At 42.5% G+C, this 72,089-nt stretch overlaps 1 long non-coding RNA gene and 8 gene segments (V, D, J or C); all 9 read left to right on the top strand.

Annotated features, from left to right (window-relative positions):
• Nucleotides 1–790, top strand: part of LOC110343392 — an 862-nt gene extending 72 nt beyond the window's left edge. The window contains 2 exon segments of the V gene segment in view: nucleotides 1–257; nucleotides 384–790. The exon segment at nucleotides 1–257 is cut by the window's left edge and continues 72 nt beyond it. Of these exon segments, the coding sequence occupies nucleotides 212–257; nucleotides 384–790 (453 nt within the window).
• A 19,838-nt stretch (nucleotides 791–20,628) lies between these two features.
• Nucleotides 20,629–21,899, top strand: LOC121137771. The segment is given in 2 exon segments: nucleotides 20,629–20,751; nucleotides 20,853–21,899. Coding segments are annotated over 2 exon segments (477 nt in total).
• Nucleotides 21,900–31,094: 9,195 nt separating this feature from the next.
• LOC121137769 lies at nucleotides 31,095–33,912 on the top strand. The segment is given in 2 exon segments: nucleotides 31,095–31,327; nucleotides 31,429–33,912. Coding segments are annotated over 2 exon segments (699 nt in total).
• LOC121137751 lies at nucleotides 33,912–34,241 on the top strand. The segment is given in 1 exon segment: nucleotides 33,912–34,241. A coding segment is annotated over 1 exon segment (330 nt).
• Nucleotides 34,242–37,980: 3,739 nt separating this feature from the next.
• Nucleotides 37,981–39,320, top strand: LOC121137773. The segment is given in 2 exon segments: nucleotides 37,981–38,352; nucleotides 38,454–39,320. Coding segments are annotated over 2 exon segments (435 nt in total).
• Nucleotides 39,321–46,714: 7,394 nt separating this feature from the next.
• Nucleotides 46,715–47,617, top strand: LOC121137750. The segment is given in 2 exon segments: nucleotides 46,715–47,124; nucleotides 47,226–47,617. Coding segments are annotated over 2 exon segments (471 nt in total).
• A 1,876-nt stretch (nucleotides 47,618–49,493) lies between these two features.
• On the top strand, nucleotides 49,494–49,904 carry LOC121137777. Its single transcript, XR_005875073.1, has 3 exons — nucleotides 49,494–49,570; nucleotides 49,671–49,711; nucleotides 49,790–49,904. It is a non-coding gene; the product is annotated as an uncharacterized LOC121137777 (long non-coding RNA).
• A 7,739-nt stretch (nucleotides 49,905–57,643) lies between these two features.
• On the top strand, nucleotides 57,644–58,555 carry LOC121137749. The segment is given in 2 exon segments: nucleotides 57,644–58,098; nucleotides 58,200–58,555. Coding segments are annotated over 2 exon segments (435 nt in total).
• Nucleotides 58,556–67,462: 8,907 nt separating this feature from the next.
• LOC121137775 lies at nucleotides 67,463–71,683 on the top strand. The segment is given in 2 exon segments: nucleotides 67,463–67,863; nucleotides 70,595–71,683. Coding segments are annotated over 2 exon segments (414 nt in total).
• The last annotated feature ends 406 nt before the right edge of the window (nucleotides 71,684–72,089 follow it).

The raw sequence follows: 72,089 nt of genomic DNA, 5'->3' as shown, positions 1-72,089 counted from the left end.
CAACTGGAGTGTGGCTTACCCTCATTTCCTGGTATCTAAACTCATTTTTCCTGCTGGCTTTGCTGGGCAAGAGAGCCCTGTTGCAGAGGTTGCAAGAGGGAGGTGACATCAGAGGCTCAGCCATCCCTCCCAAGGAGAGGAGGCTCAGAATTCTTGTCCTCAGTCCTAAGGCCACAGCATTCAGCTGGGGCTCTACCGTCTCACTGTAACCATGATCCCCACAATGCTTTGTGTGATGCTTTGCCTGCTAAGAGCAGGTGAGTTGCGTGCTTTGTTGGAGAATTCTACCATCACTTGCTGGGTCCTAGCTCCAAATCTTTCCTGCCCCCACACTACGCACGCTATTTCTTATTTTGCCTTCTTGTGTTTCTTCCCCCCAACAGACCTAACAGATGCTGGGATCACCCAGACACCGAGATACTGGATCACCCAGACAGGAAGAAAGATGGTCCTGGGGTGCTCTCAGAATATGGACCACTATGGGATGTTCTGGTATCGACAAGATGCAGGACAGGGGGTGTTAAGGCTGATCCACTACTCAGGAAGTGTTGGCAGCACTACCGAAGGAGATGTCCCGGAAGGGTACAGTGTCTCCAGAAACAAGATCGACCATTTCCCCCTGACGTTAGACTCAGCCAGACCCAGCCAGACGTCCATGTACTTCTGCGCCAGCAGTGAACACAGCACCGCACAGCCAGGTGTTGCCTGCACAAGAAGGACGACCATGAGGTTGATATGGGCCCTGCTGCGTCAGTCCCCGCCCCCGCCCCAACCAAAGAAAACTTCCTGAAGCTCTTTCCAGGATGGGATCTCAGCCAGAGGGACTCAGTGCAGCATGAATCTTAGTGTATGAGCTCAGGTCCATTATGTGTGTCAATGAAAACGATATCGGATATTACCTTTTCCAATGTGGAGTCTTCTAGCCACCAAGTAGAGGGGACAGTAGCTTCCAACGCGACATTTGTGTGTTGTTTTCTTTCCAAAAGGAAGTATCCGAACAGTTGGAACTTCTCAAATCACCTGGGATTCTCCAAGTTAAAAGCTAGTGCATAATGTTATCTTGTCCTTGATTCCATCAAATCAACTGTGATCCCTCTGCAGAAAACAAGACTAACTATAAGTAAGTTAAAGATATATAAATAAGCAAATCTCAAACTGGAGAATTACTGAAGAGAGAACAAACTAAGGACCCATGGAGGCAGAACAGTGTTTTTAGTCTTATGCAAGTAGATCCATGATGGGGGAAGTCCTATGTATATGTCAATAAAGCACTGTTGGGCCAATAGGGAACCAAGATAGGTGGGACTAGGAGTCCAGGAGAACTCTGGGAAGGAGAACACAGGGAGTCAAGATGTAACGCCATGGGGTAGGAAGCCCGGAAACTTCTCCAGTAAGAGATACACTTAGATTACAATTATGGGGTAATTACTTAAGACAGAGATAGCCAGTAAGAAAGCAAGGCCAACAGCTTCATAATTAATATAGCCTCCTGTGTGTTTATTTGGGACTGATGCGGCTCTAGAACCAGGCTGGCGGGAAGGCTTCTCTCAAGGAAAAGGTTTCCATTTACAGATCCAGATAGGAAACCAATGCTTGACTTCTTTGTCTTGGATTAAAATATGTGAATACTTCAATGTTTTTCCTTGTGAATGTCGAGTAAGCTTTCTACCCCGAGTTTGCATTACTCCTTAGCACCTGCAGGGAGGAATCCACACCTGGGAGCAAGGTCTCAATTTGGAATCTATGCGTTCCAAAGCCATGAGATTCCTAGCTGGACTTCATAGAAAATGCAAACCCATGTGTCTATACTGGGCCCAGTTATGACTCTAAAGCTGCCACAGGAATGTCTGGGTGGCTCACCAAATAGCCCACAGATAAAGAAAGGATCAGGCTGCTTGCCTTGCAAAAAATTCAGTTCCCAATTGGCCAGTGCACTGATGGAGAAGTGGTGATTTACAGGTTTATAAATCATGCCATTTATGAAGGACTTCAACAGCCTTTGAGTTGTGTTTACATTTTTATTTGCTTTCATCCAGCAATCAGTACTTAGCTCTTGATAGCCAAATTTGTTGGTCCAGCTCACTTTAATGTCAGGCCTTCTTGTCTATGTTTCAGTCAGGAAACACTTCACATTCTCAATTTTTTGTGTAAATATGTATGTTCAGGGATTTACTCTTGTTTGATGGATTTGAAATTGCATTATGTAGAATAAAAGCACATATTTGTATGAAAACACATCTTTTTTATTTCTCCTTTGGTTTTTAATGTATTTTTAAATTTTTATTAAAATAAATTATGTCTTAGAAACATGCATGCATGCTTCACATGTCAATCCCAGCTCCCTCTCCCACCCCTCCTCCCTTGTCCCTCAACCAGCCCTCCTCCCCTCCCCCCCCCCATCCACCACCCAGTCCCCACATCATTCCCAAGGTAGGGTGAGACTCTCCTTGGGGGATCTCCAGAGTCTGTTATTTCATCCAGGGCAGGGCCTAGGCCTTTTCCCATGTGCCCAGGCTGAGAGAGCATCCCTGCATGTGGAATGGGCTCCCAAAGTTCATTCACATGCCATGGTAAACACTGATCTACTACCCAAGGCCTCAGAGATTTCTAAGGCCTCCTCACTGATGCTACATTCATGGAGTCTGGATCGGTCCCCTATTGGCCTCTCAGCCATCAGTCTGGGGTTCAAGAGCTCCCCCCTTGTCTGGTCAGCTGTCTTTGTGGGTTTCACCGGCATGGTCTTAACGCCTTTGCTCATCATTCCTCCATCTCTGTCACTGGATTCCAGGAGTTCAGTTCAGTGTTTAGCTGTGGGTATCTGTCTCTGCTTCCATCAGTCACTGGATGAAGGTTCTAGTATGACATATAAGGTAGTTGTCATCAACCTTATCATCAGGGAGGGGCTATTAATGTAGTCTCTCCGCTATTGCTTAGTTTTCCAGTTGGTGTTATCCTTGTCAATCTCTGGAAATCTCACTGGTGTTAGCTCTCTCCTCAAACCTATAACGACTCCATCTATTATGGCATCTCTCATCCTGCTCTCCTCTATTCTTACCTCAACTCAACCTTCCTGCCTTCCCCATGCCTTCTTCTCCCCTCCTCTTCTCCCCCTCTCTTTTTCCTGGCTCCTTCTCCCTTCCCCTAATGTTCCCAATCTGCTCAGAAGATTTTGTCTCGTTCCACTTCTCTGGGGTATCATGCATATCTCTTGGGAACCTCCCTGTTTCCCAGACTCACTGGTACTGGATTGTAGGCTGACACTCCCCTGATCCATGTCTAAAATTCATATATGAGTAAGTACATACCATGTTTGTCTTTTTGTGACTGGGTTACCTCACTCAGGATGGTTTCTTCTGGTGTCGTCCATTTGCTTGCAAATTTCAAGATTCCATTGTTTTTTTTTCCACTGAGTAGTACTCCATTGTGTAAATGTACCACATTTTCTCTATCCACTCTTCAGTTGTGTGGCATCTAGGTTGCTTCCAGGATCTAGCTATTACATATAATGCTGCTTATGAACATAGTGGAACAGACATCCTTGTTGTGTGAATGGTCATCTTTTGCATATATGCCTAAGAGTGGAATTTCTGGGTCTTGTGGTAGACTGATTTCCATTTTCCTGAGGAATCTCCATATTGATTTCCAAAAGAAAGCACATCTTCTGTGGAATTTTGAAATTATCTTTTAAGTAAGGTATAATAGGAAATAAAATGCCCAAACTAACCCATGGCTAACTGGTAAATTGATATATCAGTTCAATTATAACTAAAAGAAAAATGAAGATTTCTTTATCCCTTTTCCAAGCATTTTTTCTTGGAGAGGTAAAGATAATCTGATTTCTATTACCGCTGTTTGATTTTATCTATTTTTGAGCCTCTTAGAAATGAGTTATACTTATCTTTATTGACACGTTCCTTCAAAATTAACATTTTGAAACTATATTCATTTTGTGTTCATAAGCAGTTTATTTAGTCTGGTCCTACACAATACTGCAGCTTGTATTATATTATAATGTACTTACCTCTTTGTGGAAATATATACAGGTTACCCTAGGTCTCATCTATTTGTGGAACCAAAGCTTCTTTGAAATCTATTGTACTGTTCTTTGTGAATGTACATCTGCTTCACGTGGGCACAGATATCACGGGAGAATTATTGACTCATAAGCCACATGACTATTTAGACTTTTTAAAAAAAATTCCCAAAGTGGCCTTCTGGATTATCATTCTGAACCCTGGCAGTCTCTGGCTGTACATTCTCGTCAGCATTTTGTGCTCTTAGTCCTGTCAGCTGCCCATTAGGTGACTGATGGTCTCTCCCTCACATTTCGCTGATGAATAAGGGTATTTACTCCATTTTATTTTTAATTGTGTGTGTGTGTGTGTGTGTGTGTGTGTGTGTGTATCTATATGTGAGTGTGTGCACAGGAGTCCAGGTGACCTGGAGTCAGAAGACAGTGTCAGATTTCTTGAAGATCAAGTACAGGTTGCTGAAAGCATCCGATATAGGTATGTAAGGGCCAAGAGCCAAATTGGGGTCAGCATATATTCTGAATCCTGAGTCATCTCTTCTGCCTACAATGTTTGTTCTTTTTACATGCTGGGTCTCTCTCTCTCTCTCTCTCTCTCTCTCTCTCTCTCTCTCTCTCTCTCTCTCTCTCTCTCTCTCTCTCTGTGTGTGTGTGTTCTGCATATGGAAGTCTCAGGTCAACCATGGATAACATTCCACAGGGAACTGTCCACCTTATTTTTACCAGACCCTCTCTGGTTTGGAATGTCTGATGTGACTAGGCTGGGAGTGGTAGAGAGCCTCTTCTCTCTCCTCCCTACAATGCCGCCAGTGTTACAGGAATGTGTGGTTTTACATGGATCCTGGGGATTTGATCTCCCTTCTGTCCACAGCTGTTCTTTGTTTTCCTTAGGCCCCCTGGCTTAGGGCCCACTCTCTGAGGGTGGGAGGGTGTCCCCTGAAGAGGACATTTGCATGCAGTGTCACAGTATCTATGAGAAGCAAGCACAGCCTCCCCCAGACCTCCCTACCGGTTGTGGATGAGGATGTGCAGCACACTAAGGAATCCCTTTGGAGTCTATGGCCCCCCAAGCCACAGTGTTTGTTTTCACATTGCAGAGCTCTTAGGGTTTACACTGGCTCACTTGGCAATGCTAATTGAGAATGGCTAGAACTTTCCTTACTGCTAATTGCGGAACAGTAGAAACCTTATTACTTCTAATTGCAGAATGTTAAAGCGCTTCTCACCTTTTTCAAAGGGGAATAAAAGAACACATTCTCCGATGATCATTTTTGCCATCTTTTAGCTAGGTCTCTTAGTCAAGGTGTTGGTATGACTGAGAATGAAGAAGTTGTTCACAAATGTGTGTCAGGGTTAAGGGGAAATGACAAGGGAGGGAGCATCAGGAAGAGGTGGGTGGATCTTACATAAGGCCCCAAAGGTAGCGGGTTTCAGTCCTCAGGGTAAGGCACACTTGGAAAAGGCTGTCTGCAATGCATTGCGCCACATGAAAGAGAAAAGCAGCCTCTAGGCAATGCATCCTAGAAAGGAGCCGAAGGACACAGCTTGCAAAGCAGGACAGTTGGTTGTTTTGCGCCCTCTGCTCTCCTGGCATCACTGAAGACCTCTGACGGCGGGATGATTCCAGAGGAGCAAACTGAAAGCATATGGAACGCTAGACCTGCGGGCTTCCGGGTATAAGCCCCATTTAGCCAGTTCTGAGTAATAAGCTGATAAAGCTGCAGAGTGATTTGGGAGAAATCTTACTCCTACTCATTTATTGCCAACCCAGGTTTCCTTTGGATTTGATCAGAGCAGCATCACTTGCCCCGTAATATAAAGGTTGCTTCAGAAAGGAAACTATGCAGCAAACAAGACCTAAATCAAGCCAAACCAAGCAACACACACACACACACACACACACACACACACACACACACACACACACACACACACACGAAACGTGGTTAGAATCCCAAACTGTAAAAATGATGTGTGGGTGTCCAGGTAGAGATGGTTTCAATCACCCCTCGTTTGTCATCAGCTGATGGATGTGAAGAGGAGAGAGGTGGGGGACTGGCATACTCTGATTGAAGGACCACAGGAAGCCTTCAAACTATGCTAAGACAGTGACAGTGACATCACATGGTAAGTCTCGAATCAGGGAAAGTAATGCCGGCCAAGAACTCAGTTCTTACCCCCAGAGCACCAATCCTGAGCACAGAAGCAGCTGCCAGTACAGCCTGGCCATAAATTCTGACTCCATTCCTGTCTAACGTCTGATCTGGGAATAGGTTGGTCCTGTATACAAAAAGGGAAATCATCCTAAACTTGCTGACTCTCAAGCCTGCCGCTTTGTCCCGAGGATGTGCCTCCAGAATCTCTCCTGTGTGCATTATCCTTCTGCTTTTCCCCCAGGCCCAGGAAACTGTGGAGCCATCCAATCTAAGACAGCTCATCATCAAAACAAGAGGACAGCAAATGTTGCTGAGAAGCTCCCCTATTTCAGGATATCACTATGGGTCTTGGTATCAAAAAGCCCTGAGTCAGGTCTGTGGTGATATCTTGCTTATACAAATAAAGTTTGTCTTACGACCAGAGGATAGAGCTAGCCACTAGCTAACCACAGAGGTCAGGGGGTCCTTACAGACAGACAGGAAGTGAGATGGCTGAGTGGGAAGAAACAGGAACACGCTCTTTTCTGCTGAGAAGCTAATGAGGTAAGCTTTGGCTTGCTCCTTCTCTCTGATCTGTCAGAATTTTCCTCTATATCTGACTCGGGGCTTTTATTGTTTAGACCATTTAATAACTCCATTTACACAGGTCCTCCAGCTCTTCTTTGAGTTTTATAGAAATGTGCCAAGAAGAGAAGGAAGCTTCCCTGAGTGACTCTCAGTTCAGCTGTTTTTCTGACTATAACCAAACTGAATGGGAGCACCTTGGTATTCAAGGCCTCAGCCCTTTCCTTTGTGTCAACACCATGACGTATCCCTGAGACCAGCTTACATTCTGTGCATAAACCTCCTGCTTTTGCATTTACGGAGAGAGTATTCTGTTTTGACTCAAGGTATGCTATCAGCTGCTTCAAAGACACTTCAGTGCCCTGCTCAGCTCAGAGCATTTCCAAAAAAATAAAAAAGCACAAATTATTTGGAAACACACAAACAACCAAGAAGGCCAAGTCCATGTGTGTATGTGCTGAAGATTTCCGCTACTCTACTAGTATCTTCTTGGAGTTTGGCCAATCCTGATTAACTTCATTTGAACAGTGATTTCTTAATGTGTGTTGCATGTTTAATATACATGCCCTAAAGCTTTGCAACACTCATATACATCAAATATTTTTAGGTCCTCTTTGTAGATATGGTTCAAGGACAGCAAGCAACCCTTCAATGCCTCACAGTTTATAAGAACCAGACCTGGAGGAATATTTCTCAACTTACAAAGACAGAGTCTTTTCCATATTTCAGATGTTCCATGATGATCCTCTGTGTCTTAGGCGGTAAGATGGTGCTCCAGGCTGTCCCTTTTGCACCAGTTGGCTGGCAGAAGACAACTCAGTCATTGGTATCAGGTGTTAATGCTATGTCTTCCTGGGAAATTTTGAGGAACGTACTTGTGTATTTTCCTACTCTGTAGTTTATGCTGCACATTAACGTGTAAGAGTTTAACACAACCGAGATCGCATTTAGTTTTGTGTGTGGTGCCTCATTTGAATAATCTCCTCCCTCAGATAAATACCCAATGTTTTATGAATTTATGCTGATAGGATTTAAATTACATGTTACAAAATTAAGGAAAAATTATCTAAAATATCTAAAAGAAGAGATCTTGGAATAGGAAAGAGTAAGGTATGTACAGTGTTGCTACAGCATAACTAAAAAAAAAAAAAAAGGGTCCCTCTGACAGTGGAACCAGTATTTATCCCTAGTGCACAAATGGACTTTTTCGAAAATGCCTAAGACAGACATCAATGATGCAGACCTGCATTCTCCCCATCCGTGGGTTCTTCATGGCTTCAGGGTCCCTACTCCATGCTGGTTTCAGTGTCAGCTCCGCCCACTTGTGTCTGAGAGGCTGCTCTCCCTAACTCCTCCACTCTTGTCTTCACTTCAAACAAGGACACTTCTGTTGAGTTCATTCCTATTCCGAGCTACTCTCCCCCAGCCAAAAGGCTCTGCTTCTTCCAAATCTGTGTTTTCTCTGTCAACCAGTGACCCCGGCTTCCCACCACCACTTCCTCAAGGAAGTGACCCTTTAACCATTTCACTAGGCCACGTCTCCTCATATGGCAGACTCTCATTGTTGTGACTTAGCACAGTCACTATTTCACATGGATTCATTGATCGGCAGAAGCTTGCATTGTTCTCTGGTCTGAAAAGCTCATCGTTGTAGGAACTGTGCCTTTGCTCCACTTTTATTGCTTGTTCCAAGAGCAGTTCTAGGTACTAGTGGCCAATATTTGAACAGAGAACTATAAGGAAACCGTCTTTAGATTCCCATTTGGCCATTCCAGAAATCTAGTCATATAACCTGGTAAGTCTCTATCATGGGATGTTTCTGGATCGTACTCCTTTCTGCAAATCTGAGCTTCATATCTTCTCTCTACCATCCTGGGCTTGCTCATGCTTTCAGTCTCTGCCCCCAATAAGCTACCTAAATTTTGGAGTCTTTCAGAGACAGGAGAGCAAGTGTCTAGTAGAATTCAAAGGTGTTGGAGAAGACAGATAGCTTCTCCAGTATCACACGATTTTCTTGAGACAAAGATAACCTCTGGGTGACTTTGATGCCCAAGAGAGGCTTATGTTTCATCTGCTTCCCCATCTCAACCCCTGCCGTAGCACAGAGTACTGATTATATTTCTGTGCTTATTTTCCTGTCCTTCACAATGATGAAAGTCCAATTATGACAACAGAGAGTCTACTTACAAAATGCAAACGGCATGCACTCTTGTAAAATCATGAGAATCGTTTGGGGTTGAGATAATCACCCAATTCAGACCAAGGTTAAATTAAAACACAAGCTTTGCCTGAATGATTCATATTCAGTCTTTAAAGACTCCTACAATTTAATGTCTTGAGGCAGAGAGGACCAAAAATAAATGACTTATTTTAGAAACAAACTTTAAAAGACTTCTTCCTTAGGGACAATATCTCTTCCCATCAACTTGCTGAAGTCACACTTGACAAAGTTATGGTCTGATGAACTCTGGAATAATATTGTGGTTGATCTGACCTGAATTATAAACAAAACCGAATCTTTCTAAAAGCCTGAGGGATGCTTAAAAATAAAATTAATAAAAAAATTATATGATGAACTTAATTCAGATTTAAAACTATAGGCACTAGATGGTGCTCATGTACTTTCTCTTTTAAATTCACAATTATTCAAATTCTTTGAGAATGAGGTGGGAACCATGATTTTCTTATGGTAATTAGGTTTTAGAGGTTGAATCCAAATTAGTCATAATCAGCAAAAATAAACAAACATATCAAGCATATCAAACTCCTTGGTGACCCACCCCCAGTCAGAGGCCAACCATGTCACGAGAAACTTGTCCCCGTTCATGCATTACAATTTAACCTCAGTTCATTAAAGAAATGAACCTTTCTAGTTGCTCCTCAGCTAGAGATTTTCTGCATTTTTCCTATTTAGGAAATGTAAACTATGCAACCTGATGAAACAGTATGAATTCCATGTTTTTAATGTGACTAAAATAAGTTTTAATATAAAAATTCAGTGGTGTATAAATAAAACGAGGCTGATATCCTTGTACTTGCTGATCCAATCCTACATTCGATTAGTAATCAATTTTACCACTTCAGTGTTTTGTAACAATCTCTTTTCTCTATAAGCATATATCTCTGTATATTAACTTCATGTGTTTATTTTCCTTATCTACTTTGATATTTATAGTATAATATATATCTAATCTGATATATATATATATATTAGAAAGAGAGTGAGACAGACAGACAGACAGATGGGTACACACACACACACATACACAGAGATATAGAGAGAGAGAGACAGAGACAGAGACAGAACATTTAATTTGCTAATTGTCTCCTATTCTATAATGGGAAGACAGGTACAATTCTAATGTCATAATTATCTTAACATCATTGCTGAATGATTTTTTAAGTTCTGCCAGAGTTTTCTTCAACTGTCTGAACAACTTCTTTGTTCTTGGAGCTTTACTTGTCTTCAGCATCTAGCTGATGAACTCAGTTCTGTCATTCATAATCCTAGCATATCTGAGAGTTCCAAGCATACCCTTCCCATCACATGGCAGGAATAGAGGAAAGGACACGCATGTAACCCTCTGGAACCAGCTTAGTGTTTCAGTTAATGCTTGTAGAGTGTCATGAAAGGGAGTTACCTTTGCTTTGCAAAAACACTAATGTCTGTATTCAGATTGAATAAATGATAGCTCCCTCTGATCAGTGACAGTCTGGTTACTTCTGCGTGTAATGGTATCGTAGGAACCACAGAGTCACTGGGGTGGAAGAGGGAGGAGTCTGAGACTATTGTGTTGTCAGTTTTCAGAACAGGAACTGCCAATAGAGAGTGCCCTGTACCCCTCTCCATAGTACACTATCTTGATACTGGCAGTGGGAAGGGACTACATGCATTTTTTTCTTATTCTGTCATGAGAGCTTATATTTGAGAAAACAACTTCTGTTACTAGATGTAGAAGAGATAGAGATGTGGTCAATCTAAGAAAAGAGCTCTGCGAGGAGTCCTCATTAAAATAAAAATGGGGGGATTGAAGCTGGGTAGCTTTTCTTCCCCCCCCTGTGTGTGTGGGGGTATACACATGTTTGTATGCATACATGTGTCTATTATATATGTCTGTAGATACATCTACAAATATATACATATTTTATTAGTGTGTTTTCTATTTCTGTGATAAACAATCATGACTGGAAGTAATTTAGGGAGGAAAGGATTTATTTGGTTTACAGATTACAGTGTGTCAATGAGAGGAAAAGTCAGTGCAGGAAGTCAAGGCAGGAACCTGGAGGCAGGAGAGGAAACAGAGGCAATGGAATAACACTAATCACTGGTTTGTTACCCACAGCTTTTTCTTCCTCTTCTATTTAACTCAAGTCTACTTTCCCAGGGATGGCAACACCGTCAGTAAGTTGGACTCTCCAATATCAATCATTAATCAAGTAAATGACCAACAGGTTTGCTTACAGGCCAATCTGATGGAAGCATCTCATTGGAGGTTCTCTCTTCTTGGACAACTATAGCTCTTGCCAAGTTCACAAAAACCAAAGGAAATAATAACCAAAACAAAACAAAAGCTAAGCCAAACCAAAACAAAAACTAACCACACACACACACACAGATATATATATATATATATATATATATATATATATATATAGAGAGAGAGAGAGAGAGAGAGAGAGAGAGTGGGGGTGTGTGAAATGTCTTCTTTAGATAGATTGGGAAGGAAGTACAGGGATGGAGAGGAAAAGAGAGCCAGTTAAGAACCCAACAAGCAGACCTCAGGACTCCAAGACCAGACCTAAGCTGTTTCACGTCCGTGACATAACCCTCCTGTTCTATCCAGCATTCAGTCTAATCACTGACTCATAGACACACACCTGAGAAAGGGATTTCTGTGGAAATCCAGGGCAAATGAGCGCCGTTAAAAGCCAAGCAGAAGCTTACTTTACAAAGCCCATCTGGGAATGGAAGCGAGGTTACTCTTAAGAAATTTCCAACTCAATATCTACCAGTTTGGTGCCTTTATATCAAGGCAAGAGGTGATGGCCTCGGCAGAGGTGGGTGTGAGCCATGAAGTGGAGAGTGCTCTCTATGCTCTACCATCCTGAGTGCGACATGGAGTTCTCTGAAGACTGGCTTCCACTTTCCTTTACCTTCTGCAATCCCAAACACAGTCTTTCCATCATCATAGAACTGTGGAGACGAGAACCAGGAGGACTCAAACCCTTCTACCTCCTCGGTACATAGAGGGATTTGAAAGACTCACCTTGATTGATGGAGATAGGGACCACCGACACCAAACAGTTTACAATGAGCTTAGAAAATGAACACATAGAAAACCACGGAGAAGGCACACCAGTGGAACTGACAGCTAGGTTTTTCCAAGAGGATGGCAGGAATGCTTCACCTTCAGTTCCGATGTGGTAGCACTCTGGAGATAAAAATCAACTTGATTTTCATTATTTCAGTTTTCAGAATGCCAGACATCAGACATTGTGAGTTATGCCCCTCCAGAGAGTGCAGTGATATTCAGCAATGGACTGATAGGGAACCTTTTCCTATATTTAATATTAAGGTTATTCTCTTGACTGGGGATATAGGATATATCCTAACAAAATCATAAAAACAAAATGATAGGAGGTAGGAGGAATGAGTAGGGTCAGCCGATGAATGTTTCAGATATATTTGGGTTGTGAAAGTTTGAAGACAGCAGAATGAAAGTCTTCTTGTCACAACTAGATAAAATAAGATCCAGGGTGTTAGGAAGGGTGTGGAGTCATGCCTGCCTATCTGAGATAAGTACTTTCACAAAGACTTCTGAAGGCTTCAAAGAGAGTTCTCTTTCTCCACCCACTCCATGCTGTACATACCTCCCACATATGCACACATTTCAATAACAAAGTTTATCTTTAACATTCTGTAAGACTACACTAATTCAGACTGGATTCTGAGCAGAACACTTGCCCAGCAACAAAGTCTTACCGCACTAGCACTGGGTTTCCAAGATCAATGAACTTTGTATTAAAGTGGCTTAAGGAATTTCCTTCTTCCAAGCCTTTGAAAACCTCCCTCTCAACCTCCTTAAATAACACCCATCATTTATAACAGTTTTCATATTATGGAAGTATTATAAGAGGAATATGGGAACATTATATATTATCAGATAGTTCTTGCTATTCTTTAGAAGACACCTTGCTGACTTTTTAGACTGGCCACATGTTCAGGATGAAACCACAAGCTTTCCTCAGCTCCTAGGGAATGGAAGTTGACCTAAAATCCAGGAGACACATTATGGTATTCAGCAGTTGGTCAAAGACACAGAGCTTCCTGGGAAAAAGAGAGGTAACATGCCTGCTAGATTCTACAGCAAGAACATGGTTTGCAACACCGTGGATCTGTGATGAATGTCAGCAGTTAAGTCTAAGACTCTCACTACTGAGGGTAGTTTTGGATCTGTGGATACCAGGAGACACAGTAATACCTGGAAGCAATGAGTTTTTGCCATTCACAGACAATCTACGTCCTCATTCTCATTTCTACACCCAGAGGCATGTGCACAACACAGCCTGGAAAACACTAGAAAAACTGCATGACTTTTCTCTGAAGTCAGCCTAACTTCATCTTTGATTCTATTGCTGTGTAGGAAGTAGTGTACATGACAGCAGGCTGGGCAGAAGACAGCAAACTGAGATGTCCTTTAGGAAGACCTGGGGACGGCACCATGAGCAGGAACAGCATCCCAGACATGCATGCACCAGAATTAGAGGCTCCAAGCTCTCAGCTTTGCCCCTGCAGCACTGAAACTCTGAGATGCCCTCTATCTTTTGAAACCTACCCACGTCCAGGTCCTCCTCTTGTGTGTGTATACCTTTGTCTCTTATGGTCATGTGGATTTTGGATAAAGCTTTGTAATTTCTCTGAGTGCACCAAAACGTACTATAAGAGCCATGTACATCAAGATCTAAGGGTACTGGACTAAAAGCAAGACTCCCCTAAGAGATTTTTAAGAGAGGCAGCTTCCTCTGTCTAACTTTCCTTTGTGTCTTGGGGAGAGGTAGCAGTAGAAACCCTTGGGAAAAATCTCAGAACATACAACTGCTGAGATTCCTTTAGGCTCCACACATGGGTACCCCTGCCAGAATACTAACACAGTGCAGACCCCTGATACCTACCTTGTTCAGGCCTCGTGGAAAACAGGAGATAAAAGTCAGCACAAACAAACCTTCAAATGGCAGCTTCTAGAAGCAACGGCACAAACTGGAGCCATGCAGAAAATTTACAAAACAGCGACAGGGCAGAACACCTGAGGCTGAAGGCGTGTTCCATTCTGTAAGATGGTTAACCTTTGCAAGCTGATCCCTATCTGTAAATGGGCCGTGGGTCCTCTGATAAGGGGCTTCTTCGTGAGGGCGCCCCCAGACCCAGCAGCAGGTGGTGCTAGGCCGTCTCTGCTCTTTAGATGCCTGTGGTCTTTAGTCATCTTTTCGTACCAACTCTAGCTTCTCTACAGTGACAAGGGCCGTAATCATTGTTCCTCGCGTAAAGGGTTCCATTGACGAAGCTTCATGGGTCAAACTAGCAACAGCAGCAAGCTATTTGTTATTTATAATGCAGACTGTGAGGAAAGACCAGCAACTGCCCATTTTTACTGTCCTGTTAGAATGTTAGGGTCGACGGTTCTGACTCCTCTGAAAACAAGATGTGTTTCAAAAGCAAAATTTTGTAGCATCTTTTAGAAACGTCACTGAAAGCCAGAGGTACCATGATAAAGGGTTGGAGACCAACAGCAGCATGGGTGTATGGAGATTAATGGTGAAATTACTAACCCTCCGAAATTAACTGAAGATTGCAACCTGAGTTGGTGTCTGTCAGAGGCATAATTCCATCTCTTGCTCTTCTGACTCCATTCACATTGCTTTTAGGATAAGGACGTAGCAATCCTATCATCCGAACTTAAACAACCAGCGCCCTGCGCCCCCCCCCAAGCAAAAATAGGGACAGGCGAATGCCGGAACAAGACCGAAAATAAGGTGTCTCTGACGGACGGTGAAAGTCAGCGTTCAGATCTCTGACGCGAGGCGCAGTTGACACATCCAGGTGGCAGCAGCCAGCTGACGACGCGAAAAGAGCAGAGTGAGCTAAGAAGACCCTTGGGTGCAGAGGACAGGCACGTGTGCTCTCAGAAACAGCGTGGGTGAAAACCAAACTGTGGTTTAGCCCTCTTCTGAATTCTGTACCGTTCCAATTTCATCTTACGGCGTTTCCCCTGATAACTAAAAGTGCTTTCCTTCTATCCTCCAAGCTTTCGTACTGGTACAGGAGAGAGTGACACATGTTAGTCTTCCTGGCACCCTAGGCTTTCTATTAGATAGTCCTGAGACTCAGTGATGCCACTGTGAGAACCGCCACGTAGGCACGAGGGACGCACCTCCTACTCTCTGCTGCACACAGGGACTCAGATCTAGACAGTTGCCACCCTCACCTGATCCTGTCATGGAATCCAGGCTCTTCTGCTGTTTGGCCCTTTGTCTTCTGGGACCAGGTAGGTCCTTAGACTGTCATCTCTCTCTCTCTCTCTTTCTCTCTCTCTCTCTCTCTGTGTGTGAATATACATACATACATACATCATATATATATATAATCTCCACTTCTGTCTCCACAGACCACACCAAAGCTGGAGTCTCCCAATCTCCCACTCACAGGCTCACCAAAAATGGACAGAATGTATCTTTCTGGTGCAATCCAATTTCAGGTCACAACCTTCTTTACTGGTATCGACAGAGATCTGGGCAAGGTCCAGAGTTCCTGGCTTATTTCCAGAATGAAGTTGCACTAGACAAGTCAGGGCTCCCTAGCGGCCACTTCTCTGCAGAGAGGCCCGAGGGATCCTACTCTTTTCTGAAGATCGAGCCCGCGAAGCAGGAGGACTCAGCGGTGTACCTCTGTGCCAGCAGCTTAGCCACAGCAGAACACAGCTGCCTCCTTCCAGCTCACAAACGTCAGATGTACAACCCTCTTTAGGGCTGTCCCAAGCCCTGAGCAGATGACTTGGCAGGGTCCTCCCCTCAAAGGGAGCAAATGCATTTGGTGTTTCTGGGGTTCTTCTGGCAGGGGATCAGGAAACGACCTTTGGGTTGTGAGACAGGTGATGCTGAGCCTTTGTAAATCTGGATTATCACTTCCTAGTATTCCCGAGGGTTCAGATCAGTAACTGGGACTCAACACTAAAGCCTAGTCTGAGGGGTAGTGACAAATACAAACACTTAGCTACAAAATTGCATTGCATTTACAAACTATCCCATCCTGGATGTTACTAACTCAGACCTCCACTATACCAGGCAGTGGCCCAGCCAGAACAAAGCGGTGACAAGGCCAGTTGTAAAAATACTAGGACCCACATAATTCCTTTAAAAGTAAGCCACTCAGAAGCATCCGTCTCTCAGTAAAGCATCCTTTAAGTTACACCCATGTACCACTTCTTGTTTCCTTCAACAATCCTGTTCTCATTCAGCTTTATGTTTCTTGCCAGCTAGCTGTTTCAAAAGCACATCTTATCCCACATGGTAGCCAATGATTCTAGTAGTATAAAGTTACACATCTAAATATGAGGATCTGGCTACAAACAACTAGAGACTCCTATATTTGAGTAAGATGTTTTCATTCATTTTCCTTTTCTCCAAAATACAAATTAACCTGACTGATCTGTGTTTGCATTGTAAACGCAGAGACGAATGATGGGCATCCTTAGAGTTTTCCTGCTATTGTGAAATTAAGGTAAGAGCTTATTAAAATCTTAATATCATTGTTTTCATTACTTTTGATTTAAAACGTTTTAAACTTAAGTCATGTAGCACACAAAGTCACATTCCAACATCCTTACTTTTAATGAAACCATGTTAATAAAATTACGGGCATGCAATACCAGTTTTGTATTGAGCACTAGTGCCTTTGCTAAGGTACTAAATCAGTCTTTTATCAGCTTTGTGATTGGCAAGTCATTTAATGCAGTAAGTCTCATTTTCTCAAGTATGTAAAGAGAATAATTGTTATGTCTCATGGACTGTTAAGAAATTTATTAGGAGAATAATCATAACTGTCCTTTGCAAACTGTGATTGTATAAATGACCATAGTATCATCACCCTCATTATTAAAAAGTAAGCAGTCCACCCATTCTAAAATGATCGAGAAAGTTCTGTTATGATCCTTTTATGGTTTTCTCTTAAATATTCCAGTGGTATTTTAGTCTCCTTCAATTCTCAGGATATATAGTGAAATTTTTCAATATATGGTCTACACAAAATGTTAATGGATTTGAGGAATTTAAAAGAAATTTCAGTCAAGTTGGCTTATAAAACTCTGGGTTATGTGCAATTAAATAGATTTCTTTAGTGTAGAAAAACAGAAAGTCAAATTTACATTGATTTCATAAAATACAACAGAACTTGTAAAGCTGTTAAGACAACAGACTCCCAGATGACCCAAAGAACACATCCAAAGCAGTCACATTAATCTACAGGTTCCGCTGAGGTATGGTGAGTTTTCATCAGCCGCGGTGGTCTTCTTCCTTCCAGTATCACTCAGCCATTATCTCTTTGTTGTTGGGGGGAGGGGAGTATGGCTGTCTGTCTGACTGTGTATTAGTGCAAGCCAGAGGTCAGCCTTATTATTTCTCTGGTGCAGTCTACTTTATTTTTTGAGACAAGGTCTCTTCATTGAGGCCCGGGTGTCCTTCCTATTAGACTAGACTGATGAGCCAGCCAGAGATCTGCTTGGCTTTGCCTCCTGGGCACTTAGATTACAAAACTGTAACTGAGAAAACTAAATTTCATTTTAAATCATTAGTATATTTTAATTACATATATTTAGGAAATATAGTGTGACATACACACATGTGATGTAATGATCAAATGATTTAGAATTTCCATCTCCTTATGCATTTTAAAATGACTTTGGTAACATATATATATATATATATATGAGCTGATTTGCATGTTATGTATGGTCTACACACAGACACTTATATACATATGATACATACATACATACACATATATGCTTTTCAAAACAGGGTTTCTTTATGCAGTTCTGGCTGTTCGGGAACTTGAAGTCACGTAGAGGATACCTGCCTCTGCCTCTGGAGTACTGGGATCAAAAGTGTGCCATTACCGCCCAGTTTACAGTACATATTTTGATGAGCAGAAGTTCTCAAACCAAAGCCATTCTATTTTTCTCTATTAATCTTTATTGTATATTTTGTTATCTGATATACAAGACAGTCATGCTTTCATATATACCTTTTTTAAAAAAATGCAAAACTTTACACTTTCATTTGCAATGCAGCTACAAACACTCTCTGTATATAAGAAAGGTCACTGTATAATTTTTCACAGTTATCCAATTTATACAGTGTATTTGATAAATGATAACATTTACTTACTTCACTGGTCAATAAAATCACATTTATCATAAAGCAATAATTACATATGCATTGATCTCTTATTCTGGATCTGTATTCTATTACATTGCCCTTTTGCCAGATCCTTTAATGTGGCACATTATCTCATTTAATATGATATTATATCATAATAGACCTTTTATCTGTTGGTCTACTTTCTCAAATTCTTTTTAAATAAAAGGTTCTTAATCACTATAGATAACATTTTCAATATATACCTCAATATATATTTTTTCATACATATCTTTGCAAGGATCAAAAACTATCTGCTAGGAATTTCCCTGATTTTTGTTTTCAGTTATATAAGAACATTGTATAATGAAGCTGTGAACGTAATAAGAACTGGCACACTCAAACATCAAATACACAGTTTGGCATCTAATAAGGGGTCACAGCTTTGCAAAGAAGGAAGAAAACAGAACCCATCGGTAGGAGAGAAATCAATCACTAGAAACCAACTGATTTCTGACAAACTGTCTGACAATGACACTAAACAGTATAACTGCAGCACATACCTTATCCAGCTTGTAGAAATGTAAAGATCGACGTGAAAATTGCAGTGTTTTCTATGAGAAATAGTTGACTGTAAGTACCAGTAGACTAGATGTTACAGAAGGAGGAAATAATAAATGTGAAGATGGTATTCGTAAGAAAACAAGGACAAGGTGGAAATGAGCTGTAACCTCAAATGGTGAAATATGCAAGTGGGGATTTCACTGTAAAATTCTAGTATATAAACTTCTTTAAAGACTAGCTAGATGTCCATAACAATAATCCCAACCTCCTACCCTTCTCAGCTTTCTTTTTCCCTAGACCCGTTATTTCCCCAATTGCTCAAATCTTTCTTCACTGACAGCATCCACAGTCAGCCCAGTACTAACAGAGTGTTTTGCCCAGGTCCACCCCCTTCCAAGGTCGCCTGGCATCTAATGACTAATATGTGTCTACACTGTGATATGACTTAAGAGTTTACTCTTTTTTCATGACTACCTTTTTTATTCCTCTCTCACTGACTCAGGTAATACTTGATATTTCTGTATGCAAACTGGAACTGGTGACAACTCTTGATGCATTCTAACCTACCCCTGATGCCAGGCACAGCCCATTGACTGGTCACTAGATGGCACTGCAACATCCACTGAGTGAGCCCAAAGCGGGGTATTAGCTATGGAACCAGAAACGGTGGTGGCTTCCAGGAGTTCGGCTCAGTGTTTAGCTGTGGGTGTCTGCTTCTGCTTCCATCAGCTACTGGATGAAGGCTCTAGGATGGCATTTAAGCCATTATCAGGGAAGGGCATTTAAGGTAGCCTCTCTACTATTGCCTAGATTCTTAGTTGGGGTCATCCTTGTGGATCCCTGGACATTTCCCTAGAGCCAGATTTCTCTTTAAACCTATAATGACTCCCTCTAAAGGGGTCAAGACCAGGCTGGAGAAACCCACAGAAGCATCTGGCCTGAAAAAGGGGGAGCTCATGAACCCCAGACTGATGGCTAGGAAACCAGGATAGGATCAACCCAGGCCCCCTGAATGTGGGTGTCAGTTAGGAGGCTTTCACAGTCTATGGGGCGTCTGGTTTGTACCTATCCCTTGAGTGCCAATATGACCTCACATGGAGATTTCTAAACACTGGGGCCGACCCCAAGACTCCAGATGTCCTCTTGACTCTGCCAGCACCTTTTAGCTCCCAGTCAGTATTAGAAAAGGCTACTCTGTGTTCGGGTGTGGCCATAGGCAAAATGTTTTAAGACAAGGGTCAGTATTTATCCCTAGTGTACGAATGGACTCTGGGAGCCCATTCTACATAGAGGGATACTCTCTCAGCCTAGACACACTGGGGAGGGCCTAGGTCCTGCTCCAAATGATGGGACAGACTTTGGAGATTGCCCATGGAAGGTCACACCCTCCCTGGGGAGCAGAAGGGGATGAGCTAGGGGGTTGGTGGGGGGCAGGGCAGGAGGGGAAGTATAGGGAACTGAGATTGACATGTAAAACAAGATTGTTTTTAATTTAAATGAAAAAAGAGAGGAGAAAAAAAGAATCAACTCTAAAAAAAGAAGAAAGAAACAGTGCTGGCTCAGGAGGCACAGGGTGGGGGAGAAGATGCCAATCTTCTTTGCACACCCACTGGACATTACCGCAGGAAGCCATGACTTCAGGCTTGGCCCTCCAATAACTCCAGGACATAGGAGAAGAAAGCTACCAATGCAGAGGAAAGCATGGAAAGGACTTCTCCTCAGACAGCCATATTTATTCAGCACAGAAGTCTCCCCCTCCACTAAGCAGGCTGAGCCTAAAGGGGGAGGGGTGAGCCAGCAGAGTGTGTCCTAGGGTGCAGAGAGCCAATCGGAGCCAACGAGGTCACTGAGCTCAGAGCCTGACATCACAGGCAGTGAGATGAGAGGAGGAGAGAGAAAGGAGGAGCTGACTCTGCTCTCACAAGGACAGCAGCATCCTGAGGAGAAGGATGAGTGACACTGCCCTCCCTGACTCTGCCTGGGGCCCCACCCTGCTCTGCTGTGTCACTGTCTTTCTCCTGGGGACAGGTAAGTCCTGAGCTCTGGAGGGACTGCTCCTGACTCCTTCACTGCAGCTGCATCCATGCCCTCTTCCTCCAGATGCTCACTGCTGCCTCCTGCCTCCCCAGGTTCAGCAAATCCCGGGGTCATCCAGTCTCCAAGACATCTAATCAAAGCCAAGGGAGGAAGGTCCACTCTGAAATGCATTCCCATCTCTGGACATGACAGAGTGGCCTGGTACCAGCAGACTCTGGGGCAAGAACTGAAGTTCCTCATTCAGCATTATGAAAAAATGGAGAGAGAGAAAGGAAACATCCCCAGCCGGTTCTCAGTGCAGCAGCTCAGTGACTATCACTCTGAGATGAACATGAGCGCCTTGCAGCTGGAGGATTCTGCTGTGTATTTCTGTGCTAGCTCATCACAGCCTTACAGAGTGACTGGCTTTCTGTCTCCAATCTTCCTGCTCCTACTGACGTTGTACTGTAGAGGTGTCTTCAGAAAACACACAGCCGTAGCTAAGGCCTAGAAATACTTATAGATTTGTACCTATCCCCTGAGTGCCTATCTGAGATCACACGGAGATTTCTAACACTGGGTCCGGCCCCAAGACTCTTATCTCTGCTAGCACCTTTCAGCTCTCAGTCAGTTTTAGAAAAGGCTACTCTGTGTTCGGGTGTGGCCATAGGCAAAATATTTTAAGACAAGGATAGACATTAACATATCTATTTTTAAGATTAAGATGTCTTTACATCACTTCAATAGGAATCAGTAGCTTATTAAATTTCCTAACATTTCATGTTTAAGGATATTAACATAAGGAATGAAACCTACATTTCTTTGCCTCTAAGTCAATGTTCTGAATTTCTTTGGTGTTTCCCAGTTTTGGTCCAAAAAATATAGCAGCTCACTTTCTCTTGTGTTATAAAGACTAGCTGAGGTTAGTTTGTACATGTATGTGGTGCTAACAGGTTATAGATGTATAATACTAAGTCAGATAATGTTTGTATTTTATAGTTTCAAGATGGGGTTAATTTTCAACAAAAATTTTGTTAATCAATAATCAAGCTCTGGAGACGGCTTCCCCCCTCAGACAGCTGTGTACTTCTGTGCCAGCAGTGAAACATGGCAATGTGTGGCTGCCTCCCATCTGCATATAAAATAAATTAGGAAATCCAGTTTCTTGTGTGCCCCCAGGAAGTCCCTGCCTCTGCAAGAGTCACTGAGCTGTGACAAACTAGGACCTTGTCAGCATGGGTCTCAGCCTGTCTGAAGTCCACTCTAACACCTTTTCATGGATGCTTGTCACTGTTTTGGGGGAGTATTTTTTGTGACAGTTTTTCTGTGTAACATTCTTGGGTCTTGGAACTCATTTTGTGGACCAGACTGGCCAAAAGTCACAGAGATCTGCTTGCCTCTGCTTCCCTAATGCTGGGATTAAAGGCGTGTGCTACCAGTACTGGCTGAAAATGAATCATTAATTGAAGTTCCCCATGACCCCTTGGATAAGGTCATAGCCACCATCTCCCTCCTCGTGTGTAAAGGGAAGCTTTTTCCTTGTTAGCCGCTTTGGTTTTTCACCAGCCAGTCGCCTGGGCTCTGCTGCGTTGTAGTCTCCAAATAACACACAAGACGCTGTATTAATTATGAAGCTGTTGGCCTTGCTTGTTTCTTACTGGCTAGCTCTGACTTCAGTAATTACCCCATAATTGTTAATCTACGTATGTCTCTTACCGGAGAAGTTTCCGGGCTTCCTATCCCATGGTGTTACATCTCGACTCCCTTGTGTTTCTCCTTCCCAGAGTCCTCCTGGACTCCTAGTCCCACCTATCTAGATTCCTATTGGTCAGCAGTGCTTTATTGATAAATGCATAGGACTTCCTACACACTCGTGTCCTTCAGTGAACTCCTCAGTCATTTACTATCCTACTGAGTCACTTGCATGGTCTCCTTCCAGGTTTGGGTTCCCTCTTTAGGTCAGTAGCCTCTATGTTCTGTCGGGCAATAGCTCATCTGATCCTATGTTGTTTTCTTTCTTCATCTCCGTCATCAGCATGTACTCAGCCTTCCCTGGTTCTTTCCTCTCAAGCTAAACTTGTCTACATCCCATTACTGCTTCCTTTGTGTTGTGCTGTTTTCAACTCTGGAGGTATTTTCCTAGGACATTTCTTCTGTACTGAACACAACTTTCCTTCTTGTTCTGCACCTCTACTTTTCACGAAAATCTATTTCAGGTTGGATTTGTTTTCTTTTACCCTTCATAATTCTTCACAGACCTTGAAAGAACAGTTCTCAACTTTATATGGAAAAACAAAAGAGCCAGGATAGCCAAGACAACCCTGTTCAACAAGGCAACATCCGTAGGCATCACCATCCCTGACTTCAAGCTGTATTACAGAGCTATAGTCCTGAAAACAGCTTGGTATTAAAATAGACAGGGCAGGAAAGGAGGGGAGGGAGAGGGAGCTGGGATTGACATGTAAAACAAGCTTGTTTCTAACTTAAATTTTAAAAAAAGGGAAAAAAAGAAATTTAATTCAATTACATTTTTCTTCCCTTACTTCTTCCTCTAGCTCCTCACATGTTTCTCTCCTCTTTCAAATTCACAGCCTCTTATTCTTTAATAACTATCATTTTTGGTGTGTGTGTGTGTGTATGCGCGTGCGCGTGGTATGAATCAATAAATTCAACCTGCTGAGTCTATTTAGTGTTAGTTATATGTATCCTTTTTGTAAAAACTGCCTGTGATTGGTTTACAATGTAGGAGACTGTGGTAATTGGAGTGTAATTTTCCCCATAAACTCTTAGGGAGTGATACTATTAGGAAGTGTTGCTCTGTTTATGTAGATTTGGCCTTATGGAGGAAATGTTTCACTCTATGGGTGGGCATTGAGGTTTTTATTGCTCAAGCTTTGCTCATTGTGACACTCTATTCAATTACTGTTGTCTGCAAATCAAGCTGTAGCCAGCGCCAAGTCTGCCTGTATGCTACCATGATGTGCCAAGATGGCAATGATGGGCTAACCCTCTGAAAATGTAAGCTGCCATCTGTGGAGGAGCACGGATCATGTCCCTGCAGGAGGGGAGTGGCCCAAGCTGACTACTGTCCCACCAAAAGAGGGAGTGGCCCATAACTGATACCTTTATAAGATGACACCATTACTAGATGGTGCTGAGCAGAAGTCATGGAGGCAAGGCTTTAAGCGATTGCTAAGAAAAACAATTGGCTGCCCAAAGTCATAGTGGATGAGGTCATCACATCCGCAGACATTTCCCAAGAGAGGATAGGACACTGGATACATCACAGAAATACCTGTAAAATTATTGGGTGATACTTCTCCCACCTTGCAGGGTTTTTTACTTTAAAAAGGCTCACTGTTAAGCAATAAATGAGACCTTGTTTTGACCGGGCTTCCCGTTGTGCCTGATTGTCCCCAGATTCCTCCAGGAGGCTGCTGGACTGGCAAACAGTGCACTCTATCCTCCCCGACTTTGACCCGGGGGGGCCCCAGAGACCCCCGACATCCATCATTGAATATCTTTCCTTTGTAAGGGTCATGGTCATGGTGTCTACTTACAGCAATAGAAAACCTAACTAAAACAGGAGTTGGTACCGGGAGTAGGGTATTGCTATGATAGGCCTGGCAATGCTTTTGTATGAAGGAATACAGACAGTGAGGCTGTGGATGAGAAAGTAGTTTAATGCTTTAAGTGCTTCTTATTGTGCCATGCTAGTCGGAATATGAAAGACAGTGATGCTAGGGGCGATTTCAACTGTGGGAGACTGGCTGAAGGGGTTTCAGAGGTGAAGAATTTTAGTGTGTTGCATAGAGATCATTCTTGTGATATTCTGGTGAAGAAAGTGGCTGCTTTTTGCCCTTGTCAAGAGGGTCTCCCTGAGGGCAATGTGAAGAGCTTTGAATTTATCTTTCACAGAGGAAATCTCAAAACAGCCTAGTATAGATTATGCCACGTGGTTATTAGTGTTAACTCAAGCGAAGATTTATAATGAAAAGGAGCAAACTGAGCAAGAAAAAAATGCAAAATGTAATACTTGGGGAGAAAAGGGACACCAAGAAGTGAGATAGAAAGTCCTGGGTTCAAGGAGATCAACAGATTAAGAGATTGAATAAAGGGATGGTGACCCCAGAGCAGGATTCCATACAGCTAAGTTTCCAGCTTGTGAAAAGAAACTAAAGAAAAGATTACAGCATGGTGCACTGGTGCACGCCCTTGATCCCAAGACTGGGAATGCAGAGGCTGCTGGAGTTTGAGGACAGCCTGGTGTGCAGAGCAAGTTCCAGAATAGCTAAGTTTAGGCAACGAAGGAAATTCTGAAACACAGAAAGGCGGTGAAGACGCAGTTAAATGATCTCTGCGTTCAAGGCTAGCTTGGTCAATAAACAAGTTCCAGAACAATCAGGCTTAGGTAGTAAAGGGAACCTTGGAAAGCAGAAAGTCGGTGAAAATACAAGTGATTTAGGGGGTGGGGGTGTTTCCAGCCACAGTAAACAGCAGAACTTGGCAGCCTCGCCCACATGGTTCTGGCTTGCAGGATAAAACGAAGGGGCTATGGAATCTGACTCAGTCACTAAGGAAAGCTGCTGAGGCCAGGCATGTGTCAGGGGTGTCCCTGAGTGTGGCCTAAAGAGGCCTTTGTGTGAAGCTGTGAAATAGAAGCCTGGGTTATCTGGAGACCCCAAGATGTTAGAGGTTTCTAGGCTGAGGGATTGCTGTCAACAGAAGCTTGCTAACAGGGAGTGGAATCAGCCCAAGAGAAAATAGTAAGTTGTAGTCAACGGATACAAAAGGAGCTTGAGATCTGGAGTGTTTTCACATCAACTATGGAGACAAAAAGCTTGTACTTTGCCCAGCTGTTTTTTGGTCTTGCTTGAGTTCAGTATTTCCTTGCTATGCTTCCTTCCCTATGTTTTAGAGCAGTAGCATATATTCTGTGCCATTATGTGTTGGGACTATGTGACCTGTTTATTTTGATTTTGATTTTATAGGGGGAAATACAGTTAAGAGACTGCATGAATCTCAGGGGAGACTTTGAACTATTTAAACTTTGAAACATTGTTGGGACTATGATAGACTATGGGGACTTTTGAAGTTGGACTGAATGCATTTTGTGTTATGATACTGCTACAATCTTATGGGGTCAAAAGTTGAACGTATTAGTTTGAGTGTAATTGGACCCCATAAGCTCACAGAGAGCTGCACTACTTTCTGGAGGCAGGGCTTCGTTGGAGTAGATGTGGCCTTATTGGAGGGCTTTGTTGGAGTAGATGTGACCTTATTGCAGGGCTTTGCTGGAGTAGATGTGATCTTATTGTAGGGCTTTGCTGGAGTAGATGTGATCTTATTGCAGGGCTTTGCTGGAGTAGATGTGATCTTATTGCAGGGCTTTGCTGGAGTAGATGTGATCTTATTGTAGGGCTTTGCTGGAGTAGATGTGATCTTATTGTAGGGCTTTGCTGGAGTAGATGTGATCTTATTGTAGGGCTTTGCTGGAGTAGATGTGATCTTATTGCAGGGCTTTGCTGGAGTAGATGTGGCATTATTGCAGGGCTCTGCTGGAGTAGATGTGATCTTATTGTAGGGCTTTGCTGGAGTAGATGTGATCTTATTGTAGGGCTTTGCTGGAGTAGATGTGATCTTATTGTAGGGCTTTGCTGGAGTAGATGTGATCTTATTGCAGGGCTTTGCTGGAGTAGATGTGGCATTATTGCAGGGCTCTGCTGGAGTAGATGTGATCTTATTGTAGGGCTTTGCTGGAGTAGATGTGATCTTATTGCAGGGTTTTGCTGGAGTAGATGTGGCATTATTGCAGGGCTCTGCTGGAGTAGATGTGATCTTATTGCAGGGCTCTGCTGGAGTAGATGTGATCTTATTGTAGGGCTTTGCTGGAGTAGATGTGATCTTATTGCAGGGCTCTGCTGGAGTAGATGTGATCTTATTGTAGGGCTTTGCTGGAGTAGATGTGACCTTATTGTAGGGCTTTGTTGGAGTAGATGTGACCTTATTGCAGGGCTCTGCTGGAGTAGATGTGATCTTATTGCAGGGCTTTGCTGGAGTAGATGTGGCATTATTGCAGGGCTTTGCTGGAGTAGATGTGGCATTATTGCAGGGCTTTGCTGGAGTAGATGTGGCATATTGCAGGGCTCTGCTGGAGTAGATGTGGCCTTACTGGAGGAAGTGTGTCTCCGTGCCCGTGGACTTCCAGGTTCTTTGCTTGAGCTTCACTCAGGGTGACCCTCGGCTAACTCTCTGTTGCCACTGGATGAAGATGTAGTCAGCACTTTGTCTGCATGCCACCGTGTCACACCACTGTGATAACGGACTAAAGTTCTGCAAATGTAAGTCAGCCAGTTGAATGGTTTTAAGAGTTGCCATGGTTATAGTGTCACTTCACAACAGTAGAAATCTTAATGCTGGACTCACTTGGGGAAGACAAACTCCACATTACTCAGAAGTGTTACATTGCCAAAAATCCTGGAGGAACTGCCATGCCAGATTTCAGGATCTATTATACATACCTTGAGGAATTTACAAATGAAAGTATCAGATTCTCTTGTTAAAATGTGTCAGTAGCTTGGCTCAGTGGTTGGGAATTGGGTAGACAACTGGGTAGAAACTATTTATGTCATCCTGTATTTTGAGGCCACAGGCAATAAAACTGACTCGGCATTGAGTTTGGAGATTCATGTCACAGTCACCTTTCTGGTGTCATGACCAGTCCGAGAAAATAAAGGAAGAAAGTGCAATTTTGGCTTTGGCTCAGTGTTTCAAGGTTTCGTTCTGTGATGAATTAGACCTCCTGATTGGGTGCCTGTAGTGCGGCAGGGCATCATGGCAGGAAGAATGTGCCACAAGTGAGCTGCCCATCTCATGAAAGCCAAGAAGGAAGGAAAGAGAGGGAAGGAGATGAAAGGAGAGGGAGAGAGTGAGACACAGAGAGAAAGACAGAGACAGAGACAGACAGACAGACAAATAGATAGAGAGAGAGATCATTTTTATTTGCATGCCCCTAGTGACTTTTAACCTGCTATAAGAAGTCATATCCATCACTCAATGCCCCTTTCTAATTGAAACAGTCCGTGGATTAGCCACTGAAAACCTTCATGATCTAATATTTCTCAAAGATCTTTCTCATGAACGCAGTTTAGACAACCAAGTCTTTAAAACATGAGTCTTTGGAGGAATGATTCTCATCTAAACCATGTAAGCGCTATTCTGCTCTGTAATATAACCAGCGTTGACTGTTATAATTATTACCGAAAATAGAAAAAATAATATTTTGTAATAAAGAAGATTACCTGATAAGTACATCAATGCTGCATCTAAATCTTCAAGTCACAGAAGAGTAAGCAGCAATTACAACGAAACATTAACTTGTTTTCACTCTTACTCAGAAATAAAGTGCGAGCAGCTGAAGCGATGAGTCTTGGACTCAAACTTACCAGATAGGAACATTTTCTAAAGAATTACAAGCACAGTGCACATAGCTGTGGACTACCAGGATCTATGTTACACTACAGAAGAAAATTACAGCCACATCAGAAAACATTCCATGGGATGCTTGCTAGCAAACAGAGTTTATGCTCATTACTAATATATATGACTTACTTGGGTTCTTTCCCTTTACATACTTCCATGGAAGATTCAGCTATTAATATTCACTTTTATACACTTTTGTCATTTTGAAGATAGTCTCTGACTTTTACTTTTTAAGGATAAAATACATGGTAACATAAAATTTTACTTTGACTGCTGTCCAGGGGCTATATTTCTTTACTCTCTGCATGGTGTCTATGAAATGAATTCACAGATTAACAGGAGAACCCGTGTGCAAACTGATTCCATATCTAGGAACATTAAATGAAAGGAAAATGAATATCTAAACATGCACCGGCCTCCAGTGTCTCCTCCTGTGATAACTGAATCCTCCCTGGTTGGATGGACTTCCAGGGAGAGGTTCACATGCTTCCTTTGGAGAATCTGTGTTCTGTTTACCTGAAGAAGCTAGGAGAAAAGTTTTTTCTATATTTTTTCCTCAAAGCACCCTTAGGTCAGAAGAAGATGAAACCAAAGCAGCGTAGTGGGCAGTCATTTTCTGAAATCCATCACTGTTTTTATAACTATAGCTGTCTAAGTTAGGATTTCTATTGCTGTGAAGAGACCCCATGACCATGGCAACTCTTATCAAGAAACAATGTTTAATTTGGGTGGTTTACATTTTCAGAGGTTTAGTTCATTATTGTCATGGTGCTGGCCGCATGGTGACATGCAGTCAGACATGGTGCTGGCTATATCTTGTTCCAAAGACCACAAGAAATGAACTAAGTGTCACACTGAGATACTATTGAGCAAAAGAGACCTCAAGGCCCACCCTCACTGTGAAACTTTCTCCTATAAGGCCACACCTACTCCAAGAAATGCTGCACCTTCCTATGAGTTTATTGGGGGACAATTACTGTCAAGCTACCCCAATAACTCTTGCTTTGTACATATTCACTGTTGTAGAACCATCATCATTGTGTTATTCCTAATGTGTTCCACTCTATAAACCACTTAAGCACAAATTATTCTTCTCTTAAACCCAGAAATTTGCCTATATTTGGAAGTCTATATTTCCAATTATAATTTCTTTCCCTTTGTGTTTCATTGCTTTCATGTAACACAGTTGGTGTTTTTAATGTGTACACAAACTTGATTTATCTCAATACTTCATTGTATTAATATTGTATATTTTCTAGCCATTATTTTATGCTTTTTCTTAAAGACTTTATTTATTATGTATACAGTGTTCTGCCTGCATGTATGTCTGCAGGCCAGAAGAAGACACCAGATTTTATTTCAGATGGTTTTGAGCCAACACATGGTTGCTGGGAATTGAACTCAGGACCTCTGGAAGACAAACCAGTGCTCCCAACTGCTGAGCCATCTGTCTAGCCCCCCACTTTATGGATTTTTAAGTTGTGTTCCTCTCTATGCTGTATACGTTCTTTTGCTAAAATCTACAAGGAGCAATAATGATCTACTAGCAATTTCAATTTTTAAAAAATGTTCAGCGACTTAAGCACAATGCAGAGAACACCTATGAGTTTTTCTAGTAAGAAAACCACAGTGTGTAACACCAGAAAACATAAAAGGTAATAGTTTTGTGTAAAAGGAAGAAAATAGGACTCATTAGTAGGAGAAGAGCCAGTCACTAGAGCACCCTATTCCTGACAACCTGGCTGACAATGACCTTAAACAATATAAATACAGTATGTATCTTAACTGGTTGGTAGAAATGGAGAAGACATAAAAAGTTTCCAGTCAAACTTCTACAAATATAATAGCAGTGTCTGTGGTGAAAAACAGATAATGCAAGTAACAGCAGTTTGGATGCCCCAGAAGGAAGGATTAATGAATTTGAAGATGGTATTCATAAGAAAAAATGAGAACAAGGTGTAAGTGAACTGAGAATAATCTTAAATGGTCAAATATTTAGCAAGTAGGGAATCCAACATAAAATTTTAATACTTAAGTTTCTTTGGTGACAAGCTGGCTGGCTGCAACAATAATACCCAAAATTCTGCCCTCCTCAGCTTTCTCTTCCTTAGACAGGTTTATTTTTCCAAGTGCTTAGAAGCCTCTTCCCTGCCATCAACCACAGTCAGGCCTTCTATGTATTTTCTATGACCAAAGACTGCATTCCTGGAGTCTAGCCCCTTCCAAGTGCAGATGACATTTTAATGACTAGTATGAAAGGTTTTTATTTTATTCAGTTGTGGGTTTTTGCGGGGGGGGGTTCATTCTTTGTTTCTTTCTTTGTTTTTTGAAAAATGAAGTCGCTTCATGCTTCTCTTTCTACCATCAGCACTATTTGAGATTTTCATTGATAAATGGCTACTCACAACAATTCTGTGATGTTTTCTGGATTACTCCTGGTGCCTGATTTAGAGTTTCTAGCTAGAGCTAGTAGGGGCACAGCCCATTGATTGCACACGCGGTCACCAGAGGGCACTGTAGATTCACTGAGTAAGCTGTTGGCAGGTGGATGCAGGACTGTAAGACGGAGGCCACAGTAGGGCATTTGCTGTGGAACCAGAAGCAGTGCTGGCTCAGGAGATACAATGTGGGGGAGAGATGACCAATCATCTTTGCACAACCACTGGGTGTCACCACAAGGAGCCTTGAAATGTAGCTTTGCAATACAAAAAACAAACAAACAAACAAATAAAAAAACCCTCAAGCTAGAAGAGAAGGAAGCAACTGCCTCAGAGGATAAATGAAAAAACTTCTCCACACACAGCCATATTTATTAAGCACAGCCATCTCTTCTTCCACTAAGCAGGTTGAGCCTAAAGTGGGAGGGGTTGAGCCAGCAGAGTATGCCCAAGGGTGCAGAGAGCCAATGGGAGCCAACGAGGTCACTGAGCTCAGAGCCCAACACCACAGGCAGTGAGATGAGAGGAGGGGAGAGAGAGGAGGAGCTGACTCTGCTCTCATAAGGACAGCAGCATCCTGAGGAGAAGGATGAGTGACACTGCCCTCCCTGACTCTGCCTGGGGCCCCACCCTGCTCTGCTGTGTCACTGTCTTTCTCCTGGGGACAGGTAAGTCCTGAGCTCTGGAGGGACTGCTCCTGACTCCTTCACTGCAGCTGCATCCACGCCCTCTTCCTCCAGATGCTCACTCCTGCCTCCTGCCTCCCCAGGTTCAGCAAAACCCGGGGTCATCCAGTCTCCAAGACATCTAATCAAAGCAAGGGGAGGAAGGTCCATGCTGAAATGCATTCCCATCTCTGGACATGACAGAGTGAGCTGGTACCAGCAGACTCTGGGGCAGGAACTGAGGTTCCTCATTCAGCATTATCAAGAAATGGAGGGAGAGAAAGGAAGCATCCCCAGCCGATTCTCAGTGCAGCAGTTCAGTGACTATCACTCTGAGATGAACATGAGCGCCTTGCAGCTGGAGGATTCTGCTGTGTATTTCTGTGCTAGCTCATCACAGCCTTACAGAGTGACTGGCTTTCTGTCCCCAATCTTCCTGTGCCAGTTGGTGATGTACTATGGAGGGGTGGGGACTTGCTGCACAGCTGCCCTAGCTGTGGCTCAAGAATGCATTAACTCTATACTAGGCCCCTCTGCCCACCTGAGCTCAGACGGAGTCCTAAACACTATCGAGGACTCCATGACTCCTGACGTTGGCACATGTCCGCCAGTGCCTTCCAGTTCCTTGCCAGTGGCAGGAACCTTAGTCTGGGTTGGGTGCCTGGGTGTTGTCATAAGCTACATGTTTCATTCCAAAGGTATACTCTCGTGTTCCACTTGCTGATGAAGATTTCTACATGTCACTATGTAGAGAGGAATTGATAACTTATGAAACTATCCAACATTTCATGCTTAAGAATATCAGTATTAGCATTGAAACTTTCGTTTCTTTTCCTTCAAAATCAAAGTGTGACTTTTTAAGGTGTTCACTGCTTTGGTTAAAAAAAAAGTAGCAGCTTTCAGCCTCTTGTGTTTATAAGACCAGCTGAGATTAGTATGTATGTATTTGGGGAGTGCTGAAAGTTTACTGATCTGAAATATTAAACCAGATAATGTTTTTCTTCTTATAGCTTCAAGAGGAGACTTTCATTTCCAGCAAAAGAGAATTTGTTGTGCAAAAATCAAGTATTCAATTTAATAAGAATATAAAGATATTTGTGACGGATACATCTATCTCCAGTGACATAACAGTATTGTAAAGAAGATTATCACTACTGGTAGACTAGACCTTGTTTTGGAAATGAGCACAAGAGCTGTGAATTTTCATGTTCCTCACTCCAAACATCTAAGTCTTCGGTAGAAAGTGACTCTTTCTCAGGCTGACTTTGGCCATGAGCAGTTTCCGGGTTTTTTGTTTGTTTGTTTGTTTGTTTTGTTTTGTTGTTGTTGTTGACTACTGGTCTCTGTGGACAATCAAGCTCAGGGAATACATGAGAATGCAGTTTCTGGGACTTCAGACCCTGTACCTAGCTTCTCCATACGGATGCTACGCAGTCCACTTTGTCTCTGCTTATGATTTTGACCCTTCCTCACCAGGGTAGGACTATAGAAAGTATCCCTCAAGATCCCCCCAGGATTGGAGCCACAGAGAGGGGGCTTCATACGTTGATATTGTCTGTGTAGACAGTACCTGAGATAAGCTTTATGGGAAGGAACCTATACTGTCTTTGAGTACAGGGAAGTGCTTCATGCTAGCAAACTTACGATAAAGGTGATATAAGAGCTTTTGCATGATTTTGGTACTTTTCTCTGGGATCCTACAGTCACCAGATGTACACATTGACTGGCAAACACATCATCACCATTGCAAAGGGGGTTTCTTCTTTACTGGAAGCATAATGACAAAGACTTAGATCCACCCTCAACAGCTTCTTCTGAAACAAAGGTGACATTCCTTTCAGTGAAGGAACACTCTCTGGGCTGAACCTAGAATGTGAAGCTTATGTCCCTGAATTGGTATGGGATAGCTCAAAACAATTGTTCAATTTGTAATAACCTTAATCTTGGTGTCTTGTAAGCTTTCTGGGTGTCAAGCAGTCCTTGTAGTCATAGATGACACTGACAGTTTATCTTCCAGTATTTAGACTAAGTAAATAATTAGTAGAAACTGCATAGAAAGCATATTGCATTTCCAAGGTGCATCGAGACTCTGCAAATAGCAAACAATAAAGCAATGTAAGTACAGAATGGTATCATAGTAGGAATAATATAAGCCTAATATACTGACTAAAATAAGAGAAAGAGTACAGACTTCTAGAAAATAAAAAATAAACTACAAATTCTTTTCTGAGCTGGAAATTTTTGAAAATACATTCCAAATATTGTTGCACATTTCACCTATGCACTTACAATTGAAAGCTAACTTGCTTCTATATGAAAGGAGCATGGTGCAGCTCAAGCATTCGTTAGAGACAGTGACATCACTAAGTCACTGAGAGCCCCAGCTCTCGTTTCCACAAAGCGGGCTGGAAGACATCAGATCTTGCCTTGGTCCTGAGATGGACGTCAGGCTCTTCTGTGTGGCCTTGAGTCTGCTGTGTGCAAGTGAGTGCTGGACAGGACAGAGGTGTGCTTCCCTACCCAAAATTCCCAAGTCTTTGAGCTGAGATGACATCATCAGGCTCTGTCTCTCTCTATTACAGAACCCATGGAGGCTGCAGTCACCCAAAGCCCAAGAAGCAAGGTGACAGCAACAGGAGGAAAGGTGGAACTGAGCTGTCACCAGACTTTTAACCACAACAATATGTACTGGTATCGGCAGGACCCAGGGCATGGACTGAGGCTGATCCATTACTCATTCGGTGCTGGTACCACAGAGAAAGGAGATGTCCCTGATGGGTACAAAGCCTCCAGACCAAGCCAAGCAAACTTCTCCCTCGCTCTGGAGATGGCTTCCCCCTCTCAGACAGCTGTGTACTTCTGTGCCAGCAGTGATGCACAGCAATTCGTGGCTGCCTCCTCTCTGCACATAAAGTAAATTAGGAAATCGGGATGGCTGTGCATCCCTAGGAAGTCCCTGCCTCTGTAAGTATCATCTCTCCCCAGGTTCTGCTCACTCTGTAGGGCGGTAGCCCCTTTGTGTTATAGGACAATAGCCCATAAGGTCCTATGTCTTTGCCTTCACGTATGTCTTTCCCTAGCTTTTCCAGTTTCTTTCCACTCCAGCTGACCCTCTCTGCCTTCCCTTACCTCCTCATATGTGCTGTGCTGTCTTCAACCATGGAGACGTTTTCTAAGAACGTTTCTTCTGCACTGAAGGCATGTCTTTCCCTTGCTTCTGTGTCATGCCTTCCCATCAAAAATATATTTCAAACAGAATTATTTTTCTTTAACTTTTTCAGGTTTTCATTTAATGAGATTATTTCCTCTCCTTCTGGTTTTCATTTAATGAGATTGTTTCCTCTCCTCGTCCCTCTGACTGTTCACATTTCCCCTGCTTTAAAAGTCATGATCTCTTAACTTTTAATTATTGTTTTTGGTGAGGTTTTTTTGGTGTGACATGAATATATAGATTAGGGTGACCATTCTTGCTTGGAAAATGGAAAACTAATTCCCCAATATCCAGAAAAATAAATGCTGGAGGTATTAGCATTCCAGATATCAAGGTTTTGCTGAATTTAGAAACATAAATCTCATATTCTTTTGTTATAATGTGTAAGTAACTTGGCTCAGTGCATGGTAATTGGGTAGACAGCTGCGGGAAGTTGCTCATGAGACACTACATTTTACAGAATGGGTATTGAGTTTGGAGATCCATGTCATAGGGACTTTCTGGCATCATGACAGATTTAATAAAGGAAGAAAGTCTTTTTTGCCTTTGTATTTCAGTGTTTTGGTCTATAATTAGTTGGACCTGTGGTGTGGCTTAAGAATAAAATAGAGCTGACACGCCAATCTCATGACAGTGAAGAAGCAAGGAGGGAGGAAAGGAAGGAGGGAGGGAGGGAGGAAGGGAGAGAGAGAGAGAGATCTTTTAGTGTTTGATTCTAGAGGCCCCTTCTTTCTGAAGTTGTCTACATGATTCAATGTCCTTTCTGTTATAAACCTATCTGTAGATTAGCCATTGGTGAAACCTAAGCCTCCATGATCTAATCTTTCTCAAAGCCCTTCCTATGAATACTGGTAGACCAGTAAATCATTCATAACTGAATCTTTGAGGAACAGTTAACATTTAAACCAAACAAGCACTCTTTTGCTTTGTAATGTAGCAATGCCTTGCCTGCAGAGTTCTTACCCCCAAAATACAAATAATACTAATATTAATAAAAAGACAACCCAGCAAATACAGAATGCTCCTCCTAAACTGTCATGTCAAAACAGAGTAAATGGAATTAAAAGAAACATTAACTTCTTTCACAGTCACTTATAAACAACCCAGCAGCAGATGAAGTGCTGAGTCTTAAATTCAAATTGACCAGATAGAAACATTTTCTACAGAATTATGAAACAGATGAACATAGATCTGTGAGCTGCCAGGAACTGTCTTATACTATAGAAGAAAATGACAGGCACACCAAAAAATACTCCATGGGATTGCTTTCTAACAAACACCATTTTATGAGTAACCCGTGCGTCTGAATTACTTGGGTCCTTTCCTCTTTAACTACATCCATGGAGGATGAAGCTATTAATATTTATTTTTACTTTCTTTGTAATTGTGAAGGTAATCTCCCTTTCTTTCCTTTTTAATTTTTATGACGGCAATGAGACACATGGTAACAACAAATTTCAGTTTGATGCTTATGGGAGAAGATACATTCACTTAGTCTTTGCGTTGTATCTTGGAAATGAATTCGCAGATCAGCAGGCAAAAAGCTATGCAAGTTAATTGCATGCCTTGGGATGTAAAATGAAAGGACAATGAACATCTAAGCACCTACTGGCATCTAGAAACTTCTATTTCCTCTTCACAGGCTGAGGTGTGGGGCATGCAGGAAGACTGAGGAAGAATAAATGTTTGGGGAAAACGGAAAATTTCCTAAAGCAATGGATGATAGACTCCAAAAAGTCTGTCTGTGCATGGAGTGGGCCTCCAGTGTCTCCTCCTATGATAACTTAATCCTCCCTGATTGGGTGGGCTCCCGGAGAGAGGCTCACAAGCTTCTTTCATAGAATCTGTGCGTTGTCTACCAGGAGAAGCTGAGACAAAGGGTTTTGTTTTGTTTTTTCCAAATTTGTTTTTTCCCTAGCACCTTTAGGTCAGAAGAAGCAGAAACTAAAATAGCATACTGCACAGTCATTTCCTGAACTCCATAAGTGTTTTTATATCTGTAATCTCATGGTATTTTACACATACTCATCGTGTAGTAGAACCAACATACTAGGTATTTGCCAAGAAGTTTTCCTCTTTAAATCAATAAAGTATTAACTATTCTTCCTCAGGGACCCAATCTTGCCTCTTTTAGGAAGTCTATGTTCACAATTATAATTTTTCTCTTTGTGACTGGTTTCTTTCACTTGACATAATATATGATACATTTTAATATGTATACAAATACTTATTTAAATATATGTAACTGTTTTGAAATTGTACATTTTTCTACCTGTCCATCAATTTATGGATTTTTAAGTTGGGTCCATGTCTACTTTATATATCTTCTTTGCCAAAGCCTGCCTATAAAAACAATAATGATCTGCTAGGAATTTCTCTGATTTTTGTTTCTCAGTTACATAAGCACAATGTAGAATAAAGCTACAAATGTATTAATAAGAAAACCACAGTATCTAACACTCTCAAACATAAAATATACAGGTTGGCATCTAATAAAAGATTACAGGTTTGTACAGAAGGAAGAAAATAGGACTCACCACTATGAGAAAAATCAATCACTAGAAAACAACCTATTTCTGACAAATTGGCTGACAATGACATTAAACAGTACAACTACAGCATGTATGATATCAATTTCGCAGGAATAGGGCAAACATACAAAGTTCCCAATCAAAGTCTAGAAATAACATTGTGGTGTCTGTGCCGAGAAACAGCTGCTGTAGGTACCAGTAGATTGGATGCTCCAGAAGGAAAGATTAATGAATTTGAAGATGATACTCACAAGGAGACACACAGAAAATGAGAACAAGGTATAAGTGAGCTGATGATGACCTCAAACGGTCCAATATTTTGCAAGTGGGGATTCCAATGAAGAATTTTAATATTTAAATCCCTTCAAATACAAGCTTCCTATTACAACAATAACCCCAACATTGTTCCCTTTTCAGCTTTCACTTCCTTAGACTGGTCCCACTCTGTCATAAAAATTCTCTGAGCCTGAAGGTGTTTTATCCAGGTCCAGCCCCTTCCAAAGGCATCTGGCATCTAATGCCTTTTGTATGACTCCTTGCAACACCATGATATGTCTTAGACTTGGACTTAGATTTTTTTCTTTTAAAATGAGTTTCTTTTATGCCTCCTGCAGTAGCACAGACAACATTTGATTTTGGGGGGGGTAAACTGGAACTGAAAACAACTCTTCAATATTTTCTGGTTCACCCCAGATGCCTGATTTTGAGCTCCATAACACCCTCTACCACAGCCAGTAGAGGTACAACCCAGTGACTGCACAGCTGGCCACTAGGGGGCACTGCAGATCCACGGAGTGAGCTGCTGCAGAGCTCTGGTTGGGAGTCCACAGTTGGGTGTGAGCTGTGAAAGCAGAAACCATGCTGCTCAGGAGACATAAGGCAGGGAAAGAGAGGTTGATCATCTTTACGTACCCACTGGGCAGCCATGAAATGTAACCTTGAAAATACAGGAGAAGGAAGCTACTGTCTCAGAGGAAATCATGGAAAGGACTCTTCCACAGACAGCCATCTCCCCTTCCACTAAGCAGGCTGAGCCTAAAGGGGAGGGGTTGAGCCAGCAGAGTATGCTCAAGGGTGAAGGGACCCTATGGGAGCCAACAAGATCACTGATCTCAGAGCCCGACATCACAGGCAGTGAGATGAGAGGAGGAGAGAGAGGAGGAGCTGACTCTGCTCTCACAAGGACAGCAGCATCCTGAGGAGAAGGATGAGTGACACTGCCCTCCCTGACTCTGCCTGGGGCCCCACCCTGCTCTGCTGTGTCACTGTCTTTCTCCTGGGGACAGGTAAGTCCTGAGCTCTGGAGGGACTGCTCCTGACTCCTTCACTGCAGCTGCATCCATGCCCTCTTCCTCCAGATGCTCACTGCTGCCTCCTGCCTCCCCAGGTTCAGCAAATCCCGGGGTCATCCAGTCTCCAAGACACCTAATCAAAGCCAAGGGAGGAAGGTCCACTCTGATATGCATTCCCATGTCTGGACATAACGGTGTGAGCTGGTACCAGCAGACTCTGGGGCAGGAACTGAAGTTCCTCATTCAGCATTATGAAAAAATGGAGACAGAGAAAGGGAGCATGCCCAGCCGATTCTCAGTGCAGCAGTTCAGTGACTATCACTCTGAGATGAACATGAGCGCCTTGCAGCTGGAGGATTCTGCTGTGTATTTCTGTGCTAGCTCATCACAGCCTTACAGAGTGACTGGCTTTCTGTCCCCAATCTTCCTGCTCCCACTGGTTATATACTAGTTAGGCCTCTTGAGGTGGCTTACAGCCTTAGCCACGGCCCAGAAACGCCTATAGCTCTTTCATAATACCCTCCTCAACTAACTGAGCTCACACAGAATGGTCCTAAAACTGGTGTGGACCCTAAGAGTCCAAATGGTCTCACTTGTCTCCTACCCAGTGGGTGGAACCTTACTGTGTTATGTTATGACTCTGGCCCATCTGTTTTAAGACAAGGGTAGACATTAACATATCCAGTTGTAGATGAAGATTTCTATACATCAATAGGAATCAGAAGCTTTTTGAAATTTCCCAACATTCATGTTTGAATACATCAACAAATGAACTGAAAGTTGCATCTCTTAGCCTTCTAAGTCAACCTTCCAAATGTCCTTGGTGCTTCCCTGTGACAGCCATCTTTGATGGGGACAATAAAAGTCATAAATCCGCAGCAGCTTCTTTAGAACGACACAGCAAGCTGAGCCTCATGATGGCTACCGTGCCACATTTGGTTTTTGTCTCCATCTGTTGCATACTTGGGGGATTTGTTTTCACTTTTTTATTATTTATTTTTAAGTTTAAATTTAGATTAGAAACAAGGTTGCTTCACAAGTCAGTTCCAGGTCCCTCTCTGTTTCCCTCCCCTCCTCCCATGCCCCTCCCCCAAACCCCCCAATATCCCCTCATTTCCCCAGGGAGGATGAGGCCCTCCATGGGGGTGTCCATAGTCTGTCATTTCATCCAGGGCAGGGCCTAGACCCTCCCCCAAGAGTTCAGGGTGAGAGTGCATCTCACATTGTTGGATGGAAGTCCAAAGTTCTTGGGGGATTTTTAATACTTGTACAATCTGGGCGTGTTGAATTTATGGAACATTTTTCATAAATCATCTATGCCTTTGCTCAGGAGTACTGTCTCTGAGCTTCCCCAGTGCAATCCTGAGCATACTACCCCTCCCTGCTTTTAGGGAGACATCCTTAATCTACTTGAAGGTCTTCCTTATGCCTTGGAGGTTGTGACACACACAAAGTCAGAGGTCTCTTTATGAGGCTATGAGACATTTTTGAAACATTTTCCCCTGTGCTTACACAGGACAAGGTATTCAATACAAAGTAAACTCAAAAAGGGTCAGCGAGCCTCGGTTGGGGGGAGGAGTGGGCCACAGCTATGGGGGCAAGCCTCTTCACGGTGTACACTCAGGTGATTATGTGGCATATACAGCAACAAATCTGGATTAGCTGAGGTTAACTCTGTCCTACATAGAGACTTATGCTAATGGGCAAAGACTGATGCAGAAAGATGACAAAAGATGAGATGCCTGGGCATTGGTGGCGCACGCCTTTAATCCCAGCACTCAGGTGGAAGAGGCAGGCAGATATCTGTGAGTTGGAGACCAGCCTGGTCTACAGAGCGAGTTCCAGGACAGCCTCCAAAACTACAAAGAAACCCTGTCTCGAACCCTCCCAAAATAAACAGAATGAGATGTCAGGACCTCCTTTCCTTAGAAACGTTAGCTCATGCAGAGTCCCTGTGATGCCATATGACCAAGGAACAACAGAATGTCAGGATTAGACTTATAAACAAATTTTATAAATGTGAGCATTGTGCTATGCCAGCATTTAAATAATAACTGCAGCAGCTTTGGCCTGAGGATATTTCTTGGCCACACTGACCATTAAGAGTTAATTATGTACTGCTTGGGACATGACAAACTGCCTGGGCTGGCTTGAAGATTTTGTTTTGGTCTAGTGTCCTTGTAACCACAAAAGATACAGTGTGGGAACACGCTGTCATATATCTCTAAATTCTTAAAAATTGGTTGATGAGGTTAATGAGTAAGAGTGTTTAAAAATGATAACTGTTTAATTAATGATGTCAAAACTTGAGGGAAAATGATTGGAAATTATAGCTCTGTTTTGTCATAGTTTATTAATGATGACTAAAAGATGGATAAGAGAATATGTTAAACACATGTTCAAAAACAAGAATGATATGATCTAAGTTTTAGAACAACATGTATGTACCCATACTTATTAAATTCTATATGAATAACGAAACACTCTGTCTGCTTGTCATTTAGACTGCAAAATATTCCTGACCAACATGGCCTGGCTCACCTCCTTCCCTTGCCAGCTCCATACACTCTCTGCTGAGAACTTTCCACCCCTGTAGATAGCTCCTGAAACTTCTCAGTTTAGGTAAAAAACATAGCAGCTCACTGTCTCGGATGTTATAAGACAAGGTGGGGTTAGTATGTATGTGTGGGGAGGAGCTGCCAGATTATACACACATGATATTAAGTCAGATAAAGTTAGTATTGCCAGAGTTTCAAGATCAGGTTTACATATTCAACATCCCTAACCCTAACAAGGAGTAAAATCAAAGAAAGAGCTCATGCATCTAGAAATAAAAAAAAAAAACCAAGTCACAAAATCTTTCCCATCTCTGTTGGTAACTTTTGTTTATCCCATATAAACATTGTTGCATGAAGTAACAAAAACATTATGCTTTAAAATCAACTTGCTACTGTAGGGAAGGGGCGGGGCATGTCAACTCTGCAGCTCAAGCATTTGTTGGAAACAGTGACATCACTAAGTCACTGAGAGCCTCAGCTCTAGTTTCCACAAACAGGGCTGGAAGACATCACATCTCGCCTTGGTCCTGAGATGGACATCAGGCTCTTCTGTGCGGCCTTGAGTCTGCTGTGTGCAAGTGAGTGCTGGACAGGACACAGGTGTGCTTCCCTTCCCAGAATTCCCAAGTCTTTGAGCTGAGATGACATCATCAGGCTCTGTCTCTCTCTATTACAGAACCCATGGAGGCTGCAGTCACCCAAAGCCCTAGAAGCAAGGTGACAGCAACAGGAGGAAAGGTGGAACTGAGCTGTCACCAGACTAATAACCACAACAATATGTACTGGTATCGGCAGGACCCAGGGCATGGACTGAGGCTGATCCATTACTCATATGGTGCTGATAACACACAGACTGGAGATGTTCCTGATGGGTACAAAGCCACCAGACCAAGCCAAGCAAACTTCTCCCTTGCTCTGGAGACGGCTTCCCCCTCTCAGACAGCTGTGTACTTCTGTGCCAGCAGTGATGCACAGCAATGTGTGACTGCCTCCTGTCTGCACATAAATTAGGAAGTCATCTTGCCTGTGTGCCCTGGGGAGTCCCTGCCTCTGTAAGAATTACTAAACTGTGAAAAACTAGGACCATGTCAGCATGGGTCTCAGCCTGGCTGAAGTCCACTCTGACATCTTTCCGTAGCTGCTTATCTCTTCTCCACCCCTTGTGTCTGCTTTCAGAGAGGAACCGGAACCCTGAATTGAAGCTCCTGATGACTCTTAATAATCTCCCTCCTTGTGGCCTCAGTGAACTCTTCAGCCACTTACTGTACATCTGAGTCACTTGTATGGTCTCCTTCCAGGCTGTGTTTCCTCTATAGGTCAGTAGCCTCTGTGTTCTGTATGGCAATAGCCCATGTCGTTCTCTTCCCTCAAATCCGTCATCAGCATGTACTCAGCCTTCCATGGTTCTTTCCTCTCAAGCTAAACTTGTCTACATCTCATTGTTTCTTCCTTTCTGTTGCGCTGTTTTCAACTCTGGAGACATTTTCCTAGGACATCTCCTCTGCAATGAAGACATGTCTTCCCCTCTTGTTCTTGTTTTCTACTTCCCATGAAACTGTCTTTCAGGCTGGGTTTCTTGTTTACCTTTCTAAGATTTTCATGTAATTACATTGTCTCTTCCCTTACCTCTTCCTCTAGAGCCTCACTTGATTCTCTCCCCTTTAAGATTCAAGTCCTCTAATTCTTTAATTGTTATTATTACTTTTGGTTTTTTTGTGTATGGTATGAATTAATAAAGAATTATGACCTTTCATGTCTATTTACTGTTATAAAGACTTACACTATTTGGGATACCTGCTTGTGTTTGGATAACCATGCAGGGGACTCATCCTGGGGAAGACTACCTCCCCTTTCTCTGCAGTCTTAATCACAAGAGTAAAAATAGCTGGACAGAATACAGGGACAGATTTCAAGACCCAATACTCCTTTTCTATATCTTGATGAATTTACAAATGAAAGCATCAGATTCTCTTGTTTTACTGTGTAACTTGGCTCAGCGCATGGTAATTGGGTAGACAACTTCACGATGCTGCTCAAGGGACGCTGTATTTTAGAGAATGGGCAATCAAACTGCCTCAGTATTGAGTCTGGAGATTCATACCATAGTCACGTTTCTGGCATGATGACAGGTCTATGAAAAAGAAGGAGGAAGGAATGTTTAACCTCAGCACATCAGTTTTGCTCTATGTTTAATTGAGCCTGTGACTTGAGGAGTCTGTGATGTGGCAGAACAGACTAGCAGGGAGAATATAGCAGAGCTGTGTTTCCCATTTCATGACAGGCAATGAGAAAGAGAAAGCAAAGAAGAGAAGAGAGGAGAATAGGAAGAGGAGGAAGAGGAGGTGGAGAATGAGGAAGAGAAGGAGATAGAAGATAGATGATACATAGATAGATAGATAGATAGATAGATAGATAGATGATAGATAGTCTTTTAACTGAATTCCTCTGGTGACATATAACCTCCTAGTAGGCTGTGTTTTCCATTATAAATCTATCTATAGATGAGACAATGTCTAAATCAAAGCCTTCCTGATCTAATTTTGTCAAAGCCCTTCCTCTGAGCATTGTATAGAAAAGTAAGCCTTTAATAAATTAAATTTGGGGGGATGCTTCCCATATAAAACGAATAAGCCCAATTTTGATTTGTAATTCACACACCTTGCCTGGTATAATTATCCAAAACAGAAAAGGAATGTTTATTAATTTATTTTTGTTGAAAGTAGATTCTTCTCTCATACAGTACATCCAACCACAGTTTCCCCTCCCTCCAACTCCCCCTAGCTCTCCTCCTGCCTCAGCTCCCCCAGATCCACTTCCACTAAATCTCAGAGCAGGCTTCCTAAAGAAAACAGCTAATCAGCACAAGACAAGGAAGAGAGGAGGGAGGGGAAGCTGGGTCTGGATGTATTGTATGAGAGAAGAAAAGGAAGAGAGAGAAAGGCAAAAGCCCTCATATTGAGGCTGAACAAGGTAATACAATAGAAAGAAAAGAGTCTCAGTAGCAGGCAAGAGTCAGAGATATACCCTCTCCCACTGTTAGGAGCACCACAAGAAAGACCTAACAGCCTTACATACGTGCAGAGGACCTACTGCAGACCCATACAGGCCCTATTCTTCCATTTCCGTCTCTGTGAGCCTATGGGAGTCACCCTGCTTAGCTGATTTGGTGGGACATGTTCTCCTGGCATCCCCCATCCCCTGACTCCTACAGTGATCCGTCTCTCTCCTGTTCAGAGTTCCCAGATCTCAAAGGGAGGGACCCATGGAGAACCCTAATTTTGACTTTACAAATAATGGCTATTCTGGCTGTGGTTCTGAAGCTACTCCCATCTACTGCCTGAGGAAGCCTATGTAATGACTGACCAAGTCTCCCGTCCATGAGTATAGAAAAACATCACTATTAATCATTAAATCAATTTTTGTTAATAAATATTACCTAATAAATACAGCCAGATTCTGCATAAGTTATCAAATCACAGAAGAATAGATAGGAATTACCTCAAAACATTAGCTTTTTTCATTGTCACTTAAAAACAGCATCAGCAGCTGAAGTGTTGAGTGCTGCGTTCAAGCTTAGCAGATAGGAACAATTTTCTAAAGTAGTACAAAACAGAATGTGCATGGAGCTGTGAACTATGCTGATGTGTATGGAAAAGGTCATGTTTGTTTACTCTCTAGGAAGTAGATTCACACATCACCAAGCAAAAAGCTATGCAATCTAATTTCGTGCCCTGGGATGTGAAACGAAAGGACAATGAATATCTAAACAACTACTGGTATCTAGAAACTTCTATTCCCTCTCACAGGCTGAGGTGTAAGGTGATGCAGGAAGGTTAGGAAATAATAAATGTTTGGGGGAAACATGGAAATGTCCTTAAGAAATAGATGTTAGGTGCCGGCTGTTGGTGGCACACGCCTTTAATCCCAGCACTTTGGAGGCAGAGACAGGCAGATGGATCTCTGTGAGTTCGAGGCCACTCTGGTCTCCAGAGTGAGTTCCAGGACAGCCTCCAAAGCAATATCCCAAAGCAACAAAAAAATTTTAAAAAAAACGGAAAAGGATGTTAGATTCTGAGAAGTCTGTCTGGGCATGGGGTGGGCCTCCAGTGTCCTCTCCTGTGATAACTTAATCCTCCCTGCTGGCTGGACTCCCTGGGAGAGGCTCACATGCTTCCTTTGGTGAATCTGTGCTTTGTCTACCAGGAGAAGCTCAGAGAAAGTTTTTTTTTCAAATATGTTTCTTCCCAAACACCTTTAGATTAGAAGAAGCAGAAACTAAAATAGCATACTGGACAGCATTTACTGAACTCCATCAAAGTGCTAATACCTATAACTCTGTAATATTTCACAAATAACTGTTCTGATGTATAGCCATCGTTACTATTTCCCCCAAAATTTTCATCTCTAAACTCATTGAAAAGTAACTATTCTTCCTGCCATGCCGTGATCTTGCCATTTTAGGAAGCCTGTGTTTAGAACTGTAATTTATTTTCCTTTGTGACTGGTTTCTTTCAGTTCACATAACGTTTGATACATTTTTAATATGCATAAGATCTTGAATTATTTCAATACTTCATTGCATTAAAATTGCACATTTTTCTTCATGACCACCAATTTATGGGGTTTTTAAGTTGGGTCCATGCCTATGAGATTGATATATATCTTTGCCAAAGCCTGTCTTTAAAAACAATAATGATCTACTAGGAGTCTCCTTGATTTTTGTTCCTCTGTGACATAAGCACACTGCAGAATAGACTTACGAATGTATTAATAAGAAAACCATGGTATCTAACACAGTTAAACATAAAATACACATTTGCAATCTAATAAATGATTATAGTTTTGTATAGATGTAAAGAAAATAGACCGCTCACCACACTGGGAGAAATGAGTCACTAGATTTCTGACAAACTGGCTGACGATGGCATTACACAGTGCAAAGGCAGCACATATCTATTAGATGACCTTAAAAGTGGGAGGCACGCAAACTTCCCAGTCAAACGTCTAGAAATAAAGTCGTGGTGTCTGCGCTGAGAAATGGCTGGCTGTAGGTAGCAGCGCATTGGCTGCTCCAGAAGGAAGGACTGATGAATTTGAACGTGGTATTCATAAGGAAGCACAGAGAAAATGAGAAGAAGGAGTTAAGTGAGCTGAGGATAAGCTCAAACGGTCAAACAGCAAGCAGTGTGAAACTTTAACGTTGAATTTTATGTTCCAAAAGCAAGCTATCTGTTTTACAACAAAGATTCTACCCTTCTCAGCTTTCTCTTCCCTAGACTGGTTTATTTTTCCAACTTCTCAGAAGCGTTTCCACTGACAGCATCTGCGGTCTGCCGTTCTGGGCATTTCCTTTGACCGGCACCTGTTTCCTCACCTCTAACCCTTTCCCAGGGCAGGTGACATCTGAAGACTAGTGTGTGTCTCCCTCAGACACTGTGATAAGATTCGATGTATTCTGCTGTGGTTTCCTTTGGTTTGGGCTCCTCTGTTTTTCTGTTTCTTTTTTGAAAATTGACGTTCCTTCATTGTCTCTCACTACCACGGACAAAATGTGAGCTTTTGGCAAGTAACAGGCACAGGGAACAGTGCTCTCTGATCCCTGATTCTGAGAGCACCAGGCCACCTCCACCATAGCAAGTAGAGGTGCAGTCCAGCGAGTGCACAGCTGGCCACTAGGGGGAACTGCTGAGGGAGCAGCTGACATATCTTCAGAAGGTGGATGCAGGCAGAGCCCCGTTAGGGAGACAACAGTGAGTTATTAGCTGAGGAACTAGAACAGTGCAGGTTCAAGAGGGACAGGGTAGCTGGCTGGGATGGAGGTGGGGCAGTTTCAATCTTCATTGCACACCCACTGGGCATTACCACAGGGAGCAATGATCTGGAGACATGGCAATCCAAACACCTGGAGATAGGACAAGAGAAGGAAGCTCTTGACACAGAGGAAAGCATGGAAAGGACTTCTCCACAGACAGCCATATTTATTTAGCACAGCCGTCTCCCCTTCCACTAAGCAGGCTGAGCCTAAAGGGGAGGGGTTGAGCCAGCAGAGTATGCCCAAGGGTACAGAGAGCCTATGGGAGTCGACGAGATCTCTGCTCTCACAAGGACAGCAGCATCCTGAGGAGAAGGATGAGTGACACTGCCCTCCCTGACTCTGCCTGGGGCCCCACCCTGCTTTGCTGTGTCACTGTCTTTCTCCTGGGGACAGGTAAGTCCTGAGCTCTGGAGGGACTGCTCCTGACTCCTTCACTGCAGCTGCATCCACGCCCTCTTCCTCCAGATGCTCACTCCTGCCTCCTGCCTCCCCAGGTTCAGCAAATCCCGGGGTCATCCAGTCTCCAAGACACCTAATCAAAGCAAGGGGAGGAAGGTCCACTCTGAAATGCATTCCCATGTCTGGACATGCCAGTGTGGCCTGTTACCAGCAGACTCTGGGGCAAGAACTGAAGTTCCTCATTCAGCATTATGAAAAAATGGAGAGAGAGAAAGGAAACATCCCCAGCCGGTTCTCAGTGCAGCAGTTCAGTGACTATCACTCTGAGATGAACATGAGCGCCTTGCAGCTGGAGGATTCTGCTGTGTATTTCTGTGCTAGCTCATCACAGCCTTACAGAGTGACTGGCTTTCTGTCCCCAATCTTCCTGCTCCCACTGCTGATGCAGTCTCACACAGCCTTAGCCAAGGCCCAGGAATTCTTGTAGGTTTTACAAATATCCCCACTGCCCTGCTGAGCCCATACAGCGAGTCCTAAACACTGGGGTTGATCCCAAGATTCCAGATTTCCTCATGTCTCTGCCAGCATCTTTCAGCTCCTAATCAGTATTAGGAAAGGCTACTTTGTCTTTGGGTGTGGCCATAGGCAAAGTGTTTTAAGACAAGATAGACATTAACGTATCCATTTTTAAGATGAAGATTTCTATACAACACTTCAATAGGAATCAGTAGCTTATGAAATTTCCTTACATTCCATGTTTAAGATAATCAATATAAGGATTGTAACCTGCCTTTCTTTGCCTCTATGTCAAAGTTTGGAATTTCCTTGGTGTCTCTCAGTTTTAGTCCAAAGTAGCAGGTTACTTTCTCTTGTCTTATAAGACTAGCTGAGATTAGCTTGTACGTGTATAGGGCGCTGACAGCTTATAGATGTATATTATTAAGTCAGATAATGCTTGTATTGTCACAGTTTCAAGATGAGGTTTAATTTTCAACAAAATTTTTGTTACTCAGTAATCAAATAATCAATTTAAAAGGAAAATAAAGAGATATTTATGGCAGATGTTTCTCTTTCCAGTGAAATCAGAAATTTGTCCAGAAGACTAACATTGCTGGTAGATCAGACCTTGTTTTGGACATGAACTTAAGAGGTATGAAATCTCATATTCCCACTCCAAACAGTTAAGTCAAAGTAGAAAGTAGCTCTATCTTGGACGGACTCAACCATGGACAATGGACTTTTTTATTCTTGGTTCTTGGTCTCTGGGGACAAGTCAAGTCTTGAGCACTGAGAGCTCTGTTCTTTCTGGGATGGCCAGAGTCTCTTCTCAGCTTCTTCATAAGGATGTTGTGCTGTTCCCGATATCTCTGCATCTGCTTATGAGCCCTTCCTCACCAGTATAGCATTATAAAAACAGCCATCAAGATACCATCAGGGTATGTGGCAACAGAAGGAAGCTTCATGCTTTGATATTATCTGAATAAGAAGTAACTGAGATATACTTTCTAGTAAGGAACCTGTAGTGCCTTTGAGTGGAGGCATGCATTTCATGTTAGTGAATTTATGAAATGAGCTTTTGAATGAAGTGGTTACATTTCCCTAGGAACCTGGAGGAACCAGACCTGCATATTACCAGGCAAACAGCTCACCCACACTGCTGAAGGAGATTCTCTTGACAGGAATAACAGTGAGAAAAGCTTAGGCTGGTCTTGCTCAGCATCACCTGAAGGAAAGTGAGGGGGTTTTTGTTTGCTTGTTTACTTGCTTTGTTTTTTAAATGATGAAGACACAGTGAGGGCCAAGACTGTTATGTTGACCTTGTGTCCATGAATTTGTATGAGTTAGCTTAAAAGAATGGTTCAAAGTGTCATGATCTCAACCTTGGTGTTGTATAAACTCTCTGGGTGCCAAGCAGTTCTTGTTGCCATAGATGGCACTGAAGGTTTCTCTTCCAGCATTTAGACAAAGTAAAGAACTAGTAGAAATTTCAAACAATACAGCATGTTACTAGGCTGCAGCTGGAACTACACAAATAGTATGAAAATAAAACAATATAAACTAAAGTGTTCTACTATAGTAAGAATTCAAGAAACCTAAGATGTTGACTAAGATCAGGGAAAGTACATGCATGTATAAACACAAAACAAACTCCAGATCTTGAAATCTCAGTTGTTAATTGTGTATGCCTGAAAATTATTGTATAATATTTTTGTGTAATCCAACTATGCGATTATAATTGAAAGTTGACTTGCTACTGTAGGGAAGGGGCGGGGCATGTCAACTCTGCAGCTCAAGCATTTGTTGGAAACAGTGACATCACTAAGTCACTGAGAGCCCCAGCTCTCGTTTCCACAAACAGGGCTGGAAGACATCACATCTCGCCTTGGTCCTGAGATGGACGTCAGGCTCTTCTGTGTGGCCTTGAGTCTGCTGTGTGCAAGTGAGTGCTGGACAGGACACAGGTGTGCTTCCCTTCCCAGAATTCCCAAGTCTTTTATAGCTGAGATGACATCATCAGGCTCTGTCTCTCTCTATTACAGAACCCATGGAGGCTGCAGTCACCCAAAGCCCAAGAAGCAAGGTGACAGCAACAGGAGGAAAGGTGGAACTGAGCTGTCAGCAGAATGATAACCACAACTATATGTACTGGTATCGGCAGGACCCGGGGCATGGACTGAGGCTGATCCATTACTCATTCGGTGCTGGTGACACACAGACTGGAGATGTCCCTGATGGGTTCAAAGCCACCAGGCCAAGCCAAGCAAACTACTCCCTCGCTCTGGAGACGGCTTCCCCCTCTCAGACAGCTGTGTACTTCTGTGCCAGCAGTGATGCACAGCAATGTGTGGCTGCCTCCACTCTGCACATAAATTAGGAAGTCAACTTGCCTGTGTGCCCTGGGGAGTCCCTGCCTCTGTAAGAATCACTAAGCTGTGAAAAACTAGGACCATGTCAGCATGGGTCTTTGTCTACTCTAACACCTTTTCATGGCTGCCTGTTTTATCTCCATCCCTTGTTTCTGATTTCAGAGAAAAAAGACTGAAACTTTCTGTATTGTTTTGTTGTTTTTGTGATAGTTTCTCTGTGTAACAATCTTGGCTGTCCTGGAACTCACTCTGTGAACCAGACTGGACAAAAACTGGTGGAGATCCGAGTGCCTCTGCCTCCCTGGTGCTAGGACTAAAGGTTTGTGTTACCAGTACTAGGACTGGCTGAAAACTAATCGTTAATTGAAGTTCCTCATGACCTCTTTGATAAGGCCACAACCCGCACATTCCTCCCTGTGGCCTTCAGCGACATCTCCAAGCACTTCACTATCCAACGGAGTCACTTTTATGGTCTTTTCCAGACTATGTTTCCTCTATAGGTCAGTAGCCCCTTTGTGCTATAGGACAACAGCCCAGGATGTCCTCTGTCACTTTCGTCCCTCATCTCTATCATCAGCCTTTGTCTCTCCAGCTAAATTTGTCTACATTCCCTTGCTTTCTCATACGTGTTGTGTATTTTTCAACCCTGGAGATATTTTCCTAGGATATTTCTCCTAAACTGAAGATACATCTATCTTGTTCTGCATCTCTTCTTTCCACGGAAATCCATTTCAGGTTGGATTATTTTTCTTTGACATGAAGATTTTAATTTAATCATATTATTTCTCCCTTTACTTCTTCCTCTAGCTCCTCACAAGATTCTCCCCTCTTTTGAATTCAGGACCTCTTATTCTTTAATTACTATTATTTTGGGGGTTTCTTTTTTTTCTTTTTGTTTGACATGAATAAACAATTGTTTTCAACCAGTTGAATCTATTTAGTGTTACCTATATGTATACTTTTAAGAATGCCTACTTATGATTGGTTAACCATGTTAGGAGAGTGTTGTATTTTGAGTGTAATTTTCCCCATAAACTAATAGAGAGCAGTACTATTAAGAGTTGTGGCTTTGTTGAAATAGACGGGAGAAAGAGTCTTACTGTAAGGATGGGCTTTGAGGACTCCATTGCTCAAGCTTCATTCAGTGTGACACTCAGTTCACCTCTTGTCTTCAGATCAAGATGTAGCCAGCACCGTATCTGCCTGCATGCTACCATGTTGTACTATGATGATAATGGACTAAACCTCTGAAAATGTAAACTGTCCCAATTAAATGTTTTTTCATTTGTAAGAATTGCAGAGGTCATGGTGTCTACTCACAGCAATGGAAAACCCAACTAAGACAGGAGTTGGTACCAGGAGTAGGGTATTGCTGTGATAGGCCTGACAATGCTTTTGTTTGAAGGAATATGAGCAGTGGGGCTGTGGATTAGAAAAATGATTTAAGTGCTACTTAATGGGCCACATTTGTAGGGACACTGAAGAAAGTGGTGCTGAGTGTGATTTGAATTGTGGGGGCCTTGCTCAAGAGGTTTAAAAGAAGAATTTTAGTGTATTCCCAAAAGATCTTTCTCGTGATATTTCTTTTTATTTTCTGAGACAGGGTTTCTCTGTATTGTTTTGGAGCCTGTCGTGGAACTCTCTCTGTAGACCAGGCAGGCCTCCCAAAGATCCACCCGCTCTGCCTCCCGAGTGCTGGGATTAAAGGTGTGCACCAACAATGCCCGGCTCTGGTGAGATTTCATTGTAAAATGTGGCGCACTTCCCCTTTGTCAAAAGAGTCTGCTTGTAGGTAACATGAAGAGTTTTGGATTAATTCCCTTTACAGAGGAAATCTCAAAGCCGTCTAGTGTAGATTCTCTCATATGGTTCTTAGTGTTATCTCTAACGAATATTTATAGTGAAAAGGAGCACGCCTAGCAAGCAAAACACAAAATGTAATATTTGAGGAGCAAAGGACCACAGAAGAGGAATGGAAGTCATGTGTTGAAGGAGATGAGCAGATTAAGAAATGGAATAAAGGAAGTGGTAACCTCAGGGCAAGATCCTTCACAGCCAAGTTTCCAACTTGTGAAAAGGAATTTAAAAAAGCTTAAAACTTAGTGTGGTGGTTCAGGCTTTTAAACCCAACAGTCAGAATGCAGAGGTGTGTGGATCTTTGAATTTGAGGACAGCCTGGTCTATAGAGCAAGTTCCAGAACAGCCAAGTTTAGGTGATGAAGGAAACCATCGAAAACAGAAAACTTATGAAGATGTAATTGAATAATCTCTGAGTTCAAGGCCAGCCTGGTCAATAGCAAGTTCCAGAACAACCAAGCTTAGGTAGGAAAGGAAACCATGGAAAAGAGAAAGTTGGTGAAGATGTGAATGAGTTTGAGGGGGCGGGCATTTTCCAGCCACAGTAAACAGTAGAACCTGGCAGATTTGGTCACATATTACTGGCTTTAAGTATACAAGGACGGTATTATGGAATTTGCCTCAGTGACTAAGGAAAGCTGCAGTGGCCAGGCATGTGTCAGAGCTGATTGTAGGCCTAAAGAGGCCATTGTATGAAGCTGTGACATTGAAGCCTGGATTATCTTGGAGATCCCAAGATGCTGGAGATGCCAGAGCTGTGGGATGCCTGTCAAGAAAAGCTACTAATAAGGGGTAGAAACAGCCCCAAAGAAAGAAGCATACGGTAGTCAAGATCAAAGGAGTTGTAGAGCTGAAGAGTGTTTTGACAAAAGATCTGAAGATGCCAAGTTTGTCCTTTGCCCAGCTGGGTTTTGGCCTTGCTTCAGTCCAGTATTTTCTTACTATGCTTCCTTTCCTACGTTTCAGAATGTTAATGTGTATCATGTGGATTATGTTTTGTGAGTAGGTGATCTGTTTATTGATTTTGATTTTATAGGGGAACTATAGCTAAGAGATTGCATGAATCTCAGGAGAAACTTTGAACTTTAGACTTTTAAACATTGTTGAGACTATGATAGACTACGGGGACTAATGAAGTTCGACTAAATGCTTTTTGCATTATGATACTGTTACGAATTTATGGGAGTCAGGAAGCAGAATGTAGTTGCTGGAATGTAATTGACTCCCATAAGCTCATAAGGAGTGGTCTTTTAGAGATGTGGCTTTATTGGAGTAGATGTAGCCTAGTTGGAGGAAGTATGTCACAGTGGAAGTGGGCTTTAAGGTCTCATTTGATCAAGTTTCACTTAGTGTGACATTCAGGTCACTTCCTGTTTCCTTTGGATCAAGATGCAACCAGAACCATGTCTGCCTACATGCCACTGTGTTGTACCATGATGAGAATGGACTAAACCTCTGAAAACATAAGCCAACCCAATGAAATGTTTATCTTTTAAAAGAGTTGCCATGTTCATCGTGTCTCTTCACAGCAATAAAACCCTAACTAATGAGGAGTCATCCTGGGATAGACAACCCATCTCTCAGTAGTCTTAATTTGCCAAAGTTGCAAGAAGAATTTCCATGCCAGATTCAAGGATATATTATTCTTTTTTACATCTTGGTAAACTTATAAATAAAATTATCAGACAATCCTGCTACAATATTTCAGTAAGTTGGCTCATTTTGTGGTAATTGCCAAGAAAACTGCAGAAAGCTGCTCATGCCACATTTTACAGAATGGGCAATAAACTTGAGTCGATGGGCATTGAGTTTGGAGATGCATGTCATTGTCACCTTTATGGCATCATGAGAGGTCTGAGAAAATAAAAGAAGAAGATATATTTTGGAATTTGGATCAGTGTTCAGAGGTTTTGGTTTATGATTAATTGGACTTCCTGTTCAATAATGCAATAGAACAGCATGGCTGGAAGAATATGGCAGAACTAAGCCAGCCATCCCATGCCAGCCAAGAAGGAAGAGAAGAGATGAGAAGAGAAGTGAAGAAAAGAGAAGAAAGATTTTTTAATTGCATGCTATATCCTTCTATGAGATGCTGCTTTCAGAAGTTGTCTTTATCACTCAATGCCCTTTCAAATATAAATTAGCCCATGGATTAGCCATTGGGGATATCTGTCTGGCCTGAATATGATATTTCAAATATAGGCCTCAGTTCAATTCCAAGAGCTCTTTTAGATATAGGCTGGTTACCTCCGGATGGCCTGGCCACAGTGGAGAATGGCTTCTAGTTTGTGTAACAATACTTAGGCCCCATGCCCATTGTGCCTGAAAACTGGTGAGACGTGCTGTTAAGGAATGTCTGAGGGCTTGTGTATGTGCATTCTAGGACCATCTCTAGGGTTAAAGGAAGTATTTCCTAGTCAGACCTATATACATGACAGTAGATGTCTCCTGCCAGTACCCTGCTTTTGGAAAGCTATTTGAGAGGATGCTTGAATAAACCCTGGTCTCCAGTATTGATGGAGAATCCTCCTGAAATGACAAGATGTCTGTGTCTAGTTCTTAAGGCTGCTGGGTAGCTAGGACTTACCTGATCCACACTCCCCCACTCAGTGGTGCTGTTCGGCTGGTTTCAAACACAGCCCCACTCAGTCTGGAATAGATGGCCCCAGTAGTTTAAGACTGATACAAGTCAGACACCGGCAGATATCAAAACCTTCATGATCTTTCTCAAGGATCTTCCACTAAACACAGTATAGAGAACTAAGTCTTTAATATGCGAATCTTTGGAGAATGCTTCCCATCTAAAGGAAATAAGCACTAATTTGCTTTGTAATATAATCAATGTTAACTTAAGTAATTATTATCCAAAATAGAAAATTAATATTTGTAGTAAAGATTACCTAATAAATACAGCAATGCTCCATCTAAATTGTCAAGTCACAGAAGAGTAAATAGTAATTACAACAAAACATTAATGTTTTTTCACTCTTACTCAGAAATAAAGCAACAACAGCTGAAGAGATGAGTCTTGAACTCAAACTTAACAGATTGGAACATTTTCTAAAGAATTACAAGCATAGTGCACATAGCTGTGGACTACCAGGATCTGTGTTATACTACAGAAGAAAATTACAGCCACATCAGAAAGCATTCCATAGGATTCTTGCCAGCAAACACAGGTTATGTTCATTACAATTATATGTGAATTACTCAGGTTCTTTTCCTTTATATTCTTCCATTGAAGATTCAGCTATTAATATTCACTTTTACCCACTTATGTCATTTTGAAGATAGCCTCTGACTTTTACTTTTTAAGGATAAAATATATGGCAACATAAAGTTTTACTTTGACTGCTGTCCAGGGGCTATATTTCTTTAATCTCTACATTGTGTCTATGAAATGAATTTACAGATAAACAGGAGAAACCCTATGCAAACTAATTCCATGTCTAGAGGCATGAAATGAAAGGAAAACAAATATCTAAACACACACTGCTAACTAGAAACTTCTATTCCCTCTTCACAGGGTGGTGCCGACGACTTGGGGAAGAGTAAATTTTTGGGGGAAGGCTGAAAATGTCCATATGAGATGGGTGTTAGACTCTGAGACGTCTGTTTGAGTAGGGGGTTGGCCTCCAGTGTCTGCCCTGTAATAACTTAATATTCCCTGGTTGGATGGACTCCCAGGGAGAGGCTCACATGCTTCCTTTGGAGAATCTGTGTTTTGTCTACCAGGAGAAGCTGAGAGGAAGGTTTTTACCATATTTGTTTTTTTCCCCCAAACACCCTGAGGTCAGAAGAAGATGAAACCAAAGTAACACGGTGGACAGTCATTTTCTGAACTTCATTACTGTTTTTATGTCTATAACTGTCTAATAGGATTTCTATTGCTGTGAAGAAACCCCATGACCATGGCAACACTTATCAAGGAACAACATTTAATTGGTTTATATTTCATAGGTTTAGTCCATTATTGTCATGGTCCTGGCTTCATAGTGACACACAGTCAGATATGATGCTGGCTATATCTTGTTCCAAGACCACAGGAAATGAACTAAGTGTCACACTGAGCTAATCTTGAGCAAAGGAGGCCTCAAAGACCATTCTTATAGTGACACTTCCTCCAAGAAATGACATACCTCTTAATAGTGCAGCTTACTGTGAATTTATTGGGGGACAATCACAGTCAAATTACCACAAAAGCCCCTGTTTTTTTTGTGCATATTCACTGCTGTACAAACATCATTGCTGTATATTTCCTAATCCGTACTCCTGTATAAACCGTTTAAGCACTAATTATTCTTCCCTTAAACCCAGGACTTAGCCAATTTTGGGGAGTCCGAATTTTAATTATAATTTCTTTCTCTTTGTGTTCCATTTCTTTCACTGCATATAATATTTGATATTTTTAATGTACATACAAATTTGGCTTATTCCAATACTTCACTGTGTTAAAATTGAATTAAAAAATTATTTATTTATTATTATGTGTACAGCGTTCTACCCTCATATAAGCCTGCAGGTAGAAGAGGGCACCAGATCTTATTTTGGACTGTTATTACCCACCATGTGATTGCTGGGAAGTGAACTCAGGACCTCTGAAAGAACAGCCAGTCCCCCCATCTGCCAAGCATCTCTCCAATCCCCCACTTTATGGATTTTTTTAAGTCGTGTTCGTCTCTATGTTATATATCTACCTTTGCCAAACCCTACAAGGGGGGCAAAAATGATCTTCTAGGAATTTCTCCTTTTTTTCCTCAATAACTTAAGCACATCGCAGAAAAAAAGCTGTGAGTTTACTAGTTAAGAAACCCACAGTATTTAACAGTGTCAAACGTAAAATATACTGTTTGGCATCTAATAAAAGATTACAGCTTTGCAAACAAGGAAGAAAATAGGACTGATAATGGAATTAAACAGTATAACTGCAGCACATACCTTAACATTTTGGTATAAATGGGACAGACATGAAAAGTTCCCAATAAAACTTCTAGAAATAAAATTGTGGTGTCTGTGCTGAGAAACAGCTGATGTAGGTACTAGTAGATTGGATGTTCCAGAAGGGAAGATTAATGAAATTGAAGATGATATTCACAAGGAGACACACAGAAAATGAGAATGAGGTATAAGTGAGCTGAGGAAGAACTCAAATGGTCAAGTATTTTGCAAGTGGGGATCCAGACATAGAACTTTAATATGTAAGTTTCTTGAATGACAAGCTAGCTGATACAACAGTAATTCCAACATTGTACCCTTCTCTGTTTCCTCCTCCTTGGACAGGCTTATTTTTCCCAAGTGCTTAGAGGCTTCTTACCTGATGTCATCCACAGTCAGGCCTTCTACGTATTTCCTGTGACCAAAGACTGTTTTCCTCAAGTCTCTGCACCATCCAAGGGCGGATGATACCTAATGAATACACTGAAAAGACTCCAATTTTATTGTGTTGTGGGTTTTTTTTCTGTTGTTGTTGCTTTGGATTTTGTATTTTTTCTGTTTGTTTGTACTGAAAAATGAAGTTCCCTTCACACCGCTTATCTTGCTCCAACAGGCACTCTTTAAGGTTTTGTTGGTAAATGAGTACAGGCAAAAATTCTTTGACATTTTCTGGCTTACTCTTGATGCCTGACTGAGAGTTTCTAGCCGTGGAGGTACAGCGCATCATCTGCAATCTGGTCACTAGGAGGCACTGCAGATCCACGGAGAGAGCCTTGGGTGGTGCTTCGGAAGGTAAATGCAGAGCTGTAACATGGAGCCCACAGTAGGGTATTTGCTGTGGAACCAAAAACAGTGCTGGCTCAGCAGGCATAGGGCAGAGACCAGGAGGTCGATCATCTTTGCACATAAACTGGTCACCAGCACATGGAGCCGTAAACTTTTGGCAATCCAAAACCTACCGAGACTAAAAGAGAAAGAAGCAGCTGCATGAAAAGGACTTCATCACAGGCAGTCGTATTTATTCAGCACAGCCATTTCCATTTACACTAAGGCTGAGCTTAAATGAGGGGTTGAGCCAGCAGAGTATGCCCAAGGGTGTAGAGAGCCTATGGGAGCCAATGAGACCACTGACCTCAGAGCCCAACACCACAGGCAGTGAGATGAGAGGAGGAGAGAGAGAGGAGGAGCTGACTCTGCTCTCACAAGGACAGCAGCATCCTGAGGAGAAGGATGAGTGACACTGCCCTCCCTGACTCTGCCTGGGGCCCCACCCTGCTCTGCTGTGTCACTGTCTTTCTCCTGGGGACAGGTAAGTCCTGAGCTCAGGAGGGACTGCTCCTGACTCCTTCACTGCAGCTGCATCCACGCCCTCTTCCTCCAGATGCTCACTCCTGCCTCCTGCCTCCCCAGGTTCAGCAAATCCTGGGGTCATCCAGTCTCCAAGACACCTAATCAAAGCAAGGGGAGGAAGGTCCACTCTGACATGCATTCCCATCTCTGGACATAACAGTGTGGCCTGGTACCAGCAGACTCTGGGGCAGGAACTGAGGTTCCTCATTCAGCATTATGAAAGAATGGAGAGAGAGAAAGGAAACATCCCCAGCCGATTCTCAGTGCAGCAGTTCAGTGACTATCACTCTGAGATGAACATGAGCGCCTTGCAGCTGGAGGATTCTGCTGTGTATTTCTGTGCTAGCTCATCACAGCCTTACAGAGTGACTGGCTTTCTGTCCCCAATCTTCCTGTGCCAGTTGGTGATGTATTAGGGAGGGGTGGGGACTTGCTGCACAGCTGCCCTAGCTATCCACAAGAATGCATTAACTCTATACTAGGTCCCTCTGCCCACCTGAGCTCAGACGGAGTCCTAAACACTAGGGTGGACTCCATGACTCCTGACGTTGGCACATGTCTGCCAGTGCCTTCCAGCTCCACGTCAGCGCTAGAAACCTTACCCTGGGTTGTGTGCTTGGGTGTTGGCATAAGCTACATGTTTCATTGTAAAGGTACACACTAGTGATTGATTTGTGGATGAAGACATATTCATTCCACTTTATACACAGGAATTGATAACTTGTTATATTATCTAACAAATCATATTTGAGAATGCCAATCATAGAATTAAAACCTGCATTTCTTTGCCTTGGAAATCAAAGTATGACTTTCCATAGTAGTCTTCTCTGGTATGCTAGAAATGTAGCAGCCTCTCAGCCTCTTGTGTTATGACACTAGCTGAACTTAGTGTGCGTGTGTTGAAGGGTGCTGACAGGTTATAGATATATAATACGAAACCAGATAATGTTTTTTTCTTAACTTTCAAGATGTGGGTTACATTTTCAACAGAAGAAAATTTGTTACTCAATAATCATCAATCAATTTAAAAGGAATACAAAGAGGTATTTTTGGCAGATGTTTCTTTCTTCAATGAAATCAGAGCATTGTCCAGAAGAGTAACATTACTGGTAGATCAGACCTTATTTTGGAAATGAGCCTAAGAGCTGTGACATCTCATGTTTCCCACGGCAAACATTTAAGTCTACAATAGAAAGTGACTCTTATGCTGACTCAGCCATGGGCAATGGCCTCCTTTGTTGGTGACTGCTGGTGTCTGTGGACCAGCCAAGCTTGGGGCATAGATGGGCATGCAGTTTTGGGGGATGTCCAGACCCTGTACTCAGCTACTTCACACGGATGCTTTGATGGTCCTCTTTGTCTCTGCTTCTGCTTTTGTATCTCTTCTCACCAGTGTAGGATTACAGAAAGAATACATCAAAATCCCACCAGGAAGTGTGGCCACAGAAAGGAGGTTTCACACTTTGATGTATGTTATCTGTGTAGGCAGTAACTGAGGTACGTTTCACAGGAAGGAACCTAAACTGTTTTTGAGTAGACGTGTTTGATTTTAGCAAACTTACGACAAAAGTGATACAAGAGCTTTTGAATGATTTTGGTATTTCTCCCTGTTACCTTAGAGGCACCAGCATAGCATCAACTAGCCTTGCCAGTGTGTTTGCGTTAGTGGCCACACCCCTTTGGGCGTGGCTTCAGGTGCAGAAGGATGGAGCTGGAAAGTGGGCAGCTTGAGGCAGGCACTTGCTCCCTTGTGCTCTCTCAAAGGGCAGACAAGGGATACAGCAGTTCCTTATTGCCATCTGTGTAGGTTGTTCCCCAATAAAACACGCATTTGTCATTTACCTTGGGTCTAGAGAACTCATTATTTCCCTGCCTTCATACGAGACCTGCACATACCTGTGCAAACAGCTCATCAACACTGAACAGGGGGTCTCCTCTTGACAGCAAGCATAATGACAGAGACTTAAATCCACCAACAGCAACTTCACCTGAAACAAATGTAGCATTCCTGTCAGCGGAGGAACAATCTGGTCTGAGCCTAGAATGTAGAGCTTATGTCCCTGAATAGGTACGAGAGAGCTTAAAACATTTGCTCAAATTCTAGTAACCTCAGAGTTGGTGTTTTATAAGCTGGATGTCAAGTGGTACTTGTAGCCACAGATGACACTGAAGGTTTTCTTAAGTATTTAGACAAAGCAAATAATTGGTAGAAACCTCATGGAATACATCGTGTGTAAGAGTGTAATTAAGACTACAAATAGTAAAACATAAGACTATGTAAAATAAAGAATTATATGATAGTAAGAATAAAAGTTGTGATTTAAAAAAACAGAGAAAGAGTCCATACATGTATAAATACAAAGTAAACCAAAAACTCTATAAATCTCAGCCATTAATTTGTGTGTGTCAACTCCAAATATTGTTGTATACTCCAAATGTACGATTATAATTGGATGTTTGCTTGTTTCTGTAGGGAAGGGGCGGGGCATGTCAACTCTGCAGCTCAAGTATTTGTTGGAGACAGTGACATCACTAAGTCACTGAGAGCCCCAGCTCTCGTTTCCACAAACAGGGCTGGAAGACATCACATCTCGCCTTGGTCCTGAGATGGATGTCAGGCTCTTCTGTGTGGCCTTGAGTCTGCTGTGTAGAAGTGAGTGCTGGACAGGACACAGGTGTGCTTCCCTTCCCAGAATTCCCAAGTCTTTGAGCTGAGATGACATCATCAGGCTCTGTCTCTCTCTATTACAGAACCCATGGAGGCTGCAGTCACCCAAAGCCCAAGAAACAAGGTGACAGCAATAGGAGGAAAGGTGGAACTGAGCTGTCACCAGACTTTTAACCACAACAATATGTACTGGTATCGGCAGGACCCAGGGCATGGACTGAGGCTGATCCATTACTCATATGGTGCTGATAACACACAGAGAGGAGACGTCCCTGATGGGTACAAAGCCACCAGACCAACCAAAGAAAGATTCTCCCTCGCTCTGGAGACGGCTTCCCCCTCTCAGACGGCTGTGTACTTCTGTGCCAGCAGTGATGCACAGCAATGTGTGACTGCCTCCTCTCTGCACGTAAATTAGGAAGTCAAGTTGCCTGTGTGCCCCAGGAAGTTCCTGCCTTTCTAGGTACGATCTCTTTCCAGGCTCTGTTTACTGAGTAGGTTAGGAAACCCTTTGTTCTGTAGGACAATATCCTGTGAGATTCTGTGTCTCCTTCCTCACTCAGTGCTGTCCCAGCCTTCCCAAGCTCTTCCCACTCCAGCTGAACCTCTCTGCATCCCATCCCCTCCTCATATGTTCTGTGGCTGCTCTCAAATGAGCAGGTGTTCTCTAAGGACACTTCCTCTGCATGGAAGACATGCTTTCCCCCGTTTCCGCATCTCTCCTTCCCATCAAAAGTTATTCCACATAGGATTGTCTTTGTTTTACCATTTCTACTGGCCGTTGGTGGCACACGCACTCAGGAGGCAGAGGCAGGCAGGTGTCTGTGAGTTCGAGACCAGCCTGGTCTACAGAAGGAGTTCCAGGAGAGCTCCAAAGTCACAGAGAAACCCTGTCTCAAAAAACAAAAAAAAAATCATGATTTCTTAGTTTTATTTACTATCTTTATGTGTGCTTTTTTGGTGTGTTGTAAATAAATAAGTCAATTCATATGTATTTAGCAAAGCATGTGAATGAATATATATGCATACATGTATATATATATATACATTTCCAAGTGATTGGAAAATGGAACAATTTCCCATCATCCAGAAAAAGAAATGCTATAGGGATTAGCATTCCATAATAAATGTCTATAATTCATTTTCTTGGTCTTGATGTATTTAGAAACATAAATTGCATATTCTCTTGTTATAATGTGTAAGTAATTTGGCTCAGTGCATGGTAATTGGGTTGATAGCTGCAGGAAGCTGCTCATGACACACTACATTTTACAAAATGGGAACTAAAATTGTGTCAGCACTGAGTTTGGAGATCCACGTCATAGTTACCTTTCCGTCATCATGACAGATCTAAGAAAATAAAGGAAGAACATCTATTTTGCCTCTGTATCTCAGTGTTTTGGTCTACGATTAATTGGACCTGTGGTGTGGCTGAAGAATATAACAGGACTGATATTCCAATCTCATGGCAGTGAAGGAGAGTGAAGAAGGAAGGAGAGAGAGAGAGAGAGAGAGAGAGAGAGAGATTTCAGTGCATGCCTCTAGAGGCCCCTTCTTTCTGAAGTTGTCTACATGACTCAATAATAAACCTGTCAATAAATAAATTCGCCATTGGTGGAACCTAAGCCTCCATGATCTAATCTTTTTCAAAGCCCTTCCTCTGATCATTTGTAGACCAGGAATTATCAAGGGTTCAGGCAGGAGGCTTCCAGAAGGTGGGTTGGTCTTGGCTAGCAAGTTCTGATCTGAGAGTAAAAAGGAAAAAAAAAACACTCACACATTCATTCCTCTCCTGACTCTTTATTCTTCAAGAAATGTTCTTCCCCAGAGTTCTCTTTCAAAAAGATCTCTTTAATATTTCTTCTGAAAAGTTCTCTCTAATAAGTTCTCTTTTTAAAGTTCTCTTTCAAAACTTCTCCTTAAAAATTCTCCTAGAATCTCTCTAAAAATTCTCTGAAAGTTCCTTCTGAAAATTCCCCTGCGGTCCTTCTAAAAAGTCTCCAGAAGTTCTTTTTTCTAAAAAATTCTCAGAAAGGTCCTTTTAGTCCCACAATTCTTCTAGTTTTTATATACACAGGCACATTCAACAATTCTCTCACAATTCAGCATGCATATATCTCTGAGCCAGGAAAGGCAGATAAAAATCTTGACAAAAGCAGGGCCCCTCATATCTTGGAAGGAGGAGAGGACACATGATTTCTAAAACATGCTGTTAACTCGTTAGAGGGGATTTCTCAGTGCTGTATCAAAGAAAAAAATCTAAGGCTTTGTAGTGAGATCCTGGGGCTGCTGCTTCCAGCCTTAGTAAGCAGTGGGGCACCCTTACCACTAACACGGTGAGAGAAGAAGGAATTCCTTTCTCTGGGGCCCATTTGAGAATATGAAGTATTCAGTATATATTCTACATACAGCCAAATTCGTAGCAATAAATATTCTGGAGCTGATTCCTAGAATATCAATTGCTACTTCTGCAATAAATGACAAGGGCTTAGAGCAAGTAAGCCTTTAATTCCTGAATCTCCAAGGAACAGTTAACATCTAAACCAAACAAGCACTTTTTTGCCTTGTAATGAAGCATACCTTGCCTATACCTTACCCCCAAAAGATAAAGAATACCATTATTAATAAAAAAATACCCCAGGAGATACAGAATGTTCCTCCTACATTGTCAAGCCAAAAAAGAGTAAATAGTATTACCGCAACTTCTTTCATTGTCAGCCATCAACAACTCATCAGCAGCTGAGAGGCGAGCCATGAATTCAGACTTGCCAGATAGAAACATTTTCTAAAGATTTACAAAACAGAATGTGTAGTGAGCTGTGAACTACCAGGAACTGTCTTATGCTACAGAAGAAAATTACAGCCACACCAGAAAACACTCCATGGGATGCTTTCTAACAAACAACGTTTTGTTTAGTTACCAGTGCATCTGAATTAGTTAGTTGGGCTCTTACCTTTTAAGTACATCCACGGAGGATGCAGCCATTAATATATACTTTTACTCTCTTTGTAATTTTGAAGGCAATCTCCCTTCCTCTTCTTTTTAATTTTTATGAGAGCAATGACACACATGGTAACAACAGAGTTCAGTTTGGTGCTTACGGGAGAAGGTGTGTTCGCTTACTCTCTGATTTGTGTCTTGAAAATGAATTCACAGATTAACAGGTAAAAAGCTACACAAGATAATTGCATGCCTTGTGATGTGAAATGAAAGGACAATAAATATCTAAACGCCTACTGGTATCTAGAAACTTCTATTCCCTTTTCATAGGATGAGGTGTGGGGTATGCAGGAAGACTGAGGAAGAATCAATGTGTGGGGAGGAAATCTGAAAATTTCCTTAAGATGTTAGACTCTGAGGAGTCTTTCTGGGGATAGGGTGGGCCTCCAGTGTCGTCTCCTGTGATAACTTAATCCTCCCTGTTTGGGTGGACTCCCTGGGAGAGGCTCACATTCTTCCTTTGGAGAATCTATGCTTTGTCTACCAGGAGAAGCTGAGAGAAAGATTTTTTTCCCATACTTATTGCCCCCTAAGCATCTTTAGGTCAGAAGAACAAGAAACCAAAGTAGCTTAGTGGGCAGTCATTTGCTGAACTCCATCACTATTTTAATATCTATAATCTCATGATATTTCATACATGTCCATTGTGGTGTATAACCAACATCACTAGGTATTTGCTAAGAAGCTTTGCTCTTTAAACTAACTAAGCAGTAACAATTCTTCCTTCCATACCATGATCTGGCCTATTGTAGGGACTCTATGCTCAGAATGATAATTTTTCCCTTTGTGACTGGTTTCTTTCACCTCACATAATATTTGTACATTTGTAATCTGTACACAATCTTGATTTATTTCAATACTTCATTACATTAACATTGTATGTTTTTCTACTTTTCCATCATTTTCTGGAGTTTTAAGTTTGGTCTATCTTTATGTTTTACATACATTTTTGTCAAAGCCTACCTACAAAGAAATAGAATGGTCTCCTAGGAGTTCGCCTGGTTTTGGTTCTCAGAAACATGAGCACATTGCAGAATAAAGATATCAGTGCACTTGTAAGAAAACCATGACACGTGAGGCTATCAAACACAAAATATAACTGTTTGGCGTCTAATAAAAGATTACAGCTTTACAAACAAGGAAGAAAGCAGGACTCATCATTAGAAGGTAACCCATTTCTGACAAATTGGCTGACGATGACCTGAAGCGGTATAACTGCAGCACATACCGCATCAGATTGGTAGAGATGGAGCAGACATGCAAAGTTCACAACCAAACGTCTAGAAATAGAATTGTGGTGTCTGTGCTGAGAAACAGTTGCTGTAGGTAGCAGTAGATTGGATGCTCCAGAAGGCAGGACTGATGAATTTGAAGACAGTATTCATAAGGAAACACAGAGAAAATGAGAACAAGGTGTTAAGTGAGCTGAGGATAACCTCAAATCATCGCATATTTCACAAGTGGGGATTCCAATGTAGATTTTTTTATAAATTTTTAAAATTTAACTTTTCACACACATTTCTCCCAGTTCCTTCTCCCTCCCCCGGTACCCCAATTCCCTAAACTACCCAACTCCATCCCCACTCTGCTCCCAAGGGAGGGTAAGGTCTTCCATGAGGGATTTTCAAAGTCTGTCATATCATCCCAGGCAGGGCCTAGGTCCTCTGCCCTGTTTCCAGGCTGAGAAAGCATCCCTCCATGTGGAATGGGCTTCCCAGAATCGATATGTATGCCAGGAATAAATACTCATCTACTCTCCAAGGTCCCACAGTTTGCCGAGGCCTCTTCTCTGACACCCAGATGGGGGGAGCGGGGAGAGAAGGGGGAGTGTCTGGACCAGTCCCATGATGGCCTCTCAGTCATCAGTCTGGTGTCCATGGGTTCCCCCTTGTTTAAGTCAGCTGCCTCTGTGGTTCACCAGCCTGAGCTTGATTCCTTTAGTCATCACTCCTCTTTGCAACTGGATTCCAGGAGTTCAGTTTTTAGCTGTGGGTGTCTACCTCTGCTTCCATCAGCCATTGGATGAGGGTTCTTGGATGGCATATAAGGTAGTCATCAATCTCATTATCAGGGGAGGACATTTAAGGTAGCCTTAATGCCCATTGGTGTCATTCTTGTAGATCTCTGAAAATTTCACTAGTGCCATATCTCTCCTCCAACCTATAATGACTCCCTCTATTATGGTATCTCTCATCGTTTTCTCCTCTATTCTTACCCTGGCTCAAACTTCCTGCTCCCCCATGTAGAGAATTTTCAATAAAGGAATCTAAAATGGCTGAGAGACACTTGAGAAAATGTTCAACATCCTTAGGCATCAGGGAAATGCAAATCAAAACAACTCTGAGATACCATCTCACTCCCATCAGAATGGCTAAAATAAAAAAAAACACTAATGACAATTTATGCTGGAGAGGATATAGAGAAAAGGGAACACTCCTCCATTGCTGGTGGGAATGCCAACTTGCTCAGCCACAGTGGAGATCAGTATGAAGATTCCTCAGGAAAATGGAAATCAGTCTACCACAAGACCCCAACAATTCCACTCGTAGGCATATATCCAAAAGATGTACACTCATACAATAAGAACATCTGCTTAACTATGTTCATAGCAGCATTATTTGTAATAGCCAGAACCTGGAAGCAACCTAGATGCCCTTCAGCTGAAGCGTGGATAGAGAAAATGTGGTACATCTACACAATGGAGTACTACTCAGTGGAAAAAAACAATGGAGTCTTGAAATTTGCAGGCAAATGGATGGCACTAGAAGAAACCAACCTGAGTGAAGTAACCCAGTCACAAAAAGACAAATATGGTATGTACTCACTCATATATGGATTTTAGACATGGATCAGGGGATTGCCAGCCTACAATCCCACTGCCAGAGAGTCTGGGAAGCAGGGAGGACCCTAACAGAGATATGCATGGTAAACCAGAGACAGGGAATGGGACAAGATCTCCTAATTGGATTGGGAGCAGGGGGGAGGGGATGAGAGAGAGAGAGATATGGGAGAAAGAGAGGGGGAGAAGAAGAGGGAGGAGGAGGAACTGGGGACCAATGTAGAATTTTAATATTTAAATTTCTTCAAACACAAGCTTCCTATTACAACAATAACCCCTACATTGTAGCCTTTTCAGCTTTCTCTTCCTTAGACTGATCTGTTTTTCTTAGTGCTCAGAAGCTTCTCCCTTGATATCATTTACAGTCATCTTGTCATAAAAATATTCCTAGCCTAAAGGTGTTTTGCCCAGGTCCAATCCCTTCCAAAGGCATCTGGTATCTAATGCCTTTTGTATGACTCCTTGCAACACCATGGTATATCTTAGACTTGGACTTAGATTTTTTCCTTTTTTTTTAAAATGAGTTCCTTTTATGCCTACCTCAGTAGTATAGACAGTATTTGATATTTTGTTGGGTTAACTGGAACTGGCAACAACTCTGCAATGTTTTCTTCTTCACCCCAGATGCCTGATTTTGAGCTCCCAACACCCTCTACCACAGCCAGTAGAGGTACAACCCAGTGACTGCACAGCTGGTCACTAGGGGGCACTGCAGATCCACGGAGTGAGCTGCTGCAGAGCTCTGGTTGGGAGTCCACAGTTGGGTGTGAGCTGTGAAAGCAGAAACCATGCTGCTCAGGAGACATAAGGCAGGGAAAGAGAGGTTGATCATCTTTACGCACCCACTGGGCAGCCATGAAATGTAACCTTGAAAATACAGGAGAAGGAAGCTACTGTCTCAGAGGAAATCATGGAAAGGACTCTTCCACAGACAGCCATCTCCCCTTCCACTAAGCAGGCTGAGCCTAAAGGGGAGGGGTTGAGCCAGCAGAGTATGCTCAAGGGTGAAGGGACCCTATGGGAGCCAACAAGATCACTGATCTCAGAGCCCGACATCACAGGCAGTGAGATGAGAGGAGGAGAGAGAGGAGGAGCTGACTCTGCTCTCACAAGGACAGCAGCATCCTGAGGAGAAGGATGAGTGACACTGCCCTCCCTGACTCTGCCTGGGGCCCCACCCTGCTCTGCTGTGTCACTGTCTTTCTCCTGGGGACAGGTAAGTCCTGAGCTCTGGAGGGACTGCTCCTGACTCCTTCACTGCAGCTGCATCCATGCCCTCTTCCTCCAGATGCTTACTCCTGTCTCCTGCCTCCCCAGGTTCAGCAAATCCTGGGGTCATCCAGTCTCCAAGACACCTAATCAAAGCCAAGGGAGGAAGGTCCACTCTGAAATGCATTCCCATGTCTGGACATGCCAGTGTGGCCTGTTACCAGCAGACTCTGGGGCAGGAACTGAAGTTCCTCATTCAGCATTATGAAAAAATGGAGACAGAGAAAGGAAACATCCCCAGCCGATTCTCAGTGCAGCAGCTCGGTGACTATCACTCTGAGATGAACATGAGCGCCTTGCAGCTGGAGGATTCTGCTGTGTATTTCTGTGCTAGCTCATCACAGCCTTACAGAGTGACTGGCTTTCTGTCCCTTAGTCATGCTGTCCAAGCTGGTGATGTACTAGTGAGGGATGGGAAGATGCCACACAGCTTTAGCCAAGGCCCAGGAATGCTTGTGGGTCTTTACAAATCCCCCACTGCCCTACTGAGCTCACACAGAGAGTTGTAAACACTGGGGTTGGTCCCAAGACTTCAGATGTCCTCATGTCTCTGCCAGCACCTTTTCAGCTTCTAGCCAGGGGTTGGAACCATACTCTAGGTGGGGTCTGCGGTTTGGGAATAAATTGCACATTATAAGAGAAGAGTATACACTAGTGAATCCATGCTTAGAGGAAAATTCCCTCCCTCCTTCCTTCTTTTCTTTTTTTTTTTTTTTTTGAGATAGAGTTTCATTGTAGTCCTGCCTATCCTAGAACTCCCTCTATAGACCAGGCTGGCCTCAAACTCAGAGGTGTACCTGACTCTTTCTCCAGAGTACTAGGACTAAAGGCACATGCCACCATGGTCTGGCTGTAGAAGACTATTTCTACATGTCACTTTATACATAGGAATTGATAGCTCATGGAATTTCCCAACATTTCATGCATAGGAATATCAACACTAAGATTGAAATCTATGCCTTTTTGTCTTCAAAATCAAAGTATGAGTTTCCATGCTGTTATCCACTTCAGTCAAAAACATAGCAGCTCACTGTCTCTTGTTTTATAAGGCAGCTGAGCTTAGTGTTTTCGTCTCTGAATGGGATGTGCGACAGGTTATAGATGTGTAATATTAAGGTAGATAGTGTGCGTACTGACATAATTTCAAGAAGGGTTTAACATTTTATACAACTTGAAGTTTATTACCTAACCATTCAATAAACAATTTAAAAAGACTATAAAGGAGATATTTATGGAATATGCTTCTCTATCTAATGAAATTAGAGTATTGTTCAGAAGACTTACATTATTGGTGGAGCATATATGGTTCTGGAAATGAGCCTCAGAGCCATAAAATTTCATTTCCCCCCTCCAAATATTCAGGTCTAAAGTAAAAAGTGCCTCTTCCTTGGACACACCTCACGATGGGCAATGGCTTCCTTTGTTGGTGGCTGTTAGTCTCTGGGGACTGGCCAAGCTCAGGGCACACATGAGAATGGTGTTTCTGATGGTCAGACTGTCTCTCCTGCTTCTTCTTATGGATGCTATTCTGTCCCTTTTGACTCCGCTTCTGTTTTCGAGTCCTTCCTCACCAGGGTGGGATTATAGAAAATATCCATCAAGATCCCACCAGGATGTGTGGTCACAGAATGAGCTTTGACATTTTGATATTATCTGTGTACACAGTAACTGAGATGTGCTTTACAGGGAGGACAGTTAAGTGTCTCATGTTAGCAAACTTATGACAAAGTTGACATGAGAGCTTTTGAATGATCTTGGTACGTTTCTCTGAGACCCCAGAGTCACCAGATCTGCATATTACCAGGCAAACGGCTCACCCACCTTGCTGAAGGGGGTTTCCTCTTGACATGATGCACAGTGACCAAGTCTCAGTTCCACAATCCACAGTCTCACCTGAAACAAAGGGAGAATTCCTATGAATGAAGACATACTCTGGACTGAGCCTAGAAGTTAGAGCTTGTGTCCCTGAATTGGTATGAAATAGCTTAAAACAGTGGTTCAAACTGTAATGACCTCAGCCTTGGTGTTTTATAAGCTTTCTGGGTGTCAAGAAGACCTTGTAGCCATAGATGGCATTGGAGGTTTATCTTCAAGTATTTTGGCAAAGTGAAGACCTAGTAGAAAACTCATGGAATACAGAAGGTCACAATAATGCAGCAAACTATGAAAATACTAAACATTAAAACATTGTGAAATAAGAAATAGTGTCACAGGAGGGATGAAATAATCCTAATATGTTGGCTGAAGCCAGAGAAAGAGTATATGCTTGTATAAATATGATACAAACCAGAAACGCTTTCCTATATATGCTGTTAATTTGCAAATACAATTGAAAATATTGTTGTATATTCCAACTATAATCTGCAATTGTAATTGAATGTTGACCTGTTTCTGTAGGGAAGGGGCGGGGCATGTCAACTCTGCAGCTCAAGCATTTGTTGGAGACAGTGACATCACTAAGTCACTGAGAGCTCCAGCTCTAGTTTCCACAAACAGGGCTGGAAGACATCAGATCTCTCCTTGGTCCTCAGATGGACTTCAGGCTCTTCTGTGTGGCCTTGAGTCTGCTGTGTGGAAGTGAGTGTTGGACAGGACACAGGTGTGCTTCCCTTCCCAGAATTCCCAAGTCTTTTATAGCTGAGATGACATCATTAGGTTCTGTCTGTCTCTTACTACAGAACCCATGGAGGCTGCAGTCACCCAAAACCCAAGAAACAAGGTGGCAGTAACAGGAGGAGAAGTAACACTGAACTGTCACCAGACTGATAATCATGACTACATGTACTGGTATCGGCAGGACCCGGGGCATGGACTGAGGCTGATCCATTATTCATACATTGCTGGCAACACTGAGAATGGAGATATACCAGATGGGTACAAAGCCACCAGACCAAGGACGGAGGCCTTCTCCCTTGTTGTGGAGACGGCTTCACCCTCTCAGACAGCTGTGTACTTCTGTGCCAGCAGTTATACACAGCAGCGAGTGGCTGACTCCTCTCTGCACATAATGTAAATCAAGTTGCCTGTGTGCCTCAGGAAGTCTCTGCTTCTGTAAGAGTCACTGAGCTATGACCAACAAGGACCATTTCAGCATGGGTCTCAGCCCAACTGAAGTCCATTCTAACACCGTTTCATGGCTGCTTGTGTCTTCTCCACCCCTTGTTTCTGCCTTCAGAGAGGAACTAGAATCCTTAGTTGAAGTCCTGATGACTCTTTTGGTAAGCTTACAACCATCGACTCTCCAACAACTTTACTATCCATCTGAGTCACTAACATGGTCTCTTTCCAAGCTGTGTTTACTCTGTAGGTCAGTAGACCCTTTGTTCTATAGGACAATCGTTTGCAAGGTCCTGCGTCATATTTTTCCCTCGTCTCTGTCATCAGCCTTTTCCCCAGGTTCCTTCCTCTCCAGCTGAACTTGTCTGTGTCCCATTACTTCCTCATGCACTTTTCGCTGCTTTCAACCCCAGAGATGGTTTCCTAGGCCATTTCTTCTGCACAGAACAATGGCCTTTCCCTATTGTTATGGATCTCTTCTTTCCATGAAAAATCTATTCCAGGTTGCATTATTTTTCTTTACCTTTTAAAGATCTTCATGTCATTATATTATTTCTTCCCTTACCTCTTCCTCTAGCCCTGCACACAATTCTATTTCCTTTCTAACTCGTGGCCTCTTATTCTTTTTAACTATATACTTTTGGTTTGGTTTTTTTGGGGGGATGTAGGGGGTGTATGGTATGAATAAAAATATAATTTCAACCTGTCAAGTCTATTTAGTGTTTCTTACAGTTAGACTTCTAGGAATGCTTGGTTGAGACTGGACAACTCATTTCACAAGGTCAACCCATCAGAGTTAAGAACTCTGCATCAAGAATTAAACCAAAAGTAAGACATGTTGGAATTATTGCCTTGTGAATGAAGGGGTTGTTTCTTGCTGTAGCTTACACCCTACTGTTGCAAACTTGGGATTTATTTCCCCCAGTTCAGCAACATTTGATAATTTGGTGGGCACAATTCCCCCTATGCATTTGGTGTATATTGTTAACACCTCATTTAAGATTTTTAGATAAACTATTGCCAAATAAATGCAGTCATACTAGGACGTGTAGCCAGCTGTATGTTTTGCTAAGCAAAGACAAATAGTACAACATAGCATAATTGTGGTACCTGGGA

The sequence above is a fragment of the Mesocricetus auratus genome, unplaced genomic scaffold (assembly GCF_017639785.1).
Source record: "Mesocricetus auratus isolate SY011 unplaced genomic scaffold, BCM_Maur_2.0 Super-Scaffold_100694, whole genome shotgun sequence".
In the NCBI taxonomy this organism is placed as follows: Eukaryota; Metazoa; Chordata; class Mammalia; order Rodentia; family Cricetidae; genus Mesocricetus; species Mesocricetus auratus.
This window is presented reverse-complemented; position numbering and strand designations above follow the sequence as displayed.